A 60,948-nucleotide genomic window follows, 5' to 3' on the forward strand; every position below is an offset into this window, starting at 1 on the left:
CTTCCAATATCAATGTTTCTCTTATTCCTTAGTAATGAAAACTGATTTCAAGCTGGGCACGTGGCTGCCCTGAATAAGAAATTGGTTTCACAGCCTCCCTTGCAACTAGGTGTGGACACATGATTAAGCCCAGATCAACAGGATGTAAGCAGAAGTGTCATTTGATACTTGCAAAAAGTCCAGCTAAAGAGAGTACTATACCCTTCTTTCTCTCCTCCCTTTTCCTGCTGGATGGAATGTGGATGTGACAGCTGGAGTTCAAGCAGCCATCTTGGACAATGAGGTGAAGAGGAGCCTATATGCTGAGGAGAGCAGATCAATAAGCTAGAAAGAGCCCGGACCCTCCTCTGTGGAATGCCCTGCTAACTCCCGACTTCCTTTTTCCAGAAATAAATTATCACCATCTTGAAGCCTCTTCCAATTACTGATTACATCGGCTGTTTGCATGGTATTTTAAAGTTGACAAAACCCGTTCCCATTTATGTTCTCTTGTTGATTTTTCCAGGCAAAGAAAATAATATTACCATTCCCATCTTACTGATAAGGAAACTGAGGCTTGAGAAGTTTAAATGATTGCCCACAATCATACAAAAAGGAAAACTACTATTCAGACTTACACTGTGTGACTCCAAGTCCAGATTCTGGGCCACCACTTGCTTCCCTGCACATCCCTCCTCCCCAGTGCTGCCGGCACGGTCTTTAGAAATTACAAATGTGCAATGCCCGAAACAGTCTTGCTTAAAGCCGTTTGGTGCTTCCCCACTGCCCCCAGAATGAATGCCAATGTCAGCATGGCTCCCAAAGCCCACCATGGTGGGTCTTCCCTCCTGCAGCCTGGTCCCCTGTACCCTCCCTTGCTCTCCCCTGGTCACGCCCAAGAACGCATAGCCGGGGAACGGCAGCACTGAGATTCAAACCCAGCTCGGTTTGATACCAGAGTTGATATGCTTTTCTCTTAGATCATGAGCCCCCTCCCCCATTACTTGTTACCCACACAAGAGGGTAAAAAGCGCAGCTGCACAAGTCCATATAACACAGACAGCGCAGAGTGGGGGACGGGACGAGCTTGGTGGGGTGTGGGATAGGGGAGGGGATGTTTCCTGGGCAGAGTGATGAGACCTGGAGTTGAAGGGTGACTAGGATTTAGCTGAGAAGACAGGGGAAACATTCCAGGTAGAGGAAACTGCATGAGCAAAGTCAATGTGTGCAGAAAAGCACAGCCTGGTCAATCGGAAGCATGAAGTACAATTGTGCCGAGATGCTGGAAACACCAGGTTTTCCCTGCAAGTTTGCAGCCTGTACTTACTTTTGTCACCACCCTTCCTAGAATATTTATAATCATCTCTTCCTCTCCCTGTCTCCCTCATCACCCCCAGAGCTCCTGCAGGGAAGCAGGCAATTCTGGTCCCCAGTGCTCACATTTGGTACCTACTCTGCATTCTATACCTGTCTGTCAAGTGCCTAATGAGCGTGGATTGTCTCAGCCACAGTTCAAGGGCTATCAGACTGAACTAATCCTTCTACATTATACTCTGAGATAGGCGTGCTCTTTGAAAAGTTATGACAAACAGCCGAGTAATGGACTGGCCCACCCGGGTGTTCGCAGAAGATCTCCAGGCTCCCAGATGCTTCTGACATTTCTGACTAAGTAAATGACAAAACCCTCATTCCCTGAAAAATCTACAAAGCTTAAAGACAGACAGGTTTCCAGGCAGAAGTCATTCTGTGAAAATCCTAGTGTAAACAAGAAAAAAACATATTTCAACAAGTTCTCCCTATGATAAAAAGTTACCCAAACATTTATTCATCATAAGGCAAGATGCAAACTGTAAAAATTCGTAAACTGTCTCTCTTTCTGTTCATTAATTCAACAAATACGTAGCCAGCCAGCATAGGTTAAAGACCATTCTAGGCTCTGTAATATGGAGGGGTCTCTTAGTTGGGATGCTCACAAAAGCGGAGATGAGACAAGACTCCTGCAGGGGATCTATTTGGGAGGTGAGCCTAGAGGAAGCGGGAAGAGCCACTTAAGGCTGCACTAAGGAGCCAGTTCCTGCTATGGACCAAATGGGCCCAGTCCACTGGGGACCTCCAAGGAACCGTAAAGAATTAGCCTCAGAGCCCTCCTCCAAGGAAGAGAGGCTGCGGCCTGTGTCCACAACCCCGCCCTCTTGTTCAGGCTGCTCTGGAGGCCTGCCTCCTGGGCTTCCTCAGCTCTCGGGCAGAGGGGCAGAGAGATTCCGAAACCAGGTAGGGAGGCAGCCGGGAGGATCCCAGAGCGCCCAGGAACTGTCCATCACGGCTGTGCTGAAACTGGGGCTGGGCCGAGGGGCTGCGGGGCGGGTCGCAGGAAGTGCCTGCTGGGACCAAGGACAGAGGAGCCCAAGCGCCCACCCTCACGGAGCTTGCATTCCAGTGAGAGGGGACACCCACCAACCAAAGGAAACACGCAAAATAAAGTGTGTATTAGAAAGCAGCAAGTCTTAGGGAGACAAATAAAACAAAGTAAGGAGGATAGGGAGAGTCCATAGGCCTGGGCTAACATTTTAAGTAGGGTGGTTATGGTGGGTCTTGCTTAGAAAGTGGCATGGGGACAAAGACGTGAAATGGACGGGGGGCGAGCCCTGCTGATATTGAAGGAAAGGCATTCAGTCCGAGGGAACAGGCAGGCCGAGGCCCCGGGGCAGGCTCAGGCCCAGGGCTTGCAAATCGCAAGGAGGCGGAGGAGGGGTAAGAGGAGACACGGTGAAGGAAAGGTTCGAGAAGCGAGGAGACCCTCCGCACAGGAGCAGTGGCACTCAGTTTGCACAGTCACCCTCAGATCTTTGCAGAGCTCCTGTTGGATGTTGGGTAGTGCCAGACGCCTGAGCTCAAAGGTGGATCAAACAGAGCCGCTGCCCATGGCTCGCCCTGCTCGGGGGAGGCAGACCCCCACCCCCGATCAGATCAAATGGACGGGGTTTCTGGCGGGCCTGGCTGTGGAGGCACTGGGCTCAAAGCTTTACGGGCACCGTCTGCAGTGTTCCCTGCTGTGGCTCAGCCAGGTACAAGCTGCACCCTGGTTTTGCAGTCAGGGAAACTGAGGCGCAGAGAGGTCAAGGGAGTGCCCCAGATTCAACTCAGAGCCAAGCACCACTAGCATCAGAGTTCCTTCCACCAAGTCCATGCCCTGCCAGCCCCTAACTGCACGCACCCTAATAATCAGAGTCCAGGAGGGTGGGTGCCATGGCAGAAGGGCGCGTAAGACCAGGAGAAGGGGACAGGGAGGACTGCATGGGAATTGGCCAAGTGGACAAGAGGAGAAGGGATTCTCGGAGGAGCGGACAGCATGGGTAGGGCAGAAAGATGTGAAATAGCAGTGGGTGGGCGCTGGGGACCTGCAGAGGCACGCGGTACAAGGGGACAGGCGAGTGGGGAGGGGGCGAGGGGAGGGAGGAGGTGCTTGCGCGCTGTGTTAGGGAGTCTTTCCGGGGAGTTCTACGCAGGGGAGAGAAATGGCCCCATTTGCTGTCTGGGGTCATGAATGCTCTTCCTCCCTCTATCGGAACGTGAGCTCTTGGACAGGGGGTCCATCTCCTTCACCCTAGTGGCCCCCACTCGACCCAGCACACAGAAGGGAGGACGTGGAACCAGCTCTCCCGGCTGGGCTGGCACTGGGACTTGACTGGCCTGGCCAGAAAGGTGGCCCACCGGGAGAATGCAATCAAATGTTTTCTTGGACCACTTCTGCTTGGACGTCCTTAGACGCAGGAAAGCGGCGCTGAGCCAGGCTCTGCTGCTCAATATGCCTGGTCCTGACAGTTTTTCCCGCCAATATTCTGGTCCTTTCTTAGGATATAAGAACTGATGACAAGGGAAGGAAAACATGAGTGGTTTTAAAGTGAAGTTTAAAACCTGGGCTTCTTCCTGACTCTTCTCCATGTCCAAACATCTGGCTGCAAGGGATTTGGACCATAATGTTCTGGGGGAAAGAGCTAAGGCAGAGCGTGGGGCAAGGCCAGGCTGTGACGGAGCCTGAGCAGCTCTTAGAATCCTGGCTGGGGCACAGGACCGACCTCAGACGGACAAGCCCAGGAGAGATCCGGGGGTCCCCTTCCCCCATAGCTGGTCAATCAGGAAAACATTCTCTTTGGATAGAGTCACAGCTGGCCAGGAAAGCATGACATTGGCAATCACATCCTTAATTCCGGCTGCAGCCATGAACAATTTGGGTAACACCAATGTCTTTTCAAAACAGAATTCACCTGCATAATTTCATAGGTCAATAATGAGTGCTCCTTTACCGGCCATAAAGCCTTTCTTTTGTTTTCTTGGTATTTTACCCTGGTGCCAGTTAGCGCTCTTGCAAAGGGCCCTTGATCTTTCAAGTAATTAGAAATGGCCTTTTCTTTTAAGAACTTTTAAAAAGATTTTATTTATTTATTTCCAGGGAGAGGGGGAGGGAGAAAAAGAGGGGAAGAGACATCAGTTGGTTGCCTCTCACACGCCCTCAACTGGGGACCCGGCCCGCACCCCAGGCATGTGCCCTGACAGGGAATCCTTCAGTTTGTAGGCTGGTGCTCAATCCACAGAGCCACACCAGCCAGGGCAGAAATATCCTTTTCTGAGCAGTTACTATGAGCCAGGCTAAGCGTTTATCTGAATTATCCCAGTTAATCTTTCCAAGAACTCTGAGATGTAATTATATCTAAATACTATGGTAATTCCTGCTGGACAGGGAAAGAGTTCAGCTGTAAAGCTTAGGAAAGTCTTCAAAGACGATGCAGCTAGAGAGAATCCAGCGCTCTGGCAGGTGTTTTTGACCAGCATGACTTCCTTCCCGCGTAGAACGTGACTGTAACCATAGAAAAGCGGAGGCCTGAGAAAATCATCGGGGCCTTTGAGGAACCACCACTTTGAGTTTTGCTGCAGTTCCACAGGTGTTTCAGATATGAGTTATCCTGGCGGCCATGGCATCCCGCTGGCCACAAGCTCCAGAGCTCGTGATACCCCTCAAGACTGGTCTAAGCCTAGGTTCCCCGGAGAAAGGGGCCTGAAGCAAAGTGTACATACTAACACACTTGGGGGGGTGCAACCCCAGGTCAGAAGGAGTGCGGGAAATGGGCGGGGAGGCAGGGACGGAAAGTGAAGGAAATGCCGTGTGCTTCCTGAGCAGGTCCCAGCTTTGCCAGGGGCCACAGCCCATTGCTCAGTCCCACAAGACAGATTTGAATATGCCATGGGGAACCACAGAGGGGGAGAGAAGAGGGTGGATGGCCTACCAGAGACCCTTTTCTCTCACTGATCAAAATTCATTTCCCAGGGAGTTAACTCCTCCCCACTCGCAGGTCGGCCCCACAGACCGCTGAGGGGGGATCAGATCCCACCCACTGTCCCAAGTGCAGGACTTCAGTTGAGTGGGAGCCTAAACCTCCGTGAGGGTGGCCAGGCCGGGCGTGGACCCACCGCAGCGGGGGTCCCTCCCGAGGTGGGCTTGGTGGCGGCCTCCCTGGAACGCAGCTCGCCCTGGTGGGGCGGGGCTGCGAGTGCCAGTGACGCAGGGAGTGGGGACGGTGACGGCTGTCCTCTCCACTGCGCAGCAGGAGGAGGCGAGGGCCAGGGCGCCGAGCAAACCTGCAGAAGTGCACAGTGGGCTCCCGCACGGTCCACCCCTTGCATTATTCAGAGTCGCTCACACCCGCCTATGATATTTGGCTCTAACTTAAGAACAAACTGGCATCAACTTGAGAGTGAAGGTACAAGTCCAATTTTTTAGGTAACTTCCTAAAAAGACCTAAAAGCATTAGCAAACCAAGCGATGGTCCCACTGCTCAGCCAGCCCTGGGGCCACGGTTGATAGTCAGCATCTTCCCCCCACCCCCACCTCTCTCTCTAGACTTCCGCAGCCAGCTTTTCAGCTGGCCTGGGTTCCTAACTGAAGCGTCTGTGGGTGCTGCACCTGCCCATTTGTGGTTACTTCTGAGCACAAAAGCCCTGGTGAAATCCAGTGTATTAGCTCTGGCTGCCGTAACAACGGGGAGGAGGGGGAGCTTAACAACAGAAATTCATTCTTTCTCAGTTCCCGGGCTGGAAGTCCCATAAGATTCCAGCAGGATCAGCTTCTGGTGAGAGCTCTCTCCTTGGCTTAACATGGCCTTTCCTCTGAGCTCAAGGGGAGAGGGAGAGAGAAAGAGAAGGGAGGAGAAAGAGAGAGAGAGAGAGAGAGAGAGAGAGCGCGCGAGCGCGCGCGCTCTGATCTCTCTTTTTATTCTTATAAGGGCACCAATACTCTTGGATTAGGGCCCCACGCTTATGAACTCATTTAACCTTCATTTCCCCCTAAAAATCTTACCTGCAGATACAGTCACATTGGGGGTTTAAGCCTCAACATATGTATTGGGTCAGGGGGCAGGGAACAATTCAGTCCATAGCACCAGACATACTCATCCCTGTGCCGCCGTGTGGCGGCAAGCCTAGATCATGGTAATCAAGGATGATCATCCTACCCGTGTAGCAACCCCTCTCTCTGACTGCTGGCCCACTGGCACAGTGCCCCGGGAGTAGTTACAGCTCCCACTTTAGTGGAACCCTTACTATATGCACCGGTGGAAGCTTCACCCTGTAGGAGCCAGGGCCTCTAGCGCTGGTGAGTCTAAGTTTGCAGGGACGAGGAACAGTCTTCAGGTACCTCACTGGCCAGCCCACTTCCACACCTTGGTTCCCAGACTTGTGTATTCCAGCAACTGGAGACATACTTATCAGCTCACACTATATCCAGGAGGACAATGTCTCAAGCCCACAAGCTGCTGTCTTCAAGAGGAGCCGGAGCCGAGCCTTTGGGAGACCACATCATGGTTCAGGGAAGCACCAAGCTGGCCAGGGAGAGGCCGGCCCACTTCTACAGGGTGGGCCCTCCTGTGCAGCTGGTCGCTGAGAGCCTCCTGGGCAATGGATACTCTCTGGTGAGTATTAACAGGAGGCAGAAAAATCCTTTGTGCCCACCCATGAACTCACCCATTTCCTGTGTACCTGACCTCCAGGAGGTCACCCTTGCATTACCCAAGGGGTCAGTGCCTGTCTGCACCTTGAGCCAGCTCCGTCTGCCCTTAAATGGGGACATAATGCAATAGTAGTCTGTTCCCAACTAGCGCCAATATGTTGTGTTGACCGGTATGTAAACGAGGCCTCGGTCCTCTCATCCTCCATCAGATAGTCACGAGGAACTCCCCTTTGAGGCTGTAGGTACAACTGAGGAAGAACTTGAGCAGAGATGAGAATCTAGGCCCCTTGTTTAGGGAACGTACCTGTCCCTTGTGGACTTACTTGAGCGTGGCCCTAAACGTACCACTTCTGTCCCAGGTTGGATCGCTGCTGTTCGTGACCAACCTTATTACTCAGTGGCAACCCACAGCCCTTCTGCAAAGGATCCCAGCCTCCCCTTCAATCACTGGGCTCTGGGTTATGAACAGACAGATAATTTTCCATCATAATAGCTCATGTTATCTTTCTGCTCTTGCACACTTGATTTTTTAAAAAAGTATGCAAATTGAGCAATACCCTGTCAACTCTCCATTGGTCTCATCCCTAGTGACACCATGATCTATCTGCCACTGACATAGACACCCATGGCTCAAGGTCAACCTGATTGCCATTCTAGCCTTGCTGTCCTCAGGGTAATTATGTCCTCTTTGTCTCTCATGACTTGGGAGTCCAGTTGGCCTTTGCTAATACATTGATTCCCATTGATACTATGGAGTCAATTTCCCTACCATTTCCCACCCTTGAACTCAGCCTTCAAAGATCTCCACCATTGAACCTCTCAAAGAGGCTGGCACTCCCTCACCTCCTGACCAATGATGGGAATGTCCTCGAGGCCATCCCAGGAGACAGTCAGGGGTGGTCTTGTGAAGCTAAAATGTGCACATCTCTGAGCCTTCTGTTCCTTTTCTCAATAGTGTGCCAGAAAACTTCTAGCATCTCATGCAGGCTACTGTCATGAGAACGAGCACCGTCTTGGCAAGGAACTGGCTGCAATGGGTTGCTGCTCAGTCTCCAGGCTGAGAGGAGCTCTTCTTCTTTGACAAAGGAGAAAAGGGGTGCTCTACCAGCCAGAGGATTTAGGGAGATGTGGGGGTCCAAATGTCCCAGGCTTGTCCACTCAAATGACTCTATTCCAGCGCCCTGACTTGACACCCATGTGGCTGCATGCTTGGTATTCTTTTCAGCTTGCCACAGAGCATGACTTACGTTGGCAGACAGCTTCCCTGAATCTACCTTTTCTTTTTACAAAACTTCAGCAGAAGCCATCTAAGCCCACAGTTCTCATGGTTATCATTTCCCACGGCGATCCCAAGCAGGAGGCGCCTGGCCTCCCAAAGCCTTGCTTTCTACATGCATCTCATTCCAATTAGCTGTAGGTGAAGCTGTAGAAATTACATCACTGTGCCACATAGGAGCCTGCTGACCATCAGTCATAGGGCCCCTATTGCTTCCAGATAGATGGGAAATCGAGCTCCAATGTCCGTCCTGAACATTTGCTTTCTAGAGCCTGTGGTAGCACCAATGGTCCCTGGTCCCTTAGGTGGCAGAGCATGAAGCAACACTTGCTTGCTAACACTTTACTGAGGGATACAACCCTAGGGTCACAAAAATGGTGGGGTGGGGGGCAAGGGAGGTGAAACAAGGAAGGAAGCACACACGAGGTTGTGTGTTGCCGAGATGGCCCTACTTCAGAAAAAACCCCCACCAGTTGCTCATTCGTGCCCATTGCTAGCTGCTGCCAGGCCAAACGGAACCACTGCAATCCACCAGCGGGGCGCCGCTACCCTCTTATTTTCCCCTGGTCAAATGTGTCCCAAGGTTTCACTCCCCTGACTTTCTGAGTAGAGCTTCCTGGCCCCTGGAGCTAGGTCCCAGGTCCCACGGTGTGGGCTGCCTTAGGAGTCCAGGAGGGGTGGGAGACGCCGCAGCCTGCGGGTCCTGCCGCGACATGGGGGCCCGTGACTGAGCCCAGTCTTCACCCTAAGAGAGGCTGTGACACTCCATGGTGGCAGGAGGGTCAGGGGCTCTCCAGGGGAGCTGAGCGCGGGGCCAGACCAGGAATACGGAGGGCCAGAATGGACGGTGCGGGCTTTCCAACAGGAAAAACCTGCCAGGTTCTTCCAAAGCACTGGGTCTCCAGTTGGGGGCCAGTACTTGTGAATCCCAGGTGAGCAGCTGCGTGGTCATGGGTAAGTCACTCCTCTGAGCTTGTCAGATGGGGCAATTACACTTCCCTCGTGGAACTGTGAGGGCTGGATTAAAATGTAATACAAAGGACATTGTTCGGTGGCAAAGAGCTCCATGAAAAAACATCACTAACCAAAATATCCAGCCTGGGGGAAGTGGAAAGGCGCGACGATACTCAGTGTTCCTTTGATCTCGCCTCACCAGCAGGGCTCATTCTCCTGTTTCAAACTATGAGTGAGACAAAGCTGTCGAGAAAGCCTCCATGCAAACTGGTATTTTATTCCCGTCTCTCCTCCCGCAGCTGTGGGCCAACCTAGGGTGCTGACAAGACCTGATTTGTCCACGGTGGTGCACCCAGCATCCAATGCGCTGTCTGGCCCGTAGTAGGTGCTCACAGACACTATGCAGGAAATGAAAGTGTGAACGAGCAAATGAATGAACAAATGAACCAGAGTCTCCACCTCTTTGCCCAAGGGGTTCCAAACGCTTGAAACACACCCCCACTCCCAGCAGGTCAGCTCATCCTGGAAACCTTTACAGACCCTGCACCCCCACCCCCACCAAGACTTCGTTCCTCTGTCCCCTTACAGCGCAGGCCCCTCTCACACCAAGGCTGGTAGTGGAATAGCTGACTCTATTATCTGTCTCCCAGGTCAGCCCCCCAGTTCCCGGGCGGAAGGGATGGGCCTCATTCCCATTTGTCCCCAGTGTGGCGCTGGCTCACACACGTCTCCGCAGAGCTCACACGGAGAAGAGCCTTAGGTCAGCGCTCCACTAGGAAATTGGTCTGAAAGCCGATTTGCAGAACAAACAGTCTGCACTTAGAGCACGTGTGTATAGGGGTGGCTTAAGGCTGCCCACAGAGACTGGGGGAAAGAACGAAGAAAATGTTCCTTCAGTGAATGAACCACGGTGCCCAATGCTCCGCTCTCTGTCTGGAGCCCCTGGTACCATGGCCCAAGCAGAAAATAGGACTGTCAATGCCTTGGGGGCCCTTCTGTAAGGCCACTCCATCAGTCAAAGCGCGGGCCACGCTTCCACCGGATGAGCAGCGCCGCTTCGCATCCCTGCAGCCCGGCCTGGGAGCCGGGGGCAATTCGTCTGCAAGAAATGTTCGGGGCTGCTTCGCGACTACTTGTTGATAATTTTGCCTCAAACTGAAGAGCTTGAGATGGTTGAGGAGAAACAGTGGTGGAAAGATCTCCCCCAGGACCATCAGGAAGTCCTTTATAGACGCAGCCCTGCGGTTGGAGAGGGGGGGCCCCGTCTGGGGACTGTGGAAGGGAGAGCGAGCCCTGGGCCCCAGCACCTGAGCGCCGGCACCCGCGGGCGCTTCCGCCCCCGCCCCCGCCGGACGGGGCAGGGAGGAGAAAGGGTCCTCGAGGGCAGAGCGCCAAAAGGGGTCTCCACGAATCGGTCCTTACCCCCGTCCCGCGGCCTCGGAGAAACTTGGGAGGAGGGCAAGCAAGGAGCAAGTCCCCCCTGGAGCTGCGTCCTCTTCCTCGCGGGTGAATTTATAAATGATTAAGCGCCCAATTCACAATAGCCTCGCTAGATGGAGACGAGGAATCACTGCAGCAGCGCCGGCGGCGGCGGCGGCGGCGGCGGCGAGCGCGGGCGGGAGCGCTGCCCGCGCGGGAGGCGGGCGAGGCTCTGGCGAGGCTCACGTCTGTTTTCCTTTTTCGTGCATTATTTATTCGCCTCCGCCTGCGGCCCTGCTGCCCGAGGGAGCGCTCCCGGCCGGCGCCTCTCGCCGCTGCCTCTCGCGGGCCGGCGTGACGGACAAGGAGAGCTCCTGCACCCCCTATCCCTGGGAAGCCGCGCGGCGCCACCGCGAAGGGCGGGGAGCCGGGGAGGGCACTCGCTGCCTGCTCCAGGCGGCTCGGAGGAGACTTTCCCCGCCCCCGCCCCCGGCTCCGCCTCGGCAGCCCGCCCTGGCCCTGGGCGCGGGGTGCCGCCCCTCCCGCCCCGCGCGCGGCCAGGCGCAGCCTGGAGCCACCGCGCCCTGCGCCCAGTGCGAGCGCGCCGCGCCTGGGACCCCAGCTCAGCGGCCCCGGAGGCCCAAGCCGCACGCAAACTTTTGCTCCAGTGCCCGTGCTCCTCCCAGGCACGTGAAGCCCCCAGGCGCCCGCGCAGTCGCTAGGGTGAGGACCGAGGCCCCGCCTAGAGGGCGGGGGACTGGGGAGGCGGCTGGCTTTAAATGGGGGCCGTCCGGCGGCTCGGGAACAGTCTACCGCGGGGGGAGTGCGACCTCCCTTCGCCGCGCCGAAGATCGGCTGGGGCGGCCCCCAGGCAAGGTGCCGTGAAACCCTGGAGGGGTGCGGGCGGAGGTGGAGACCTGGGGGAAGCTCACGCTCTGGGGCGGGAGGCCGGGGCTCGGGAGAGCGCGCCAGGGTAAATGGGGTGCGCACGGCGATGCCTATGTTGCAGTGTGCGCAGTGAGGGCCGGCGGGGCAGGGAGGCAAGGAGGGTGCCCGCAGCGTGTGATCCCGTGGGGTTGTGCATGCAGAGTCCGCGACTGTGCAGGCAGGAGTGGATGGGTGTGCACGCAGTGTTAGCGGTTCCCGCCGGGTCTGAAGTGTGCTAACTGTGGGAGTGAGTTGTGCATGGCTGTTTCTGGGGTGATGCACGGGGCTCTGTATGTGTGCTGGGTTGTTTCTGAAGGTGCGCATGGGGCCAAGGTGTGCACGCAGGCTCTGAGGGTATGCACCAGGATGGAGAGTGAGTTCTGGGAAGCCGGCTTCTGCGAGTGTGCATGAGAAGTCATCGAATGTGCAAACTGGAGTGCAGGAACAGGCTTGATTTACGAGAGTGCCCCAGGGTGCGGGGCGTGCCTGTCCCACCGGGGCTGCTTGCTCTGTGTTCGGTGCGCAGGGACGACGGTGCCCACGCGGCGCCCGCCTGACCCGAGCTTTGCTCCCCTCACAGTTCGCCCCGAGAGCGGGTGCCACCGGCCGAGATGCTCCTCCGGGACCTGGTGCTGCGCCGTGGCTGCTGCTGGCCCTCGCTTCTGCTGCACTGCGCGCTCCACCCGCTCTGGGGCTTCGTGCAGGTGAGCGCTGGCGCCAGTTGCGTGACCTCACGGGCTTGGAGACCTCCTGGGCTTGGAGACCTCCTGGGCAGGACCTGGTGGGGGCGGGGTGTTGCTTCACTCCCCCGACCCCAGCTTCCTGCAGCCGCCCCTCTGATCAGTCCCAGGGAGAGTTTAGATGAAGAAAAGATGCTAGGGCCTCTCCGGACCCTGGCCGGGAAGAGAGGAGAAACTCGGGAGGGAGGCTTCAGTTACGGCCTAAGGCCTGCACTACGGGGCCTGGGAGCAGGAAGGGCTTTGGGACTGCCTCCTAAATGAGGCTTCCGATTGCAGAAACGCCAGGAAAGAAACCTTAGAGATTTCACAAACTTAAAAAAGAAAAATGATCCCAAGAATATGCGTCTTTGATTTCCCACTAGTAAACTTCAAATTAGCTTTCTTCAGCTGGACTTCCACACAAAAGAGGTTGCATTTCTTGTAGGGAGTGGAGTCGGGGATGTGGACAGATTGTACGTGGTGGACACTCGTGGAGAATGTAAGAACAACTGTCCACTGGTGCAGAGAGCCTGAGGATGGAATCCTCAACCTGGGTCCCCTGGCCCCCAGGACAGAGCCAGGTGGCGCCACCAGCTGGCATTACCTCTTTTAGGGCCAGAGACAGAGTTGGATGGGATGGTCCCTAGTGCCTCCCAGAAAGGACACGGTCCGCGGGGCCGTGGAGCGGTGAAGAGGTGGACTTTGCTGTCAACTCTGAATTTTGAGCCCCAGCTCTGCCCTGTCCTAGCTGGGCAACTTCAGGCATTGCACGCAACCGTTCTGCTCTTTGGTTTCTTCCTCTGCCTGTGATATTATAAGTCCTTGATGAGATAAAGTGAGTAAAGATTACTTAGCGCAGCGCCCAGACCGTAATAAACACTACATTGTAGCTGCCGCCGCCATCATTGATATTAGTAATAGTGATGCTACCCTTCTATCTGGCCGGCCAGGTACTCTGTTGATCACTGCGTAGTCTGTCCAAGCTTTTGAATTGTTAGTGGTTCAGCAGGTGCTGGAGGACATTTGTACTGTTTTGGGCCTTGAAATTCCCCACTCTGGGTATTTGCAACTTCATGTTCTCCTGGTGGCATTTGGGAGCTTAGGGATTATCCCGATGGTTATGTGAGTAGGAGGGGACAGTCCAAAGGAGAAAGGACAGCTGAGACTGCTTGCCCATCTGCCATGGTCCATGAGCTGTCCCCAGTTATGGGGCCGTCCTGGGAACCAGCTCAGTCAGTCCTGCTTGGATGGTGGGTGGGTGGCTACTGGGAGAGGACCAGGGGCTCGAAAGCTGGACCCAACATGCTGGTTGACTGGGTGGGTCGGTCAGGGTCCTCCTTGCACCCCCGGCAGGGCCCGCCTTCTGAGCCCTTCTCTGGCTCGCCCCCGCTCCGCTCACAATTGTTTTCCTTGTGGAATTGACAGCTTTCTTCAATGTGTGAAATAGCAGTTATTAAACTCAGCTGTGCCTGCTCAGGGTGCAGGATTTTGTCACTTTTAAGCACTCAGGCGGCTGAGGACCAGCTTCCCTTGTTCAACTTTGTGTTGAACCTCAGATATGATGTTCACTTCATTTTTATACTCATTTGCTTCCAGTTTTCCGTAAGACTCTTCAGCTGGTGTGGAGAACAACCCAATGATGTTGTCTGTCTCCAAGACTAGAATTCTGCCGGATAGAAACAGGAGACCTACCACCACCAAAAGAAATAATTTTGTGAAAGCAACCTTGTTTTTTAACACTGTCCTTCAGCCAGGCAGTACTTAACACAAGTGTGTGTGTGTGTGTGTGTGTGTGTGTGTGTGTGTGTGTGTGTGTTTCAGATGCTGTTACTCAATACAAATCAATTTTCATACAAACCAATTAGAAAAGGAATCCACTAGACAAGTGGAATGGATAAAATCTTGGCAGGAGGCTCTGGAAAAATTAATCTACAAATGATAAGGAATGAGAAGGCAAGGAACAGGAGCCTTGGAATGGATGGATCTGGTTTTTAAGCAAAACAGCTGAATCCAGGGGAACAGAGAGAAGAGGAGGAAAAACAGAAGTACATGAAGCTATTTGCCTGTAAAGCGGAGAGCTTAAGACCTGTCACATCATAGGCGTTTCCGAGCACAGAGAAAGAACTCAGGGCTCTCGCGAGCACTCTGCCAGAGGAGTCCCCCGAAGTTGTAAGCATTTGGAAGGGTGAGACTGAGGTAATAAAGTCCTCTAATTAATAGGAAAATTGGTGAAGTGAGAGACCTGTGGTTCCCAATGCCCCAGGTTCCTACCTTGAAATCAGCCCGAAGCCTCTGGAGGCTGCGTAGATGATAAGAAGCTCAATCATTCAAGTCAGATGACATTTAAATTGCCGCAGGGGTGGCGTGGGGGCATCCCTTAGCCTCCCCCCTTTTCTCTTTAATGTGTCTGGAATTGGGATTTTGAGCTTTTGTGATGTAGGGTTCTTCTAAGTTCACTTCCAGATGATTCCTTTTTTTTTTTTTTTTTTTTTTTTTTTTTTGCAAGCAAAGAGGATGACAAGCTGGCAAATTTATTAGGTGTGACAGGAGTGTGTCTCATCAAGTTACTGTGGTGCTGGCCTGTCTCCATAAAAGATGCCAGAAGCCATCATCTTTGTGGGCGTCCTCCTAAAGCCACCATCTGGGCGACCGGCTCTGATCTGAGCCTGTGGGTTTCTGGGCGCTGACAAGGCGCTACCCCCAGACCTAAGTGAGGCTGACCTCGCCTGTGGCCATTCACTACAGCTTCACTTACGTGTTCGGCGGCACTTACTGGGCGCCTGCTGCTTGCCAGGCCCCGTGTTAAGTGCAAGGGACCCAGTGGTCCCTGCCCTCGTGGCATCGGCAGTCTGGCACTGGAGAGGTAATTAAACAAGTCATTACAGGCAAGATAGCTCAACAGGAGATGGGACCTGGCGAAAGAGACAGAAGTCTCACAGATGCGGTGCTTCAGCCGAGACAGGAATGGAGCAGAGTGAGGAGTCGGGCAAGCGTGGGTGAGGCGAGCAGGCGAGGCAGCAGCCCCGGGCCGGAGGAGTGGAGATGAGGCCACTTTTGTGAGCCACTAACATTGCTTCTCGCAGTTCGGACTTGATCCTGGGGGCTATGGGACTGTCAAAGGCTTAAGCAAGAGATGACACGCCCCCAGGTTGGCATTTTTGGAAATCTCAGTCCAGCTCCGGCCAGCAAGATGGGTTCGGGGAGGGGAGCAAGGCAAGGGTCAAAGACGCGGGCGAGGGCAGGGCTGCCGGATTGAGCACATAGGGACTCAGGACATCCAGTTAAATCTGAATTTCAGACAAACCACAAGTCATTCTTTAACATGATAAATATACCCATTACAGTATTTGGGACGTACTTATATTAAAAAATTGGTTGTTTATCTAAAACATAACAGGTGTCCTGCGTATCATGTAGCAGGCCTCCAGCAGAGGCAGGACAGGGTCCCGGTTTGGGTGGGGGGGTAGATGGATGCATTCAAGTACTGTTTACGAGGCTACATCCACGGGGCCAGAGAGCTGAACTGACTGGCCAGAAGTGGGAACCGACAGCTGTGGAGCCCCTTGTCGCCTAGACCACAGTGACAGGTACCCAGCCCAGGTGACTGCAGGACCTCCCCGTACCCAGGAGAACACTGCAGAGCCGGGGCGGGAGAGCAGGTGATGGTGAAGCTGGAGCGAGCGCTCGTCCCAGGGACGCGTGATGCCAGCTTTTGCTCAGTGGGCTGTGGGCAAGCCATGGACCTCCTTGGGCCTCTGCCCCTTCTTGGTCAAGTCCAGCTAAGAGCAGGCAACTTCGAGGGCAAGTTTCTTGTCCCTTTGGGCCTCCCTAAGATATACACCAAGCAAGCCAGGTATCGATGCAAGCTCCTGCTACTAAGACTTCTTCTCTACTTGTCTAAACACCACACCACCCTCCAGAGGACCCTGAAGTGGACCTGGGCCTCGGGATGGGATAGACCCTGTGTTTCTGCACACCGCGGGGCGGACTGTCTCCCAGCGCCCCTTTCCCCTGTGCGCCCCCACTGAACGCCAGGCCCCGGGTGACTCTGGCGGATCACTCACCCTCGCTGAGCCTGCCGTCCCTCTGTGTGGGTGGTAACACCTGCCCCTCCCAGTTGTCCTCGCGGTGAAATGATACCCCGCTCCCGTGGCTGACCCACAGTAGGGCTCAGGAAGTCACGCTCAGTCAGGACTCCTAAAGCACAGACTCATCCACCTGCCAGCTTCAGTCAGGGGAGCAAACATTACAAAACAGTGAGGAGGACGCCCCACAGAGAAGGGCTTACAAGGAGAGGAAGCAGCCCTGGGCCGGTGGGTCTCATCTGGGGGTCACGGGGCTCAGGGTGGCCCGCCTGAGCCGGCTGCGCAGGAGCTGGGTCTGAAGGATGAATAGAAGTTGGCATGTGGATCAAGGGTCTGCGTAACCAACTGTCAGTGGTGATAGGCTCAGTGGCCTCAGATTTGCACTCGACCAAACTCCACTAAGGGGCCTGAGTGGGGCTCGCCTCTCAGGGAGGACAGCCGGACGGAGCAGATACTCTTGTGGCGACATTTGGTTAAGCACCGGCTGCCTTTCCAGTGGGACCATTCCGAGACACCGTTGCTTTCCAAAACACTTCCTCCCCCATTGGCCTTGAAGCTTGGCCCCAGGTTCCCTGCCTATAATTTGACTGCATTAAACTCTCTTATACATCTGTGCCCTTATAGCCTCGCAAAAATAGGTCATTGTGTTGGGCGGGGTTAAACAAACGTGCAGCTCTTGAGTGCTCTCGCGTAAATTGCACTTTGGAGAGTGGGAAAGTAATTGCCTTGGCAATGGCATTCATGGCTTGACGTTCCCACACTTGGTAGCGTTCAGGGGAGAAGCGATCTCCGAGGCCAGCAGCTGGGCGGAGGGAGCTCTCGAGCAAACCCCGCAGTCCTAGAAGGTCGGAATCCAGAGGGCAGGCTCCGTGCTGATGGGAGAGTGGACCCCTCTGCCTGTGGGGGAGCCAAGGCATTGGCTACTGATGTAAGAACAGTTAATCGTGTCCCGTAACACAACAGAGAAAAGGCTCACCCTCCCAGGAGATGCTCTTCCTAGAGCAGATTGCCTTCTAGGGTTTGAACCACAGTCGATGGACCTTTAAAAATGCTTAAAGGCGGTGAGCAGGAGCTTCTTGGCCTTGAAGCATCATCAGGGCCGTAAACCGGTTCCTCTCCTGCTGTCATTGCCGTGGCCCTTGCCCAGCCTGCTTACGTCTGCCAAAGGCGAAGGGCATCCCAGGCCAGCACGCGCCCTGCCGGGCCTGGACCCGTGCAGCCAAGGGTCTGCGCTGGCCTTTCTAGGCGGCCGCACATGGCTGGCTGCAGGGAAAATGGGGTTCTGGGTTCGTACTTGCTCCAGGTGACAGCCAGGGAAATCAAGTGTGGGCGTCATTGGGGGCAGGGGTGACTGCCAGCTTTTTCCCTCACGCCTTAAATCAACGTGTTCCCCGGGATTTGTGGCCCCGCCTCAGGGAGGGATGCAGTCAGTCAGGCTGCAGCTCCTTTAGAAGCTTACCCTGGGACGCTTACACAAAATACTCGTGCCGGCTGCATGCGCAGAAACGCTGATTTGCCTCACTGTGTCAGAGGCCCAGACCGGGAGTATTTTTTCAGGGCTGCCTGGAGATCCTGGTGTGCCGTCGGGGTTGGGAACCGCTGGCTGGGCACAGCCCACTCCCGCTGTTCCTCGTGGTTTACAGGTGAGGAAGGAAATGATGCTGATGACAAAAAGCACCAGGCCGGGATTCCAGAGGTGTGGTTTCTGGTCCAGTTTTTAATGCAGGCTCCGGCAGAAGTAAGGCCTGCTTGAGTGTGGTTTGTAGGGTAGTAGTGTGGGTGTAATAATTTACAGTTTTCATTTGAACATTTCACCTAAAATGTCATATGGTGTGTTTGAGTGACATTGTTATGTCAGAGAACTACATGCTTATGACTTTGTAATTAAAAAATAAATAAATAAATAAATAAATAAATAAATAAATAAATAAATAAGGGGGGAGTTATTTGTGCTGGACCCTGTATTTATTCATTCACCCGTTGTTTCATTTATTCATTCATCCACCAAATGTTCACTGAGTGCCAGGCATTCCCTTCGGTGCCAGGTTGTGATAGTGAGAGAAATGATCAAAGGCCTGGCTCCTGCCCCCAGAGGCCCGTGGTCCAGCAGTGTAGATGGCTATGCAGGAACCGAGTGGCCACCCCCGTGCAGATTTTGGCCCCTCGGTTCCTGCTGGGCCGGAGGAGCCTATGAACAGGAGATCTGACCAGGTCCCAGGGGTCAGAGCCACTTCCCTGAGGAGATGGTAGCCAAGCTGAGTAAGGGGCCAACGGGGAGAGAGGTGGGGGGGAGAATGTTCCAGGCCCTGGAGCAAAGGGAGGGAGTGTGGCCAGCGCCAGGGATTGGAAAAAGGGCCCTGAGGGCAGAGCTGAGGGTGGGAGCTCAGGGTGAGGTGGGGCTGGGGACGCCCCGTGCAGGACCCTGTGGCCGGTGATCCCCTGAGCTGTGGGCAGGCTTGGGGGGGGCAGGGCTTTGAAGGATGCAGGTGGTCTGGTTGGGCATGTTGCACACAAGACACTGGGGCTTCCCTCTTTCGTGCGTGTCAGCAGAGTGGACGCCTGGCTAAGCGAGGCTCCTCCCCCAAGACGGAGGGCCTTGGCTGTCCCCGGAAGGCTGTCGGGAGCTGTGGCCGAGAGAAGGGGAGGCGTGGCCTTGTGCGGTGTCAGGAAGTACTGGAGAAGTGGCTGGGTCTGCTTCCTGGGGAGGTGAAGTCAGCACCCTCTCACCATCCGTGTGAGAGAACCTTGGGCAGCCACTTCTCCTGGGCCTCAGTTTCCTCATCTGTCAGATGGGGAGATTCTAGGAGTTAATCTTCAAGTTCTTGTCTACCTTTCAATAATATTGCAGTCACTCGTGACAGTCCCACTGCTGGTCCCTGGCAGAGCTGGGAATAAAATCTTAGTTGCCAAACCTGCCAAGCTCACCTCCTACTACATTGTCCTCTCTGAACCCGACTTCCATCTATTCTTCCTGCCGTGGTTTGGAGGAAGAACCCCAAGTTCCAGCCTCACAGGGAGTGGGTGTGGGTGGGCCCATTTTGGCCCCTAGTTGCCTCTTTGCCTTCTCTTGGGTCACATGGGTCCATTTCTGCAGGTGACACACGGTGAGCCCCAGAAGTCCTGCTCCAAGGTGACTGACAGCTGTCAACACATCTGCCAGTGCCGGCCCCCGCCCCCGTTGCCGCCGCCACCCCCGCCCCCGCCGCCTCCCAGACTCCTCTCTGCCCCAGGTAAGTAAAGGCTTGCTTGCTTCCGGGTTCCCCTGGTGTCCTCCGGGCCCGGGGAGAACCGCGGGCGAAGCAGAAGGCAGCCTTGCCTCCTTTGTAATTTTCCACTGGCCGAGCAGGAGGGAAGCCAAGGCCCAACTTTTGCCTGCAGTCTGCAAAACGCCTTTCCCACAGAATGTTCCTGCTGGGTGGAGAGGGATGTTTCTCCATCCGTTAATCAGATAAAAGTCAATCTCCATTGGATGAGTGACTGGGCCTGGATTGTTCCAAAGGCCAGACCTTTAAAGGACAGGCCCCGGACACTGGTCTTATATAGCCACCCACGCACACAGTTTCATTCTTCGACTTTAACTCTGGTTTAAGGAGGCTCCCGGAGCACAGCGGCTTGGATGCCTCTCAGCCATTTGCAGTGAACTCGGCTCCCTGCCCCCTCGCTTGTTTGCCTTGATTTCATCTCTGAACAATTTGACTTCCTGGTCATTCAAACAAAGGAGGGTTTCTTAGCCAGGAACAGCCTCAGTCCTGACCTCTAAGGGTTAAGTGCCCTGCATACAATTGCTGGTTGATAAGGTCTCTAAGGAGAGACTCTGTACTTGGGGTTCGGCCTGTAGATTGCCCAAGATCCTGGATGGATCTCCCTCATTAAATTATTGCTGTTGACTTATTGGGGCATATTTTAAGGAGCCTCGACAATGCTGGCTCTCTGCTCGGCTGTGTGTCCAGGCAGTGATGCAGTGTCCAGGGGGATCTTAACAATCCACCTGAGTTTCTGCATTTTATCTGCTAGACCCCTACCTGGCTGCATTCTTACTGACACCTGTGGCCGGAGCTTCTCAGAGTGGGGTCCTCAACATTGCCTGACGCATTTTTTTAAAAGGGCAGCTTCAGGGGCCCCCTTCAAACCCACACACTTAGAAAGGAGCCTAGGAAGGGCTTAGGAAGTAGCAGTTCAAAGGCGATTCAATGCAAGTTAACGGGGAGAACCTTGGCCAACCAAGCCCTCTGCGCGGGATCTCTATGGGATTCCACTGTCCCAGGTGCTCGCCTCCTCCTCTCTCTTGAAGGAACCCCCAGCTCTCCTGTCCTGGGAGATCATCCCCCTCCCTTCCTGAGAACATCTCCTCCTCCCATGGTTTGGGCGCCAGGACTGTGCTGTCTCCAGGTGTGCTCGTAGAGGACTTTCGATTCATCTCTTGCTGACTGAGTGGCTGTTCTGGTCCCCTGGGATCTCTCAGCCTCAAACGGATGACCCTCCAGTCAGCAACCTACAACAGGTGGCCCGAGACAGCACAGACGTTGCTCTCTGGGGGCACGGGAACTCCTTGAGTAGTTGGGCCACCGCACAAAGTGACATTGTCCTGGGTCTTAAAGAACCAGTGGGATTGTTCTGGGTTGATAAGGCGGTTGATAATGGGTTGTTCTAGGTTGACAAGAAAGGGCGTCTGGGCAGAAGGAACAGCACGGGCAAAGGCTTGGAGGTCTGCCTCTGTGAGACCCACTTGAGAGTCACAAGCCCTACCGCAGGAGTAAAGGAGTGGCCCAGGGCGGGCAGGGAAGGTCCTCGGGTGTGTGGCCGACGAGGTCACATTTCCTCCTGTGACTCGTGGTCTGCCAAACATCATTCACCGTACCCAAATACCTCTTGTTCTTTGCCCTTTTTCTTTAAATTGTCTCACTTTTGTGTTTATACAAATTAATTTCCAAAGAAAACTTGACATAGCTACTGTCAATGAAAAAACAGTATCACTTGCGTAAATAGAAGGTAACCATAAATACAGATGTAATGAAGGCGTCAGAGACATAGTAGCTCTTTGTGGAGATTCTTCCCTGTAAAGAAAGCAGGTGTGTGAGAAGGGCCTCTTTTCTGTCCTGTGTTTCACTGTGCTTGCGTGTCGGGTCCCTGGGTGGTGGCAAACCAGCTCACTTAGCTGCAGGGACACGCACCCCACCCTTTAGGAATCTGCTGTGGGCCGTCACCAGCTCCTGAAAGTGTTAAGCAGGGAAGTGACATGATTCTTTGTATCTGCTTCAGAGAGATCAGCTTTCCTGACAATGTGGAGGGACAATGGGGGAATGAGCTGCCAGACTGGAGTCAAATGGGGGACACTTGAGATAGTTCAGTCCCCAGACCCCCCGCGAGGGCCTGAAGCCAGGCTGGGGCTGCAGGGAAGGAGAGGCGAGCAGGGAGTGTGGGGGAGGGGACGGCCGCCTCCTGTTGAGCTTCGGGCCCGAGGGCCTCCTTGGTGAGAGGAGAGCAGGTGTAGTTTGGTCCTAAGGGAGAACTTGCCGGTCACACAGAGCAGACACCCATCTTTAAGTGGCTTAAGCAATACAGAAACTAGGGAGGGAGATGTTAGTTTTTTGCCTCATGCCGCAGGATATTCCAGCTGCAGGTCCTCCATGGTGATAGTATCGGATTTCTGTCTCTGTCCTGTTCTCTTCTGATTTCTCCTGGGTTGCCTTTTCTCTCAGGCTGGCCCGGTCCCTAGGACTCCAGGCGCCAGGATCCCATCAACTGTGCAGTTAGCAATCTTCCTACAGAGAGAGCTTCTCTTTCCCAAACATCCTCTAACATCCTGGGGCTGACTTTCATTGGCCTGGCTTGGGTCACATGTCCATTCTTGGACCAATCATGGTGGCCTACAGGATGAAATATGCTGATTGGTCAGGCCTGGGCCATGTGACCACCCTTGGAGTTGGAGTGTAGAGACAGAGGTTCAGGGAGTAGTGGCCTCCCAAGGTCAGGGACATGCACGCTGGGCAGGGAGGACAGCAGATGCACCCCACAGCCACGAAGTGCCTGGCAGATTAGACCAGTGGCAGAGAATGTTCTGTACCTTCTCCTAGTCCTCCTTGAGCTCAGCCCATACCCCGTGCACAAGTGGTGCCAGTATAATGTCAGACAGAGCAATGGCCACATCCATAACTCCTGCCTGGGCTGCAATGGAAAGGAATTGGCCTCCCTCCCAGAGGGCACAGGGCTTCGGTGCTGCGGGACCTCTGTTGTCTTTTAACAGGTGTGCACAGAGCTCACCAGGTGCTGGGCTAGGGACTCAGCAGTGACTGGGAGAAGGGCAGCTCCTGCCCTTGTGGAGCTCCCAGTCCAGTGGACTGTCATTTGCAGGAGCGTTTGCACGAGTGTCCTTACTGGATACCTGGGTTCCAGGCTCATGGCGGTGTTGGCTCATTTGTTCATCGTATGGGCCTTGAATTTCTGCCACTCCCGAGGGCCTCTCTTTCATCCCAGGGGGGCATTAGCCGAGTGCCTGCTCTGTGTCTAGCCCCATGCAGGGGCCCCCGGAGACACCCAGAGGCACTCAGGGACTTGTCCCCACTGGCAGGGGTCAGGTAGTAAAAAGACTGAGAACACAGCACCAGAGTCTTAATCCCCGAGCCTAGGCTGGCGCACCAGCCCGGCCACTTCTGTATGTGTAGGAGGACCAGGCAACGTGAGCCTCAGCTCCGTCTGCTACAAACCAGGTTTGCAGGGTCCACCCACCCGAGGGGTTGACTTGAAGATGCCCGTAAGTGAAAGGCGCTTTTGAAACGGCTGCCAATCATCCTGTGGAAGTGCTTCTGATACACAGAGGCCTGTGAGCGCCAGGCCTGGGGAATACGGGTGCTGTTGAGGACAGGCTAATTCCAGAAGGCATACGAAGGCATGAAAGGATTCCCTGGTAGACCTTGGAGCAGAGAGAGGCCAGGCAGGTCGTAGAGGATGGGGAAGGGCTGATGCAACGGCCCAGAGTTAGGGGCCCAAGGACCAGCAGGATACTCCCTGCTGACAGCATGTTGACCGTCAGAAGCCTGGGCAGAGGGCGAAGGATGGGAGAGAGAAATCTCTGTGCTTGTGCAAGCAGACCTATCAAGTCTCCCTTGGAAGTAACTGGCAGAAACATTTGCCCAAATGAATTGCTGGGTGTCCCCCCCTGGGCCAGGCAGGCCTCCTTCATCCAAACAGCACCCTGCTGCTCAGGGGGACCAGCTTGTCCTGGTGTGCCCAGGACCCTCCTGGATTTATCCCTAAAGTCCTGTGTCCCAGAAACCCTTCAGTCCTGGGCAAACCTGGGCAGTTGGTCACCCTACTGCTGAACCACCTTTCTGGCAAAGGTAGCGTGGTTTTTTGCTTTTTGCTGTGTGTGTTTTTGGTGTTTGGTGTTTGTTTTACCATCAGACTTCGTAGAGCGCTAGCCCCCAACATTGGGGGAGGCTGAGCCCTGCGTCCCCACGTGGGGGCCCAGCTCTGTGCCCTCCCCCAGCAGCCGTGGGAAGTCCGCTGAGGCAGCCCTGCCCTGAGTCCTGCCGGCCATGGGGAAGGGGCAGGGAGAAGGTTCTGGTGAGGCGGGAGGGTCTTCAGCAGCATCTCTGCTTGTTGCCCTTGTTTCCCAAACTCTGTCCACGGCCCCGCACACTGCGGCCAGGGTGGCGCGTGCACTCTGTGGGCTCTTGATGGCTGCGCGTGGTCGGGAGACGCGAGACCAGTAGTTTTCAAAGGGGAGTGTGGTCAGAACCCCCTGGAGGGCTTGTGTCAGCACAGGTGGCCAGGATTCCTGATCCGCTTGGCCTGGGTGGGCTGGAGGGTTTGCATTTCTAACACATCGTCTGGTGATGCTGATGCCGCTGGCCCGCGGTGCGCAGTTTGAGAACCGGTGTCCTAGGGAATGACCTCAGGTCAGGGAGCTTCAGCGTCAGTCCCAGACCTCCCAGTCCTAGCCCTGTGGCCCTGGGCATGGTGTATCCTTCGTAGAACCTCAGTTGCCTCTTCTCCAAAGTGGGGCTGATGATCGCTCCCCGAGGAGGGATTTCTGTGTGACTGGAGATTGTTCGGGCAGTTCTTGGCAGACACCACATGCCTGAGAGGTCCAAGGACTCACAGCCTGGCTTTCTTGTCCTTCTGATCTGGGCCCAGGCCTTGATCATTGGCTGAGTGAATGAGGGGGGCAAGCTATCCTTAGCGGCTTGGAGCCTCAGTTTCCACATCTGTGAAACGGGGCTAATGACAATACCTGCCATGTACGTGGGTGGCTGTGAGGACTCAAGGCTGTAAAGTTTACACAGTGCAAAGCCTGGAACCCAAGTAACACTCAATACATGGCAGCTAATAAGTAATACTCCTGATAACAATCAAAATAATAATAGTTCAGTGACCTTCAGGTTTGGAGTTGCTTAAACACGGTTCTGGCCCATCTCTGCTGAGAGCGAGAGACCCGGTTAGAAACTCAAGGGTGCAGGGGGCTCTTTTAAGGATGCGTACACTCCCCATGGAATTCAACAGGAAAGAAATGGTTTTCAGAGAGCGTCTCCCAGGCCGTCTTCGCCAGGCCTGTGATTCTCAACATCAACCAGAGGCCCTCCACCCCCCACAGGTATTTCTGGAAGGTGTGGACAGGGCTGAACCCTGAGAAAGGCAAGACAAAGACTCACGCCGGGGTCCGACCAGAAAGCCCAGGGCAGCCTGCAGAGCTCAGGACTTTCCTGGGCTTCCTTCGTCAGTGCCAGCGATGGCCCCGCGGTCCCTGCCTGTGACTCAGACGGCTGAGGCCGTGGCAGGAGGGTGTACCAAGGAGGAGCGGGCACGCCCGCTCTGTGAGACCTGCTTCTGAGGCTGGCTGAGCCAAAAATAGCAAAAAGAGCAGAGGCGTGAGCCTGCATTTCCATAGTGCCTGTCTTTAAGAAGTTCAAAGTACTGATATTTCATTTTTTGCGTTCATTTTATTCTTAGAAAAATCAAAAAAGAGGTTAAGTGACTCCCCAGAGGTCACACAGCAGTGGTGGGGCGAGGAATGAGTCACCTGATTCATCTCTAGGTGCCAAGGCCAAGTTTTAACGGAGAAAGAAAAAAAATGGGACTGTGAAAGTTCTAGAATGCTCTTTTTGTTGTTGTTGTTCACCCAGAATACCAGAAGGAAATGATATTTAGTTCCCAAGACTGAAGGGGAAGCCCCACTTCCCTCATCTCAGTCCTCAAACGCTCCCCTGTAGTAGGTATTAGCCCCAGTTTCTATAAGGCGTCTAGGGCTCAAGGAGGGGGAGTTACCTGTTCCCGGCTGACCAGCTAAGGGGGGCGGTAATTCAAGGCCATCTGATTACTTCCTGTTGCATCATCTGCCCACCTCTCCTTCCATTACTGGGGTCCGCTGCAAGGGTCCCCTTTCCTTTCTGTGGTGGGCCTTGCCCCTTCCTGTCTCGGAGCCCTTGTACACACAAGTTCTTGCGTCTGCAAGGCTTCCCCTCAAATTAGTTAACCTTAACTCATGCCGATCTCCCTCAGATATGCGCCAGGGAAACCTCTCCTGACCTCCATGGAGGTCATTCCATTCCCTGTTCAGATATTTTGTGGCTGTGAAACAAATCACCCCAAAATTTAGTGGTTACAAAAACAGCACAAACGTGTTATCCTTTCCTCTCATGGCTATGGGGCTTCACTGGGCTCCCGCAGGAGGTCCTCACTTGGGGTCTTTCACGTGATTGCAGTCAGTTGACTGGGGCTAGAGCCATGCTGAAGGCTTCCTTGTCTGAGTCTTGTGGGTAGCGTTGGCTGTTGGTTGGCCTGCATTCCAGAACACCCACACGCGATGCCTCTGTGTGGCCACGGCTTCCTCACGGCATGGTCGCCGCGTTCCAAGCTTGAGAAGCTGGTGGAGGCCGTGCGCCTTCACGACGCAGCTGGGAAGCCCATGCAGCATCACTTCTGCTGTGGTGCCTCATTCCTTGGAATCAGGTGCCCAAGGCAGCTCACAGGGGAAGGGTGGGGACTCTGACTCCACCCATTGATAGAGGAGCCGGCAGAGAATTTGCATATATTTTAAAACCGCACCTCCCTCCATCAGCGCACACACACATCTATGCACACAGTCTTTGAACTTTTCCTTGCCTGTCTAGCAATTGTCCCACCCATTAACTATCTCATTAATCACTCGACTTATGCCTGGATTCTTTGGTAGATACAATTGCCATGTATCTGATGTGCCTACTTAGAGCCCAGCTCCTCAGCACCTGCCTGGCACATCATGGGTCCTCAGTTACTACTAATTCATTTCTTTCTTTTTTTTCTTAGAAAGAGGGGAAGGGAAGGAGAAAGTGAGGAAGAGAAACAGAGATGTAAGAGAGAAACATTGATTGGTTGCTTCCCATACCCACCCTGAGCGGGGACCGAACCCACCACCTAGGCACATGCCCTGACCTGGAATGAAACTGGTGACCTTTCCCTTTGCGGAACTGAGCCACTCTGGTCAGGGCTCCTAATTCATTTCTTTGCAAAGATTTTTGACTGTCTGCTCTTGCCAGACACTGTGTGAGGTTCTGGGAGTGCAGTCACGGAGAGTACAGCTTGCTCTACAAGTATGCACAGGGGGAGCAGGGCAGGTTGGGGCCTGGGACAGAAGGCAAACACAAATATCGCTGGGGAAATAGAAAATGACGTGAACCCCGAGGGTAAGGGGACCTGATCTGAGGGGGGTAACGATACTCGCCTGGATTTCATGTCTGCAGACAGGAGACAGCATTTCAGCTGAGAGCTGGAGGGATGTCGTCCGGCGGGAGTGGGGGTCGTTCGCAGCCGAGGGAACAGCAAGCACAAGCTCCTCGCGCGGGAAGGCCCTGGGGTGTGTGGCGGGCTGGCCCCTGGGGGAGGAGACGGGAGGCTGCGAGGCCGAGGGCCGGGGCAGGCCGTGCTCAGACCACGTGGGAGCAGGGCGGTGCAGACAAGGGAAGGGGCAGGGGTTTTCTCCTGCAAAGTGCACCTAGGAGCCTCTGGAGGGCTTTGAACAGGGGAGGGATGTGGCCTCATGTACACCTCACAGAGACCAGCTATCCGCTGAGGAGGCAGTCGCCTGGTCCAGGTGAGAGGTTGTGGTGGAGGAGCCTGGATGGGGCCTGGGTAGGGGGCGAGGGGAGAGGCAGCCACGTCAAGCCCTGGTCCAGTGTCAGAGGGTTTGGCGGTGGGGTGATAGGACTCTGTGGTGGCTGTGGTTGCAGGTGGGGTGCAGGAATGTCCCCAGGTTTTGTGCAATGAACAAGCAGACATCATTCATAGTCGACCCTCCTTGGTCCTCTCGGGACATTTGTGAGCTCACCAACAGGCTAGTGTAGACCCGGTGGCGCCCGGGACGGGTGAGCGGCTCGAATGTCCCCCAGCGTGTGTTGGTGGCGGCCATTGTATAAGGATGCAATCCCTGGGACTTCATGGAGGTTCTGCTCACTGGGGCAAGCAGACAAGGAGGCCTTTGGAAGCCTGCGAAGCCGAGGATGGGTGCCCCGGGTCAGGCCAACCCTGGGGACCTACCTTCTCCGCAGGGCGCCAGGCTCCTTATGACAGAGTGTGAACAAGTATGAATGCCACAGCGCCATCCTTGCCCAGAATGAGCCCGTGATGAAGGGCTGTGGGCGTCACCCTTGGGCCTGTCACTCTGAACATCTCTCTAGGCTGAGCTGGTGCCGAGCTGGTCCTCACCGTCACCACGGATTTGAACCTTGGGGTATCGGGTGCTCATCACTTGCGAGACGTGGGGCTTCTGTCCTGTTCTCTTTGAGCCACTTGCCTGGTCTGCATCTCAGAGGAGGAGGACCTGGAGGCTGGGCCTGGCTCTGGCTGTCACCAGCTGTGTGGTGGCTGCTCAGCCTCACGGAGCTCCCGTGTTCTTATCTGCAAATGGTGGACAAGATTCTGTCCCCTGAGGCTGTTTGTGAGCAGAAATACTACTTGTGCAGGCCAGCCCTGCACCTCGTACCTCTCTGCTCTCTTGTCAACACGACTTTTGCTTGAATAAATCCCTGGCCCAAGCTGGTCTCAGCTCCCCTTCCCTAAAGTGGCCTGGCTCTGCCCCGAGTTCGAGTGCCACGCCCTGTGAGCCCGATTCCTGTCCCTGGCCTTGAGCGGCTGACATTGTGAGAATTTTAATAGTTGCTGGCTTTCTTTTAAAAAGTGATTTTATTTATTTTTTAAGTACCGACTTTCCCTTTCCCAATTCAATAAGTGGAATTGTTTGTCATCCATTTATTTGCTTGAATCCAGCAAATGAAAGATTATAGATTTACGTGGACTTTAATTTGCTCAACAGTCCTTTCTCCGTTGATTTATTGAACAAACTTTTGCCAAGAGTTTGTGCCAAGACAGGTCCTGGCACTAGACAGGGCTGCAGGGAGGAGCTCCCTCGGGGAACCTGAGCCCTGGGCACCGCTGGCGTCACCTGGGAGCTTTAAAAATGACCGATGCCCGGGTCCACCCTAGAGGGAGAGGGTCCTTGTAGGTATCAGGGTTGGGAGTCTTGGCTGCAACCTGAGACGTGGGGCAGGAAGAGATTGGTGCCAAAAAAGAGGAAGAGGTGAGGTGTGAGGGGACCTGGGGCCACAGGGCCGGTGAGACTTGCACGTGAGTGAGTGACCTCCAGTGTCACCAGAGATGCTGGGAAGTCCCCGGGCTTGGATCCTGCCCCCCAGGACTTTGGAGACTTGTGAGGCGTCTGGACTCAACGCTGTGCTGGAAATAGGCAAACGTGCACATCCATGCCCGCTGTGTACTTCCTGGGCGCTCGCTTTCCTATAATTATTTTACTTGAGGTAAAATTCACCACCGTAACCATTATAAAGCATGCATTTCAGCAGATTTTAGTATATTCACAATGTTGTGTAACCATCACTACGATCTAATTCCGGAACATTTTCGTTGTCCCCCCAAAGAAACCCTGTCCCTCCCAATGCAGCCCCCTCTCCCGGGCCCTGGCAATCACTAACCCACTTCCCCCTGCCTCTTGGATTAGCTCCTCTGGACATTGAGCGTACACCGGGGTGTTCTTTGGCAGTCTGAGCCTGAGTTTTCCCATCTCCTGGTGGGGACGAAGCCTCCTTCCTCAGTGGTGAAGGGCCGAATTCAGATGCCATGTGCAGGGTGGGCCCACAGCCTGGCACGGCAGGTGCTCAGAGGCCCCCCTTATGGAAGGGGTCCTGCAGGCCGGCGCGGGGGCGAGGTCCTGGCTGAAAGGCCTCGCCTGTGGCACTGAGAGCTGGCTCTGGCAACCCGTAGCTCCACGGGGACCCGTCTCGCTTACCGGGCTGTCGAGAGGGTCAAATTGGTTCACAGGCGACAGACAGTGTTTAGAACAGTTCCAGCCCTGGGCAATCACCCGTCAATTATTTTTGGATAATAATAATTAACCATACAGCTGGTGTTCACCAGCTACTTCATATTATTACAGAATTCATCTAGGATGCCCCCCTTCCATGTCCAGGACAAAGCCGTCCGTCTGACCTATTAGGTGTCTGATCCCATCCCTGAAGACGGGGACTGTTGATTCATCTTTGTCCCCCGAGACAGCTCACAGCTTGACACATGGAAAGGGCTCACTGAGGGTTCGAATAAATGGATGCATGCGACCAGACAGGAGGACAGAGAGAAACTTTCTGGGAGAAACGGGTAGGGAGGGGACCGACATTTTTTAGGAGGCTGCCATTTGCGGGGGAGACCTGGGACCGTGTCTGAGAGCTGGCTCCCCCACAAACGGGCACACTTGGGAGACGGCGAAGGGCAGCAGGTAGCAGAGGGTGTGACGTCAAGCCGGTTACCACTGTGGGCACCGGAGGGAGCAGGTCCCAGTGTGAGCCCTGGGAAAAGGTGGCTTACCCACTGCCCCTGAGAGTCACTCACCTGAGGGCCCACGGAGCTGGGGGGAGGATACAGGTGACTTCCCCAGGCAGAGACGAAACAGTGGGAGCTGGAAGCAGAGCCAGCAAGCCCGAAAGGACAGCAGCAGCGGCTGCTACAGGCTGTCACCTTCCCCCACAGGAAGGAGAGCATGGGGGTCTCGCCCTGCTCAGACCCTGGTGGGCCCACACCTCCTAGCCAGGAGCCCCCGCCTCTCTCTCCCACTCGGGAGGCAGGTCGGCGGTCCAGCGAGCATTTGCTGTTGGAGGGATGCCTCAGTTATACACAGGATCCAGCACAGATAACACCCCTTTTTTATTACAAAATCATAAGCATGTAACTCTGTAACACCATATCACACTCAAGCACACCCCAAGACATTTTAGGTGAAATGTTCACATTAAAACCACGAGTGATCACACCCATATCCTTACCCTACCGAGCACACTCAGGCGGACCTGACTTCTGCCGGTCGCCGTGCGGTAAGTCCCTCACAGCCATTCCCTCATTCAGCAGGCCAGGGCGGAGCCCGCCACCGTGGCTGCAGCCGGAGGTCGAGGCAGCGCGTGGGACAGGGCGAACCCGCAGGGGCGCTTCGCGGGGGGAGATCGGGGTTCTGCTTTTTCTTGGGTGGAGTTTGGGATGCCCGTGGACAGTGGGGGCGGCAGTGCGCGCGGGAAGTGCACCAGCGGCAAGGCCCCAGGTGGCGGCAGCCGAGAGGACTCTGGGGTCCAGGGCAGGTGTCCTGCAGGAGTCCCGGCTGAGCTGAGGGGGGCGATTCTCAGGGAAGGCTGGCGTGGAGGTGGAGGAAGGGCTGTGTACTGGCAGGAGGAAGGGCGGGGGCAGAGGATTGGAGGCCACGGAAGGCCTGTCCATGCCGGGGTGGAAGTACGTGGAGGCTGAGTGGAAGCTCCCATCTAAGTTGCCTTCAGGCAGCCCTGGCTGGGGGAGGGAAAGCGGCAGGAGACCGAGGGCAGCAGGAAGAAGGCGGTGGTCCCCCAGGCCACGGCAGTGGCTGCAGGCAAGGGGACGGGGGGCTTGAGAACCTTCAGGACTCAGAGACCAACCACTGTTGGGAGTAAGGGGATAGGAAGATGCCGAGTGACAGAGGCTGATCTGCTCTCCCCTGGGGAGACAGTGGTTGGGGACAGTGGGATGGGCTCCGGAGTTCCAGCTTCTGTCACAGGGCATGGTGGTGCCATGGGACGGCAGGGAAGGCATTGCGTGTGAGTGTGGAGTTGAGGGCAGAGGCCTGGGCCGGCCCGAAGGATGAGGGGTGGCAGCACTAGCGGCCACCCAGGGAGGACCCGGGGAGGGCAGAGACCGGGGTCGGGGGAACAGGGCCTGAGGAAGGCACGCAGAGCGGCAGACGAGGCTGCCTGGGAGCCCAGGGGAGCAGCCGAGGGCTGGGGGGAGCTCACAGGATCAGTCACGAGGACTTGGTGTCCACCCTTCTGTATCCATTTACCGGCTCCTCCCAGGTGGACAAGAATGAAGGAGGAGGAAACTCTAAGTACTAAAGCAAATGCGTGCTTCCCGTGTAGGGACCCCTGTAAGGCAAGGGGTGGCGTAGACTAGTGTGATCCGGGGGGCTCACCGAGCCCCTGGAAAGTGGGGAGAGACACGTCTGGCCTTAGGGAGGTGGCTGCACCTCCCGAAGTGGGAGGGCCATGAGCAAGGTGAGGCAGCTAGTGTGCTGCGGCTGGGAGCACCCAAGGGTCCCCAGTGGACAGCCTGCCAGTGTTGTCACAGGTGTGTGCTGATGGGAGGTTCAAAGGCAGAGTCCCCAGGACGCTGGGAGCTGAGGGGGGAGGTGAGGGCCGAGCAGGTAGGCCTTTATTCATTCAAATGTTTTTTGAGCACGTTTACATTCTAGCACTTGGGGTACGTTGCGGGACAAAGAGGATGCCAAGCTGACGTTCTGGTGGGGAAGAGAAACCAGAGAACGATCAGGCTGATGGGCCTGTGGGCTGTATGGTGTGCAGGGCACGGCAGGCGCTGTGGGGAAAGACAGAGGGCCTCGGCACGCAGGGGCTGGGCCGGGGGCAGCCTGAAGACAGGATGGCGTTGGAGCGGAGGCTTGCGGGACGCAGCACGCTGGTACCTGGGGAGAGGACAGCCAGCCTGAGGCCCAGGGCGGAGCTCCCCTGGGCAGGGGGAGAGGGAGCGAGGTGAGGGGTCGCCCCAGGTCGGCGTGGCCGGAGCAGAGTGGGACTTAGGGGAAGGGGCTGAGAATGGGAGAGGCAGACAGGCCCACTGGGAGGCTGTGACCTGTACGTGGCGTCATGTGGGGAGCCGTGTGGGGCTTAGAGTGGAGGCAGGGGCCTGCTCTGACTGCTGTGTAGACTGCTGTGTTGACAGGGAGGTCAGGGCAGGGGCAGGGAGACCAGTTGGGAGCCTGTGGCAGTAACCCAGGCAAGCGGTGACAGCCCCTGGGACCGGGCGGCACCAGGGGGGTGGGAAACGGTCAGATTCCAGGAGGGAGCCCACTGCACTGCGGAGTAAGCTGGGCTCCGACAGGGAGAGTTCTGGGGGACCGGGACAGAGGACAGAGAGGGACAGCTGGAGCCTGTGGTTGCTCCCAAGGAAGCACCAGCAGTGATGGTGGGGCCCCAGGACAGAGCCAGCTGGTTTCATGACCCAGGCGGCCCCTCCATGTCAGCTCCGATTCCAGCCAGGCTCTGGTGAAGGGCTGGTGTTGCGGTCACTACTGGGGAGAGGATTTCTGCCCCTGCAGGGCGGGGGGTGGGCGTCCGTCACCCAGTGGTCCTGGCTGTGGAGCCCAGAGTGCTTCACCACAGCCGCAGCGCTGCCTGCCCTGGGGGGACACACTGGCCAGGGGAGGGGGGAAGCTGTCACCCAGGAGAGAGTGCAGTGGGAACAAAGCGCTGCAGGGGCACAGACGGAGCGGGCCACGAGCCAGAGCCATCGGGTGACGCGACTGCCCGGAGGAGGTGGCATTGAACCGCGGCCCAGAGAGCAGTTAGAAATTTGAAGAGCAGATTCAGGGACGGATAGAGGGTGGACAGAGGAGGCGCTCCAGGGGGCATGAGCAAAGGCGGAGAGTCAGGGGTCCCAAGACCTCATGGGAGCCGGAGCAGGAGCCCACCTGCCAGGCGTGTGGGATGCCGGGAGGGCAAGGGAGTGGGAGTGTCTCAGGGTGGATGCCCGTGGAGTCCAGATGCGATTCTGCAAGAGCGAAAGGTTCCTGAGCCGCTGAGCAAGCGACCCACGCGGGGCTGGAAGGCTATTAATCTCACGGGGAGGGGCAGGGGGCCAAGCCCGTGGCGCACTGGTGTGCCTGGGTCCCGTTCCTGGCTGTGGCAGCCACCTCTTCCTCAGACGATGCCGAGAGGCGGGCCCTGTTTGTTCCCTGGCAGGGCCCAGTTCATGGGGACTTACGTGGCCTCTGGGGACAGGGACAGTTAGTCCTGCCGCGTGGGCCCGCCTTCCCTTTAGCAAAACCAGCCGTGACCTGTAAGGGACATCCATGTTGCCCTTTGGCCTTTGGCCTCTAGAGGAGAAACCCAGTAAAGGTTCAGTGTCTTGGACCAGCCTGCGTGGGAAGCTCCCACACTGTGATGTTCACACTAGGGTCTCTGCTGGCTGTGAGAGACGGTGACACCAGGTCTTCCTTCTGGGGCGCTCCTCCTCCTCCAGGAAGGCCTCCCCGGCCCCGAGGCCAGGATCCTGAACAGGTTGCTGCAGTGCCCTGTTGGGCTATGACTCCCCTCCACCAGGAGAATTGCTGGGCTTAAGAATTTTTAAATTCCAGTTGTACTGGGAATGCTAAGTTCCCCTGAACTCAGAGAGTGTGTCTACCCCTCGAACTGCCTCTTTCTCCTTCCCTTCCGCTCCCTTTCAAGCCTTCTTCCTCCTACTCTAAGTTCATACTTTTCCAAGTTCAGATGACTGCCCTCCCCCCACACACGCACACAGAGGCGGGGTCCCGCCTTTCTTCACTCCCCTCTCTCCCTGGGAGCTGAATTTTATCCTACCTGGGGTTCTTAGTCCCCAGTAAAAACACCTCCAGGGGACATTTGGAAATGTGGTGGGGGGGTCATTTTTAGCTGTTGTCACAGTGATTGGGGGCAGGTGAGTGCTACTGGCATTTACTGGACAGGGACCAGGGTGATAAACGTCGTGCAAGGGCCAGTTCTCCACAGAGAAGTCCCTTCCCATAATACAGTAGCGATTCTGCTGAGAATCTCTATTCCAAGGCTCAGCCACCAAATCTTGTTTCAAGTCCTGACCTGGTGTCCTGAGGAGAGTTGATTGTTCCCCAAGGGGAACCTCAGTGACCCACACTGCCACTGCAGGGGACAGTTCCTGTCTCTTTCCATGATTCTGTTTCACTCTTGCATGATAGCTCGGGGCTAGTCCACATTCTTTCTTTCTTTTTTCCTCTTTCTTTTTTTTTAAGTTAATTTTTTCATTGTTCAAATACATTTGCCTCCATTTTCCGCCACCACATTCCCCCGCCCCACCCACCCCCTCATCCCACCCTCAGTCCTTCCCCACTTTGGCTTTGTCCGTGGGTCCTTTATACGTGTTCCTTGATGACCCTTCCCCTTCTTTTCCACGTTACCCGCCTCCCTCATCCCCTCTCATTACTGTCAGTGTGTTTTTACTCTCAATGTTGCTGGTTATATCCTTCTTGCTCATTTGTTTTATTGATTAGGTTCCACTTATAGGTGAGATAGTATGGTATTTGTCTTTCACTGCCTGGCTTATTTCGCTTAGCATAATCAACCATTTACCAAACACCTGGCCAACCACAGGGAGGGACAACACATGCAAGCCCTGGTCCAGGTCCTCAGGGAGCTGTGGTTAGCGCCACGGAGTGGCTGCAGTGGTCTCTGATGGGCACACTGAGGACTGCCTGGCAGCACCCCACCCCCGCCTCGGGAGGCACCCAACCCACCCGCTTCTCCCTGCACGCAGCCCCCAGAGCTGCTCGTGGTCGGTGAATTCGCACCTGCTGATTGGACAGTCGTACCTGCGGGGACTTTCCCATTGGCTGGAGGACAGGGCTCTCTGAGTCCATCACCAGGGCTGTTGTTCTACTCCATGCTTTGAATGCTGATATATGAACTTGAACTTTTATACATAGTCTCATGTGGTCAGGTACTTGTATTAGGCTGTCTTTATAAATTTCATTTTTTAAAAAATTTTTCATTCTTCGCCCAGACTTAGGTTGGGCACCCTCAAGGCGGAACCCGAGGCGCGGTTCAGATGCGCGCTGCGGCCGGAGGGGCGTGAGCAGGAGGCAGCGGGGAGGGGCGCGGCGTGGCTTCAGCTGGGGTGTCACCTCCCTGGCACCCACAGGGAGGCGTGGGTGTGGGCAGCTCCGGGGGGAAGCCTCGAGGCGGGGGTAGCGGGGCAGGTGTCCACGGCCGGTCAGCGAGTCATCAAGCACTGGCTGTCAAGGCGACCTTGCGGGGGACACTCTCCATCCACCCAGGCAGATACTGCACAGCGCGCTCCAGATTTCTTGGCCCAAACACGGCAGAATCCATCGCTCTAAGGACCTACCAAGTTTTATCTCACTACTTCTGAGATTTTTAAATATTTCTCTCGGTCTCTCCCCCTTTGATTCTTTTCATTCCCCCGTTTTTTCCCGTTTCCACTGAACGTGTGCTCCCAGCAAGACAGAGCCCTGTGGCCCAAAGCACCCAGCGCTCCTCGCAGAGCTCCAAGGTCTCCGAGCAGAGGAGGATCGGCCCCAGACCCCAGACCGTGGCCTGGGGGCTAAGCCCCACCCCCAGGCTGGCGCCCTGCCTTTCCCACAGGTAGAAACAGACAAAGGACTTGCCTCTCTGAGAACATTCCGGGCCCTAACCAGGAAAGCAGTGTATCTCCTTATTCAGCTCCCAGATGCTTTCTGCGGGCCCCTGAAGGCCCCGTGGGCCCTGATGTTTCCACCCAGTTCCTGGAGAGACAGCGGGCGTGCGCGCAGTAGATGGCCGCAGCCGGACGTTTTTAAATGCTGCTGCTTCTGAGAGGCAGCCATTGAGCAAGATGACCAATCCCCCTCTTGCTTGCTTTTTTTTTTTTAAACGCACATGCCACAACTTACCCACTTTGCCCTTGGAAGTTATCCCGCTGGTTCTGAAAGTCATGTCACTGCCCAGAAAGTTTCTAGATTCTTCCCTACACGGGTTTGAACCTGCCTGGCCAAAATGGGGAGCGAACACTGTAGTAAAAGGAATTGGGTGTTAGTCTACAGTTGGTAAGAACTTTGAAGGGTATTGAACCGGAGTGTAACATGATTTGATTGACATTTTACAAGGAACTTCGGGCGGCAGTGTGGAGAGTGGACTGGGGGAAGGGACCGAGCAGTCAGGAGGCCGTTGCAAAGGCTGCAGGTAAGGGCAGAAGGGGCCAGGGCGGCCACATTGGAAGGAAGACGTGCTGTTAGATTAAGTGGAGGGAGGGGATTCTCAGGAAACACCCCACGCATTTCTGAATCGAGCAGCTGGGTGAATGGAACACAGGAGTCGAGGAGGCCAAGGGGGAGAGGAAGAGTTCAGGGTCAGGCGCGTAAAGCCTGAGCTGGCCTGCGGACCGACCGCACAGAGACACTGAGTCGTGGTTGAATGTATGAGGCAAGAGCTCGGGGGCGATGCTGGAGCTAACGCACATGGCTGTTGGCGCCCTGCCGGCATCTGAAGCCATGGGAACAGATAGGTCTTTTAGGAAAAGGGTATGGATAGAGATGGGGGGCCAGGAAGAGAGGCTGCAGGACCCTTCCCCACCCCCGCCCACCCCAGGGTGAGATGCCGAGGCAGCTGGGGAGAGGCCACCTGCAGCCCAGGATCTAAGGACCCTGCACTTTTCCTTCCATTTTTCAACATGACAACTTCCTTCCCCTCCTTTATCCCCAAAGAGATAGATTAAAACTGATCCATTACTGGGGCCACCGCCCTGCGCGCGGAAGTTCAGGAATGGCAGCCACACGAGTGGGCTGTGGCTTCGCAGGCCACGCCTAGTGTTTAAAAAGACAAAGCAACAAACAATGCTTAAGAAATACACTTTGCATTTTTCAAATCCTGATCTGTTTATTTTCTTTTAAAAATCTGCATCTCGCTCTGCTGTTGGAAGTGTTCTCAGAGCAGAGCTCCTCGCGGTGACAAGGGGACTACGAAGCAGTATGGGGCTGGGCAGTGAGGAAAGGAGACAGAAGGTGGCTGCAGGGGTCTGGAGGGACCTGGGCGGGGAAAGGGCAGGGTGGCTGGAGGGACTGGAGCGAGCCCCTGCTCTCTGGGATGCGGCCTATCCAGGACATCCCCCCTCAGTGCCGTTTCTCATCACCGCCGCGGGCCGGCTTGGGAAAAGGGGCGGGTGGCAGGACACCAAGTTGGCATCAAGGTGGGTTTGGGACCGGAGCCAAGGCCTGGGAGCCCATCATGCCTGGTTTACCACATTGCCATCTGAAAGGAGTGCTGGGAAAGCCCCACGTCCCTTATTGGAAACTTGGGCTAGATGTGGTTCAGAAACCGGATGCTTCAGACTTTAGAGAAGCAATTATGTGCGTACGGTGCATGACATCACACTGCCAGGCACTTCAGCCCCCGATAATGTTTCTGCAGTGAAAAATGTGGCTACCCACCAAATTGATGAATCCAGACCATAAAGAACCCACTTCCCTGAAGCTCAGGTTTTATTACCAAATTAGTTTTGGCACCAAACTACTTTTTGGATTTGGAAATGGCGGGCAAAGAGTTGAGACCCTGCACTTGAAAAACAGCTTCTCCTGAACTGGTTGGGCAAATCATGGCACATCCACATAGAGGCACTCAATTCAGCTGGAGGGGGGAGGGGAGAAGAAAGAAAGAGAGAAAGGAAAGCAGCTCTATCCACACCAGCGTGAAGACAGCCGAAACATGAAGTGGATTATACATTATATCTCACAAACAACAGCACCTCCAGTGTGCGTGTGCGGCGTCGCTTTGGTCTGTCCAGGCTGCCGTCATGGAAGACCATAGACTGGGTGGCTTATAAACAACAGACATTTATTTCTCACGGTTCTGGAGGCTGGAAGTTCAGCATCAAGGCTCCGGCAGATTTGGTGTCTGGTGAGGCCCCCTTTCCTGATTCATAGAAAGTATCTTCTCGCTGTGTCCTCACATGGCAGAGGCAGCGAGGGAGCTCTCTGAGGTGCCTTTTACGAGGGCACAAATCCCTTTCTCGAGGGCTTCACCCTCATGACCTAATGACCCCAAAGGCACCACCTCCTAAGACCATTACATTGGGGTTTAGGATTCAACTTGTACACATTCCGTCCATAACAGGTGCACCCCCTTGGATTGCGTATAAATGCACACAGCCCTGCTGTCTCAGAGGACACACCAGGAATTGGTTGCCTCTGGGGAGAGGAACTGAGTGCCTGGCCTAACCCTTAGGCCTCCATTTCCTTTTTCTGACCAGCCTCTGGATGCCTCAAGGACCTTCAGGGTCATTGATTATACTGTGAATCAGGAAGGTTCCCTCGGCCCGGGGAAGGTCAGTCTCAGGACGGCTGTTGGGAGTCCACCGCCTCCCCAGGTGAGGAGCTGAGGCAGAACACGCAGGGCCTGCCGGGGCCCTGGCTACATGGCATTTGTTTCTGGTAACTCCAGTTTTCACAGCAGGTGGATGCAGCTGCTCCCCGAAGTGTCACCCTGTCTGTAAGAAGCAGTCCTCATCTCCAAGGCCTCATTAATGTCCCTGTCAAAGGAAGATGATGGGACTGTTGATAACGGTGGCCAGCTGTCAAGAACAATAAAGAGCAGGTAGCAGTGGCTGAGTCCCTGATGTGCTCAGTGTCCCCTGGCTTTTGGAACAACATGTCCAGGGAGCTCGTGGCTGTAGGAATTAAAAGGGGAGGACTTATCCTGAATGTTATGTAAGAAGTTCCTCCCTAGCTTCTTTCTTGCTGAGAACTTTAGTCCCTTTTTTGTCCCTCCTGGCATCCGGAGTGGGCACGAAACAAATTTTGCACTTTGCGGTCTTGCCCGTTTATCACGAACTCTTCCTCTGAGTAAGTCCCTCCCTCTCCCCTCAAGAGGGATAAATAAAAGGCTAGAGAAGGCAGGGCATATTGCTAGGGACACACTGCATGGAAACCAGTGGTCAAAATCAACGGCACCCTCAGGCAATGTTCAAATCTGTTCTTCCTGCTGGACCAGGGCTCCCTGCTGCTAAATCCACTGACTGTGGCCTTTGCCTGGTTTACGGTAGCATGTGGAGGAAAGAGTGTCCTAGAACCCCAGCTCTGCCATGGGCCACTTCTCCCTGGGCTTGTTCTCACTCCTGTAATGGCAACAGGGAGGCCCACACCTCCTAATGGAGCAGAAGACTTAAATCAGACGATTGCAATGAGAGCACATCCAATGGTGTTTAACAAATGCTTAGCAAAGGAGGCTACTGTTATTATCATTATGTTTTTATTAAGCTTATTAAATGTTTTTAAATGTAAAGGTATTTCTTCATAAAATATTTGGAAACCTTAGGCATTTGCTCATCTGCCAGAAGATGACAAGTCAGAAACGCTAGTGAAGGCTCAGAAACCCGGCAGGCCAGTCCAGACGTTAGGCGTTTCGCATGAACATGGGTGTTCGCCGCCATGACTTTGTGCAGATGGCGGTCGTAGAATCTTTTTATGACAGGGTTTGGCATCCTGCACTGTGACTTGGAGCTGCTCTGCCTGAACAGGTCACAGGAGCCCCGCCCTTCCATGACCTCCATTTATCCGGGGAGTCCTGTTCGGAGAGAGTGCAGTATCGTTGTTCCAGTTGCATAAGCGTCGGTCTCCAGCAGCCTTGAGAAGAGTCTCTGTTGTTGGGCCTTCAGCCTGGGACAAATGATGAAGTTCTGCCAGGCGGGTCACAGAGGAACATCCCTAGGTTTCTGTCCCTTCTTCCACCAGAGAAAAACAGGGTAAATATGAGCAGTGCCTGTCCCTAGCTCCCAAGTTTCTGCGTCACCCCTGCCAGCAATCAGAGAAGGCCAAAGGCCACCGTTTCCTAGAAAAGACATTGGCCTGTCCCCTGCCCCTCCGGGGAGTGAATGGGTTCCTTGTTGTCAGACTTAGAATGAACTGGGCTGTGGGTGGCAAAGGCACATTGTCTCCTGTGTTGGCAGAGAGAATTATGGATGCCTTGGAAAATAACGCATTCGCTTCTGCTTGGACACGGTTACGGCCAGTTCTGCTGTGCGGCCTCTGAGTAGCCGGGGGTCACCGTGGAGGCGACTGGCTTGGAATCATAGGTTCCAGCTGGAAGGCCGTCAAGCTTCGCTCCTTGCGTTGGCTGGGATTGGTGTGGTGCACCCTGGGAGGCCACGCCAGGTCTGCGCCCGTGCTGGAGGCCTTTGTCCCTGCGCCACACGTAGGAGCCAGCAAAGGGCCCTGGCGACCTTCCAACCCCTGGCTTTCGACCGGGAGATTGTGTTCCCCAGGGGACATTTGGTCGACACAGATGGGAGAGGGGTGCCCCTGGCATTCAGTGGGTAGAGGCTGAGGATGCAAGGACAGTCCCCCACAGCAAAGGGTGATCCTGCCCAAAATGTCAACAGCGCTGCGGCTGAGGAAGCCTGCTCTGGGCCATGGTCACGACTCTCGTTTGGCAGGTGGGCATTTGAGGTCCAGGTGAACGAAGCGCTTGCAGATGCTTGAGGGTTTCCAATGCCGCGCCAGCCGCCAGGGTGTGTGGCCTTGACCTTTCGACCGAGCTGCTTGTCCAGAGACAGAACAGAGTTCCCAGGCTGGAGCTGGTTGCAACGTCTCAGTGTGCCCATTCTTCAGACAGAAGTTGCCCGTGGGTCATAGCAGCGGGGTTCTTGTGGGCCACAGGCCGGCACCATTTCGCGGCCATGGCTCGCCTGCCCCTCAGGGAGGGTGGAGCCACAGAGCAGCTTTCCGCACTGTCATGATCTCGAAAGCAAAGTGACCGCTTTTTAGGTCACAAGTGTCCACTCAAGAAGCCGTGTGGCTATTAAAAGAGTGAGTGTGCACACCAAGGGTGGCCTCAGAAATGCCCTAGCTCCGCAGAGATCCGAACGGCTGGGCGCCCCCGCCCCCGCCACTGTCCTCACTGTCCTGGACCGTCCCAACAGCAGCAGGAGCCTGCAGCCCAGAAGCTCTGCCTCCATCACGCTTCGAGCACCTCTGGGGCGTGGCCTCTTTGCCCTTCGGAACCCGCAGGTTCCTTACCTATAAAATGGTGCTGATGATGCCGCCTCATCCGTCTCGGAGTGGGAGGGGTGGGTTAGGAGAATAAAATGTTAAAATCTAAGGGGAAAAATGGTGCTTTGAAAATAGTTGGCATATATGTGGCTCTTGCTTTGCCTTCAGTGGGCTACGGAAACTGCCCTTAGCTGCCTGTTGGGAAAGGGGAACGTGTTGCCTCCCGCCACCCTGGTCCCGGGCGTCCGGGGGGCCGGCTGCGATGATGTGAATGGTCTACACCTGAGCTGCCCAACATGGCAGCCGCTAGCTGCGTGCGGCCAGGGAGCCCTTGAAATAAGGCTGCTGCCTCTGAGGAGCTGAATTTTTCATTCAATTTTAATTTAAATACTTTAAATTTAAGGAGTCCCCAGTGGCTAGTGGCTCAATATCAGAGTGCACTCTTGGACCATAGTATGGGGTGGGTGGGTTGGTTGGTTGGTTTTCTCCTCAATACCGTGGTTTTCTTCCAAAGCCACACCCGTTTCAGGTTTCTTCCTTTTATTGTTTTTAACAAACTGAACAGCTGTGATTTTTCTCAGCTGCGTCACCATCCCTTTGTGGTCGCAGCCTGGACAACCGTCATTCCAAGCTTAACCCAACAGGGACCTTTTACACTAGACTGGGGCTCAGTCCAGAGAACCAGCAAAGGACGGTCCGGGACGGCAGCAGCGGCACGTAGGTCACATGCACCTCGTGGGGGCGTGATTCTATCTCCTTAGAAGACAGCCCAGGATCTTCCAGCACCTCGGTGACCTCATGTCTGAGGTGCCAACATGGAACATGTCCTCAGCGCTGGGGTCAGGATTTTTCAAGGACATGTTCCCCAGGGGACAAGGGAGGAGAGGAGGCCACTGAGGGTGTAACCTCAGACCCAGTCCAGCGACAGCCTGACCTGATCATGCTCCAGGGCTGGGGGGTGGTTCTGGAGGTTAGTTATGCTGCACGTTGTCCCCAGCCGGCGGCAGGGGCCTGGCTCTTGCACCTGGCACCTGGCAGCCATTGGTTGGAGACTCCAGGCTGCAGGGAGTGAATTCTCCCCGCTCTGGGCCTGGGCACCCAGCAACCCCAGGACAGCCTTCCAAAGAAAGGCTGTGGGTGCCCAGGAGAGTCAGAGGTAGCTGTACGTCCTCTGCTCCCCAGCACAGGTGGGAAGCAGCTTCCACCTGCTCACCTGCACCTGCTCAGCCACCACGGGGCAGGTGGCTATGGCAGCTGAGGTCTGAATACCCAACAAACTGAGTGCTGAGTGAGCGGATGGATTAGCACTTGAATGGTGGGTGAGGAGTCAGCGCAATGGGGCGCCCAATGGGGAAAGGCTGTGGGTGCCCAGGGCAAGGGGGTGGGCTCAAGGGGTCACCCGGAGCTTTCCCGAAGGGGCACCCTTCCCCACTTCTCGACAGCGCGCCGCTGTTCTGAAGCTGGCGAGGGGGGACCTTCTGGGCAGCAGGGGCATCCTGGGTGGGAACAGAAGGCTCGCCAGACCTGGGGAGGGTCCCTAGGGCAAGGAACGGAGCCCGGGCCCAGTGCAGCCCCTACGAGAGAGCGGCACTGAGGAGCAACAGCCCTGGCCTGGAGGAGCCTCACAAAGACGGCTGTTCAGGCGGTGAACAAGGGGGGACGTGTTCTGCAGTTGCCACCAGAAGCAGAATTAATGACACCAGGCAGCGGCCTGCTGGTCTCGCCTTCTGCCCCAGGCTCCACGCAGCCCTCTCCCTGGCATCGGGAAAAGCCATGGCTGCCCCCACCCTAGAGACTTAAGCCCAATTCATAGATTCCCTGTCCTAATTAGGCACGGGAATAATGGAGACGATTATTAATAATGTATTGGGTATTTTTTAATGCCCCCCTTAGGAGCCCAGCTTGAGAACAGTGTCCTTGATGATAAGCAGCCACACTGCCACCACGCTGGGCTCCATGCCCAGGACACCAAGCAGAAATAAATAAATCAGAGGAGTGAGTGTCCCGTGGAGCTCGGGCACCAGGCTGGGAGTCACAGATAGAAGGGCCCGGAGGCCCTTCAGCAGGGAGGTCCCGGGCGCCAGCCGGGGGACAGAGGGGCTGCCTGTGTTCTCGTTCCTTCCCTCTCGAGCCCAGGCCAACCCAGATGGGGCCTTTCCGTAGGTGGGCTCCCTCCCTCCCCGACCCTGTAGGGCTCAGCCTAAGTGTCGCCTCCTCCACAAGGCCTCCCTGAGGCTCGGGGTGACTGCCTGCTGCACGCCTGCTGTCCGGTTGGGCCTCTCACTCAGCCCTGCACCAGCCTCTGGGGAGGTTCTGTGGCTTTTCCCCAACTCACAGTGGAAGGAACTGAGATTAAATCTAAAAGATGCAATGATTTTCCCAGGGTCAGAACCTGGAATTTAACTCCAGGTCCTTCTGATTCAAAGCCAGTGTGGCTAACCACGGTGCAGAACTGGGGGTGGTACCCCAGGGAGGAGGGGCCCGGTGACAGTGATAGCTGGGAGGAGCCAGCACAGGCCTGGCACCAGGAGGCGGGTCAGAGGGCGCAGCCACAGGATCTGGCCTCTGGTGGAGCAGAGGGCGTGCCAACGCCCAGCCGGGCCTGAGCCTGGGAGGAGGGCAGGGCAGGGAGGCAGCAGCTCACGGATGGAGGCTTCCAGCACAGCGGTGGGTGTGTGAGGGATGCTGCACCCTCAGGGCGGTTGCTGAGAAGAGGCAGAGGCAGGGGGGACGTTGGGGGCCGCTGGTGGAGCAGTGAGGGGGCACCAGGGGCCTGGGACAACCCTTCCTGTGAAGCAGCGAGGTGTCCAGCCCAGGTGGCCTTGCAGTTCGGGCCCCCCTGGAGCCCTGAGGCAGCCTTGGTGGCACCTTAGGTCTGTCTGCTGGCAGGACCCCTTACCAGAGACTGGCCAAGGCCTATGTGCTTCCACGGCCAACGGTTCCCATCCACAGCGGACGGGACGCAGAGCCACAGCAACGCCCACAGCGCGCCGATGTGCAGGACAGGCTCCAGGCCGGGCTGGGGAGGCGATGTGAGACGTCCAGGAAGGCGGTGGGACCGTGCTAGGCGAGGAACGAGTGGCCCTGCCCCCCAGCGCTCTGCTCACGCCCCGGTGGGGTGGAAGGCCAGGGGCTCCCTTTAGGCCTCAGCCTGCTTCCCTCCTGCAGAGTGGAGAAGGGTGTGCCCCTTAATTTTGGAAAAAGCAGGCACCCCTCCCAGTCCCTTTAGACCCCCTGGAGCTCAGCACCCTGCCTTCCTGTTCCGTGTGGGTGGGAAATCCAGGCCTCCCGCCTACTGCTATCGAACAGCCAGGAATTTCCTGCTCTGGGAACTCTCGTCTTGGGGAGGCATCAGGAAGACTGAGGAAAGGGGGGTCTCTGGGCTATCCCCAAAGCCTGAGCCAGATTCCCATGGGCTGGGAAGGGGTGGGGCCCCCAGGCCGAGACGCAAAACCTCACTGTTTTCACCTGTTGGTTCCAAAGGAAAAGGTTTCTTTCTCTCTAGGAAGGGGGCTCACTCCGGAGTCTGGCCTAAAGCGCCACGTCTGAGCGCGCCACACACTCTGGCACCTTTGGGGCAGGAATCCCGAGCGGGCCCGCCTGGGAGGGTGGACGCCCTGGCACAGGCCTCCTCGAGGGCACCCCGCGCCCCTGAATGGACAGCAGCCGGCCTGAGTTGGCCCTTGTGCCGGGAGACAATGGGCTCTCTGTGGGGGTGGGGCGAGAGGGAGGAGGCTGCAGACCCTGCGCCCCACGCCGCCGCCTCCTCAGTGGCTCTGGGGCTGGGGGCACCGAGGCAGTGAAAGGGGGCGCTCAGCCCATGAAGGAACCTCTGAGGACCAGTGTCCTCAGGGTACTTGGAGGCGGTGGGTAAAGCAGGGCTGAGATGGGAGGCCCGTGTCCTCGTTAGTCCAAAGGGCCTGGGAAACAGCTTCTGCCACAAACAACGGGTTCGGCAGAGCTTCTGGACCCCTCACTGTCCTTGTGAGCCCGATAAAACCAGCAAGTGTTTTAGGTGAGCCGGCCGAGGCAGGGCGAGCGCTGACACACTTGGAAACGCTCCCTGTACTCTCCGCGGGCAGCGTGGGCTGAGCACCACCCCCCCTCACGCCCCGCCACCAACCGTGTACTCGGGTTCCCAGACGCACAGCACAGTTTCCTCAAGACCCTTCAGGTGGGGGAGTGGCACCAAAAGGGACCCCACACACCACGAGGGCCAACTGGGTCATGAGGCTGTCCCTTGGAGAGGGGCTGTGGGACCCCCTTCGCCTGTGCACTCAGTGCCCAGTGCAGTGCCGGAGACCCTGCCGTGGTGTCTGGAGGCCCGGGCTGCAAGGAGGCCCAGGGCGGCTTCTGATCTCAATTCCCACGGTAAAGGCCAAATATGTCCTTTGCGGTTTGGGAAGTGCGTTCTCGGGCATCGTCCCCTTGAAGGAGACTGGGCTCTACAGCTCAGGGGCCCTGGACAAGCCCTGCTGGGCTGAGCTGCGAGCGCTTGTGATCTGTCCGATGGGCTGGGAGCCGGGCTTGGAGAGGCAGGGAGCAGAGCGGCACCTCCTTGCCCCACTGATTGAGTGCGCCATCTGTTCAGCGCCTGGGGATCAGTCAGGACACTGATCAGGCAACCTGGGCACCAGTCGCCGAAGACTTTGAAGTTGGGAGAGAGGTGTAATGATGCCCCAGAGACCCACGGCACACCGAGGCGTCACCAGCAGTGTCTGGCACTCGGGCTGTGCTCAAGAAGCGGGAAGGCACGCGTGCAAGCGCTGGCCTCGGAAGGTGGCCACGCACAAGTGTCAAGAGACTGAGCCATGAAAAAAGCTATAGCTTCCATCTCACGATGGGTAAGTGATAGCAAAACAAAGAACCCGGCCATCACTCCCCTCTTGTAAGAACCGTTGAAAGAAATCATGCACAATTCTTCGTTTCCCCCGACTCATTGCTCCTTTGATTCATTCATTCCTGACCCTGTTCCCTCCTGTAAGTCAACCATCTCCTGTGCACAGCTGGTCCTGATGAGGAGACCTAAGTGGCAGGTTCCCGGGCCACCCACGAATATGTGCGGAGTTGGCTGGGAGGTACTGTCGCAAGGCACCTGGCTGCGTGGCCTCCCTCTCCCCACTTACAAAAGGGGATCTAAACGGGCTCTGTTCCGTCGAGGGCCCAGCACACGGCAGTTGCCCCTCTGGTACCTTCTGTCTTGTTTGATAGTCACAACAAGCCCACGAGGGAGGTAGGGAAGATGCTTTTCACCAAAAGTGGCTGGGGGACCCGCCTGACCTCACACGGTTCCTCCATGACCCTGGACAGCTGGTGAGTCCACGAGGCCCCACAGAAGCCTCCTTGGTTTGCTCAGCCTCCATGATGCCCGTTCAGACGGGTGCCTCTGAAGCTGCACCCCTTCCACTCCCAATGCTTTCTTTCTAGAGACTTTCACAAGGTGTCAGAGCCTCTTGACCTCTTCTCCCCCAGCACTCGCCAGGATGCACAATTACATATTCGCTGATGGACTTACTTGAGTGCTGTCCTCAGCTGTCTCGTTCACTCCCTGGACTCTCAGCTCCACCTCCCAGACTTCCCGAGCAGCAGCCCTACAGGCTGCTCCCTTCCCAGCCTGATGGGCAACTCTCTCCAGGTGGCAGCTGGACAGCCCAGGAACTCACCTCTTTGTTTCTTGTCTTGGAGGGATCGTGGCCTTTTCTTGCCTTGATGTCCACTGTGTTTGTAAACCACTGTTTTATATATATGGTATATTTTTTGGATGTTTCAGGTGCGGGTGGTCAAATGTGGCCTCAGTTACTTCATCTCTGCTGGAAGCTCTTACTGATGCATCTTTTGGTTGAAAAGAAAGCAACTCCTTTGATAAATCAACACTGAGCCCAAGTAGTTCCAAATCACTCCAGGGGGGGCGGTCTCATCGTCTTCACAGAGGACAGGAGTGGTTAACGAATATGGCAGCCGAAGCCTCACTGAGAGAGAGAGAGAGAGAGAGAGAGAGCTCTAGCGAGCTGCGACCCCTGAGATGCCATGACAGCTCCTGCCTTTCTGTCACGTTTGCAGAGTCTTGGCCGGGGGCGAGGGGGCGTGATGGTGTCAGTGACGGAGGGGGCAGAGCTCGGGCAGCCTCAGGTCTGGGACCCCACACTCTGGCTGCCCAGCGTCCGGTGGACCACCTGCCTCTCACAGGCCCCACCCTCCCCTTTGAACCTCAGCACCTCACAGCTCCCTCCCCTCGGCCATGAATGACCCTTGCCCTGCCCTTGCGCAGGCCTCTTCTCCTCTAGGAGACTGCCGGCTCCTAGATCAAGGCCGCCGGGTCTCGGCCAGCTCTGTAATGGCCCGTGGGCAGCCGGCAGCACACCCGGCACGGGCAGCCTACATCTAATTCATCTTCGCACCCCCAGCTCCCAGCACAGTGCCAGGCCCGGAGGACGCTCAGTTCATTTTCATTGGGTGCATGAACGAATACATGAATGAGCGCCTTCACGATGCTGTCTTCTAGAAAATGACCCGTCAGTCTGCCCCTAGGTAGGACAAGCTGTCTTGCCATATTGGGAAAGAAGGGCTGGCCACGCCCACTGGGAAGAAAGTCCAGGCAGGGGCAGACCTGGCCTGCAGCCCGAAGATCGGGGTCCCGCCCTACCCCCTAGGAAAGCAACTTGGCCCTAAACCCCAGTCTGTATTCCCTTTTCTGAAATGACACCTTCTAGGCTTCTTTCAGCTCCAACATCCCCTGGTCCTTACTAACAAGGGACTCACACAAGGGTAGGCAGGGTTACCTTCCTTGAACACAACAGCTGTTCTCTTGGCACAATCCAAGCTGCTAGCCTAGGACTGAGTTTTGCATGGTGCCTCCCTCTTTTCGTCTATGTTAGCATCTTTGCCTGGGGTAACGCCCCCATGCGCACGCGGTAAGCAGTACACTGCTGAGTACGCAAGGGGGCCCTTGCAGAAGGACCCTCTCAAACAAGTCCCTTGCTTTTGGTGTCAGTTGTGTTTGGAATAAGTAAGCAAAAAGGAAGCCCCCACCTCCCTGAGAGAGGAAAGGAAGAGGCACTTGGAAACTCAGTGTCAAATTCCAGGCGAGGTTTAGAATAAACCTTTCCGTGTGAAGTGGATGGAATTTCTCAAGGGGGGACCTGCAGGCATTTTTCTAGGGACAACTCAACCTAGTGTGGGACTACGGAGGTGTCACTGTAGTTGTTAATATCCAATAGCTTTGCTGGACTCTTCGCAGCGACCAACACGGCCGCCCCGCCCATGTTTCCAGGGGCCCACGGGAGGGGGCGCACCCCTGCCTGAGACCACGAGGCAGATGCTTTCCCAGCCACGGGAGTGTCGGAGACAGGTGCGGGGGTCCCTGTGCACTGCAGCCTGGAGGTGTCACAGCCTGGGGTAGGATGGACAGGAACCAAAATTGTTTCCCTTGGCAGTGAAAATGACACGGGCTCTTTGGGGCTGGGCCTGGTCTCATCTCTGGCCCGGCAGCAGCGAAGCCACCGCCGGGACCTGCCCCAAGTCACCCTGCGCAGACTCAGCCAAGCCAGGGACACCCCAATGTGAGGAATCAGGGAGAGGGTTTTTTCTTTTTGTTTTTGGTTTTTATTTTTACCAAAAAAGCCTGAAGAAGTTCATCATGGGGGAAATGAGAATCTTGTTGGATCTTCTTTCCCTTATTTTAGAGTTTATTCCTATTTTGAACTGTGTATCCTACAGCCATTTCAGTGTTGGGCTTTCTAAAGGGTCTTGCCCTGGCTGAGAGCAGCCATGTGGTTTGGTGGCATCCTTGTGCCAGCCATTCCCCAGGAAGCATTTCTGAATCTGCTTGGTCTGAGGATCTGAGGTCCACCCCCGCCCCCCGCACCTTGCTTTTGTTGGTGGGGTTTTAGCACCTGCTTCCTGGGGAGCACATAATGGCTCCTGGATCTCCTCATCCAGCTGCAAGGACGCCAATTTGAGAATAATTCCAGGACCTCTAACTACTCCCTTCTTTCTGTCTCCCCTGGTTCCTAAGGGAGTGCAAGAGTACACGCGCTTGGGAAAAAGAGCGCAGCAGTTCCTTAGAAAGTTGATCACGCAAACGCCATAGGACCCGGTAAGCCCGGCCCTAGATGTGTATCGAAGAAAAATAGGAAAACGGGTCTATGCCAAGACTGAGACGAGAATGTTTAGAGCGGCTTTATTCACGAAAGTTAAAACCTAGAAACAGCCTAGGTGTCCATCAACAGGTGAACCGATGAACAAATCGCGGTATGTTCATATAACGAAGTACTGCTCAGCAATAAAAAAGGAAGGAGCTTCTGAAAAATGCAACAATGTGGACAAATCTGAAAACCACTTTGCTAAATAAAGAAAAAATGCACAGCACATGGTTCCATTTATATAGAAAGCAGAAAAGTGGTTGCCTCCAGGGTGGGGATTAACTAAAAAGAGGCTCAGGGAAACTTCCTGGGGTGACGGAAATATGCTGTGTCGTGACAGAGGCATGGCCTGCACTGGTGCGCCCATTTGTCAAAGCTGATCGGACCGCACGCTTAGGGCGGGTGCAATTCGCTGTATGAAATTACCTTGATCATAACAACAACAATAACAACAATAATAAAGCCACCCATGGTGGCCTTTGGGAAATCAGTCACGTACTCCCCACGTACCGGTGTACCCCTCAAAGTGCCTATTACGAAGTGGATGCAGAGTCTAGGGCATGGTTTTGATACTTTTACATATAGTCATGTCTTGAAGACCTGCCCAAAATTGCTAGTAATGCCTGTGTGCTTGTCCATCCACCCATCCCCCTCCCTCCCTTCTGCAACACCCACCCCTCTTTCCCTCCCTCACTCCCACCTCTCCTTCCTTTTCTCCCCCTCCCTCACCTCCCCTCTTCACCTCCTCCCCCTCCCTGCCTTTCCTTTTGTAATTCCTGGCGCTTCTTCCCAGGTGTGTCAGGGTCTTCCCGGGCCTTGGGGTTGAGTCTGCTTTCCTCAGAGGAGAGCAGACCAGCTTTGCTTCAAGCTTGTCTACACCTGTGCCGGCCCCCCTCAGCCTGTCTACACCTGTGCCGGGCACCCCCCCCAGCCTGTCTACACCTGTGCCGCCCCCCCCACAGCCTGTCTACACCTGTGCCAGCCCCCCCACAGCCTGTTGACACCTGTGCCAGGACCACCCCCCTACCTGTGTCGAGGGGGAGGACAGGCTCACCTCAAGGGCCTCATGGATTAAGTAACGACAAGGGGACCCCGTGGCCAGTGTCAGGTGCTTTGCCAACGACAGACTTTTCCCAAAAGTGTTGGCCACCCCACGCAAAGCTGAGACAGCTGCAGGTACCCGCCACGTGGGTCAGATCCAAGAAAGGAGGTAGCTTGCCCCTCTCAAGAAATGAGCTTAAGAACTGATGTTGATGGACTTCCTTTTCTCCCTTTCCTCCCCAGGGTCTCCCCTGAGCCCTGCTTCCCATCCCCACCCTCAGAGGAAGCGGATTTAATGCCTCAGCTGAGAGAATGAGATGTTCTGTTATTTTTCATGGGAAATTAAACCTGACCCTGCTGTCAGCTCCTGCCGGGGAGGATGGCTGGCCCTGGGCAGGCGCGGCGCTCGCCCCTGGCTGGGAGTGTGCCGCCTGGCCCAGGGCCAGCCATGATGTCACCTGCCGCCTGCTGGTGTGGGGGTGGGGACGGCAGGGCAGGTCAGAGAGCCTGGGCCACGCATGGCGGCGAGGCCACCCCGGGTGTCACCCATGACGGTCCACCCCCGATGCCGCCGGGACCGGCTCGTGCGGGGGAGACTCAGGCTGCTCCTGTCTCTTTCAGCTCCCAACTCTACCTCGTGCCCCCCAGAGGAGAGCTGGTGGTCGGGGCTGGTGACCGTCATCGCGATATGTTGTGCCTCCCTGCTGTTTCTCACTGTGCTTGTCATCATTTGTTACAAAGCCATAAAAAGGTGAGTGTCTACTGGCTTTGAACCCTGAAGGGGCCCTGGCTGGGCCCGGGCCTTCTCCACCCACCCCCACTGGGTTATTTTCATTATAAAAATTGTTAAGCTTTTAACAATTTAAGCTTAAGGAACACTGTGCCACGAACTTGCACCTACCTTCACCCTGATTCAACAGTTGTCAAGATTTGGCAAATACTTGGTACATTGCTTTCCTCCTCCTTTTAGCTTTTTGTTGGCTGAAGTATTTTGAAGCTGCTCTCAGACCTTATACACCATCATTTGTAGGGGGGTCAGCTCAGGAAGCACTGGATGAGCACCGATTGCAAGGCAGGCGCCCAGTGCAGCAGAAGGTGACCCTACCTTTGGTGCCTTTCAGGCCCACCCACCAGGGCTCACTGAGGGCCTCCGAGCCTGGCAGTAGTGCTTGCAGAGTCAGCGGTAGAGTCGCCGACGGGGCCACCATGCTGGCTTGGAGCGGGGATTTGGTTTTGGAGTCAGATCTAAATTCAGACTCCAGCTCAGGCTGTGTTACATGGAGGAAATCACTTTACCTCTCTGGCCCTCAGTGTCCTTATCTGTGGGGGGATGGGGAGACTAATGACCTCATGCTGCTCTGAGGAATGGTGCGAAGCCGTTGTAAACAGTATGCACAATATTGTGCTCTGCCGTGCCTGGTATATAGTAAGTGCTTACCAAGTGCTGCCGCAGCTTCCATTTGTTTCAATCAGCGCAGAGAGGAAGAAGGATGAGAGAGGAGGGTAAGGTGTCTCTCTCGGGAGAAGGGAGAGGCTGAGATGCCTCGGAGGAGGTTTTCAGTGAACATGACGTCGTAGTTGAGTTTTGTAGGAAGAATAGGAGTGTTCTAGTGGGGTCATGGGTGATCCAAGCAGCAAACTATCTTTCAGCAACACTGCCGTTTCTGTAACTGCCATCTCAGTTGCCTTTCTGAAGATGAACGGAGGCACCTTCCCCTCCGTTGAGTTGGGCTTTGCTGCCCAGTGTGGCCGTCCTTGGGGCCTGGGCAGCCAGTTCACCCTGATCAGGGTGTGGCCACATCTGTCTGAGGGCCTGCTGCCCTGGGGTGAGGACTTTAAGAAGCAAAGGAAGCCCCGGTGACCGGGGACAGTCGCTGGAGGGAGCCAAGTGCCAGACAGGGAGGCAGTGGCCCCACCAGGCCGAACTGCATGCCTGGGACTCAGTGGATCCTGGGAGCTACAGAAGAGTTGTGAGGAAGAGTGTGCAAGACACCCCTGGGGCACTGCCAGGGCGTGGGGCACTGCCAGGGCGTGGGGCGTGAGTCCCATCAAGGACCGCCCCACCCCCAACACTCTCCTTCCCCTCGGAGACAAGCAGCAGCATCTTTTATAAGCCCGGGTTCTTCCAAAAGTCACTTCTGCCTCTCTCACCACCCCAAACCTCTGAAGTTAACTCGCCGCTTCAACGGGAGGAGGGGACGGGGAACAAACATCAGTATCTGATGGGCAGTGCCAGCCAGCTGTGGCACGCTGGGCTGGGCTCCAGGGGGCGGGGCCCCCCAGGGGGGTGAGTGGGGGCGCTGCCCTCACCTCCACTCTGAACAGCCCCTGAAGACTCCTGTCCGCTCTGGCTTCTTCCACAGGCTCTAAGCTCTTTGTTCGAGGGTCTGTCAGCGGGGCCTGGAAAGACCCAGAATTCACCCCACAGGGCTCAGTGGGTCCCTTCCAGGGGGTGTGGGCGGGGCTTCCTCCAGGGTTTGTGGACAGGGCTCCGAATCTGTGGGCCGCAGTGGGAGCCTTGAGCATGTTGGGGACAAGGACAAGGCGAGGTGCCGCGGGAGCCTGGACAACTGAGAGGCTCCTGAGAGAGACCCATGAGCACGAGCTGTGGTCGGAACTGCCAGAGATGCAGCCCCCAAACAGGAAAGTATGGGGAGGAAATGCCCCGACCTCTCCAGGCTCTCTAGTCCCCAGAGGGTGACTCCTGTAGGCAAACCCAAGAAACAGGGGACCCCAGGGTGTGCAGTCGGCGGCGTCAGCATCCAAGGGCACAGTTTGGATGGGGATGGTAAATGGAGATGTCATCTCAGTCCCTTTTCAGCCCCAACACCATGATCTGCATCCTCCTCTGGGCAAGACCTGGGGACACAGGCCTGAGACCCAGCCCCTGCCCAAGATCCTCATAGCCCGGAAGGGCGTCCCAGCGCCGGAGGACAGATGTTCAATCACGGGAGGCTCTGCTCCCGGTCAGGCGGAGGCAGGAGAAGAGGCTGGCAGGCCCAGCACTGCCTGGAGGGAGGCGGAGTCCCCTGGGGGAGGGGAAGGAGGCAAGTCTGAGCCGGTGCGGGAGAGCCAGCGACCCTGCTGGCCCTGCTGGGGGCTGTAAGGTAGCGCCGAGCAAGCCAGCTGCCCCCATTTCTCTCCTGAAATCTGCCTTTTCTCTCAAAACAAAAGCATTCCATGTCACCATAAACCATTACAAGGAAAATTCAGTGATAAACCCTGCTTTTTAAAAGATTGATTTCCCAGAGAGAGGAAGGGGAAGAGAGAGAGACATTAATTCGCTTTTACTTATTTATGCCTTCGCTGGTTGATTTTTGGATGTGTCCTGACTGGGGATCTAAGCCACAACCTTGGCGTATATCAGGACGACCCTCTAACCAACTGGACTACCTGGCCAGGGCCTAAACCCTGCTTTTAAAAGAGCTTTCCCAGCCAGGAGTCCCAGGGGAGAAACTGCGAGCTCTTTGTGAATGGCCCCAACACAGCCTTTCGGAACCAGATTGCTGGGAGGGCGGTTCTAGACCCAGCTTGGGGAGAGGGGCGATTCTGGAGATGCCAGCTTGGTCGGGCACGTGGGGTGCGGGCCAGGGTGCCACAGGCCTCTGCAGGGACTGGAGGAGACCGAGGAGCAGAGGGAGAAGGCGCTGCCGTGCGCCCACACCTGGCGCTGGCCTTGGCGGAGGGGGCTCTCATCAGCCTTTCCCACACACGCAGCGAATCAGACTTGTTCCTTAGCAGCTGTTCCCAAAGTCCCAACTCTCTGCTGGGTGACAGGGTGCTCAGGGGACTCTGAGGTTGGGGGGCCCAGAGGAGGGGCACCTCACCCGGACCTGGGGCCCGAGAGGTTTCTTGGAAGAGGGTAGATGTCAGCCAGGCCCGGGGCTGAGAAGGGGGCGTTGCTCACGGCGGGACTGGCACAGGCAACGGCCCCAAACTCTGCAGTCGGCATTTCGGTGGCCTCGTTGCCATGAGCTTGCTGTGAATGGCCTCTTTATAACCACGGGATGATCAGGCCCCAGAGCCCTTGGGCGTCTGACCCTTGCCCCTGACCCACGCCGCCTCCCCACCCCTAGGCCTGGTGTGCACGGGTCCTCGGACAGCCGGGACGTGTTTAAAGCGCCCAGGACTGGGAGTCCAGGTGCCCGAATTCCGGCCCCAGCCCCAGCCCCAGCCCCCGCCCCGCTCAGTGGGTGCTGCTGCCCTCCCAGGGCCTGTTTTCCTTATCTGTAAGCTGAGGGTCCTCCACAACTCTGCCCAGCCCCCCGAGTCTTTGTTTCCCATCCTGAGATGGCAGGAGGACCCCCTGCCACTCGGTCAGCCTGCTGCTTAGCCATATAAGTGCGGACTGAAATGCTTGGCTGGGCCCTGTGCCAGGGCTGAGCTGGACATGGGGACTTTGGTGGGGGCACTCGGGCACTGTCCCTACCCTCAAGGCATACATCCCCTGGGGGAGAATCGGGCATTAATCAGAACCCCCCGCCCCCCGCCATCTAGTACAACGAGAGAGGGAGGACTTGCTGAAGGAAAACCAAGGCTCTGTGAGCAGAGACGACAAAAGAACCCGTGGTCCAGGGTGGACATGGCCGTCAAACAAGCAATAACCAGCCAGAGCGTTGGGATGAGGCTCCACGGTGCCGGGTGCCCACTGCCCTGGGAGGGGGCCAGGCCTCAGCCCCCGGCCGGGGGAAGGGACGGAGCCCCTCGGGTCTGTGGACACTAGAGGGTAAGGCCACCAGCCACGCCCTTGGCGCAAAGAAGGGTCCCGTGTTGTAGAGAAATGACACCTACCCCCTCCAGGCCCCCTGCCTTGAGCCACCCCCACACCCCAGGCACGGGAAGGCCATCGACGGCACAGGTCCTCCGCCTTCCCCATCGATTGGCCATTAAGCCACTTGACAGCCATTTTCTTCTAATTTACAAGGTGGCTGAAAGACCGATGAAAGCTGCACAACAGTTTGGCCAATCCTGCAGACAGTTAATTGCCGGCAATAAGCAAGCTTGCCGCTCCCTGGGAGCGTGCTCGTTGGTGCGGGGCTCGGGGGCGCGTCAGCTTTTTGTGGTTGAGTGGCTTCTGGTAGGTCGGGCTGGGCCACAGATATTTATTGAGCACCTACTGTGTGCCTGGGACTGGACTAGGTGCCGGGATGCGGAGAGAAACTGGGCGGAGTCTCCGCCCACTCCCCACCACACCCCGCCCCCGACAGAAGAAGCAGATTACACTCGCAGACACACATACCAGCAAATTGATTAATGAGGTTTTAAAAAACTATGAGCGCTATGAAGAAGAGAAACAAAAACTCGGGGTAATGGGGGAGGGGGGGAAAAGGGGTGGAAGAGGGGTTGCTCGGCCCACCCAAAGAGCGGGGAGCGCTGTGCGTGCCTCTTGAGGCGGCTTTCTGGTTAGAGAGTGTGGTGAGGGCTTTGTACGCCCATTACCATCTTTCACCTCATCAGAGCCTCCGTGGGTGCGGGAGAGGGGAAGCGAGGGAGCCCGGCAGCCCTCCCTTCTCAGGCTCCCCAGAGCTGATCTTTGCCTGCAGTTTCCCCGGAGGAGCAGCAAGCTGAGGGCGGGGCCTTCCCATCAATGCCAGCAGAGCCCGAAGGGGGCACCAGGCCCTGGCCGCCCCTGCCCAGCCCAGCCTGAGACCCTTGGCTGCTGGCAGAGGTGGCAGGAGCCGTCAGCTCAGCACAGAGTGCCTGCCGCCTGCCCCGCTCCGGGCCATGGGCCACGGTGAAGTGGCAGAGCCTGCCCTCAGCTGCCACGTGGCCGAGTAAAAGCTGACCGCCCTTTCTCTTGGTTTTAGGAACCATGCCGTGTAGGGAGCCGTTTGTGGCCACCTCTGCCCACACCCAGGTGGAAATGCTTTTCTTTGGTTTATGGGGACCAGCCCTGGCCGGCCCCCAGCACCATGGAGCCAGGCTGGGTCTAGCAAGTCTCTAGCATTTCCGGAGCCCCAGGGGGTGCACACTAGGTAGGAGGTCTGTGCGGACAGGAGACGCTGGCTGCCCTCCCCACCCCCGCCAACAGGGGCAGCAACCCCCTGACCCTTTCCAGCAGCGGCCTTGAGAGCTAACAAACCCTGTGGAGCACTTACTGATGCGAGAGGCCTTCTAAGTGCTTTTCACACATTAACATGTTTACTGCTCCCCGCAAGCCTATGAAACGGACACCATCATTGTGCCCATTTCATAGACCAGGAAACTGAGGCGTAAAGAGGTTAAGTGGCTCGCCCGTGAAAGGACAACGTGGGTGGTTTGCGGGGAGCCTTTGGGGTTCTCCTGCTGTGGGAACAACTCCAGCGTCCCCTGGGCTCCAGTGAGTCCCAGGGAAACGTTGGGAGAGGGCCGGGCAGCAGCCCAGGCGCAGAGAGGCTGGGGCCAGGCTCCGGTGGAGGACGGGAGCAGGCCAGCTCCACGTCTCAGGAGGGCCCTGGGCACCAGCCTCTCCCCTCGCCGAGCTCAGGCTCTGGAAATCGGGGCAGGGAGGGGGAAGCGGGGCGCGGGGGGCTTCGTCAGCCAGAGATGCCCTCTTTGTTGAGCGGAGCCCCTGCCCGGACCCCCTCCGTCCCTTCCAGCCTGAGAAGCTGGCTGAGCCATTGCAAAGGGCCTGGGGCCGCCTCCTGGCCTGTCCTGAGTGTCCCTGCAGCCAGGCTGGCCTACTGTCAGGCCCTCTGGGCCAGCGTCTTCCCTAAGGCCCCTGAAACGCAAAGGGACGCCCAGCCTTCAGCCCGGCCCTAGACTCTGCCCTCTCCTCCCGGCAGAAGGAACCCTGTGGATTTCCCAGCCTCTGAGCGGGGCAGGGACCCTGGGCCCAGGCTTCGCCCACTTGCAAGAGGAGTCCCATACCCCCTCCCTCATCTCCTGTTACCCACCCTCCGAGGCCCGGGAGCCCTGTCTCCCCTGACCGGGGCCTAGTGCAGATTTATGAGACCCAGAGACGTTTGCCTGGTACTATTCTCTGAAATTCTGAATCTGATATCCATTGCCTGCCTCGTATATTGATGATAAATTTAGGAGTTGCCCTTAAGTGGCTTCATGGTGGGCACAACACAAGGTCTCACTTTAAGAAAATGCTGCCCCCTTTTTCCAGACCACGCGGACTCACTGAGTCGGAAATCAAGCCCACCCGGCCCAGTCAGAGGAGCTTGAGGCCCCTGGCCAGGCGTGGTTGGGACAGAAGGAGGGACGAAGGGGACAGAAGGAGAAGGGTCTGGGGGCAGAGGCTCACTCCGACTCTGTTGTTTCCATGAACCCATCACCGACAAGGCAACTGTTCTGAGCCCTACAAACCTGGGGCTTTCAGAAAATGTCTGTGAGCATCTGTCCACAGCAACTGGGGCCCTCAGCCCCCAGAGCATGGGATGCGCTATGTTAAAGCAAAACGAGACGGGCTTTCTGGAGGCCTCGGAGGACTCCTGGGAAAGTCAGGAGGAGAAGTTCTCGCCGAGCTGATTGCACCACAGAGCCCATGGCGGGGGCGGGGAGGGGGGGGAGCGGGGGAGGGGCCTGCTGGGAACGCCGCTTTAACAGAAGGTTGTCTGGACCAGCGCTTGGTAGAAGTGGGTAGTGGTCCAGGTCCCACCATAAACCAGCTGGGGGACCTTGGGCAAGTCACAGCTCTCCCTAAGCCTCAGTTTCCCCATGAAATGAAATGAAACTCCGGGCCTTGCTGCTTCAGGGAACCATAGTGAAAGGAGACAAGAAAGTCCGAGGCTGAGAGTGCTCTGACCAAAGCCTCGCCACGGCGGGAGGAAGTGCTGGTTTGCACCTCAGTTTTCTAGAAGCCACTGTGGCTGAGCCTGGCGCCCGGTCCGAGTGCACCTGGGTTTTCTTCCTGCGTTTTGTGAGCTGATTCTGATGGCAGAGAAGAGGGAGGGTTGAAGGTTTGATCTCGGGGTGCTGTCTGAGCGGGCCTGATAACCCCACCGTGACAACCACCTCCCGGCCCCGCCCCCTGAACTGACTCCGCAGGCCTTTACCCCGTAGGCACCAAGCTAGTCTCCGTGTATCACTCCTTCTCGTGCTGGGTTGCAGGGGCAGGGCGGGGGGTCTCTGGGCACGTTTGAGAAGGCAGATGCCATCATTCCCTGGGCTCTCAACGATGACCGTAAACATTCAATTTAGACAACTGACAACAGAAGCCAGTTCAGGCTCCGCCCCAGCACCCCTGGGGACACAGGTGTCCGAGCTGCAGCCCCCTGGGCCTCAGATCCACCTGTGGCAGGGGATTGCCACACAGCAGGTATGGCCTTGATCAGGAAGCTGTGGCCACTCAGGCCTCGGCTGGGGGCCGAAACCCTCCTGAGCCACTCGAGACAGAAGAGAATTGAACCACAAGGTACTGCTGTGAATGCAGAACCTCGGCAAAGGAGCAAGAGCCTTTTTTTTTTAAGATTTTATTTATTTATTTTTAGAGAGAGAGAGAAACATCAATGTGCGGTTGCATTTTGCGCACCCCCTCCTGGGGACCTGGCCTGCAACCCAGGCATGTTGCCTGCACTGGGACTCGAACCGGCGACCTTTTAGTTCACAGGCCAGCACTCAATCCCCTGAGCCACACCTGCCAGGGTAGCAAGAGCCTTCTCAAGCCCCCAACACCCCCCTCCCCGACCCCAAAGCCCAGCAATCGAAGGATGCTAACCCAGTACAGAGCCTGGGGGGCTGACTGGGAGGGCGTGATACACTCCCCAGGCACTAACTAACAAATGTCCCTCCACCTCCCTGGCCTCCCCTGCGCCCCGCCCCCCCGCCCCCCCAGGAAACCCCTGAGAAAAGAGGAGAATGGCACCAGCGCTGCTGAGTATCCCATGACGTCCTCGCAGAGCAGCAAAGGCCTGGCGGTGAACAGCGCCGTGGTGTGAGGCTGCGGCCCTGGACCGGCTGGCCAGAGGGGCGCCTTGGTGGCACTAGTGGACACGAGCTGACACTGGGCTTGTCCAGGACTTCATTGCCTTGCCGGCCTCGAGCCTGTCGAAGGAGGAACCACGCTCTCCCCAGCCTCGCCACAGGGCCGCGGCAGCCAGGCCCAGGCCGAGCCAGGCGCGCCTGCATGCAGCCCGGGCGGCGCCAGCCCCAGGCTCTCCGCACCTCTCGTCTTGTGTGTGACCCGCTGTCTCCCAGCTACTGTCTAAAGCACGCGCTCTGTTGAAAGCAGAGGGTCTGTGTGTCTGCTGCAGGGAAAGGCATCCCCCTTTAGCCAAAGGAAAGGCAACCCAGGGGCCACTCCCCTGCCCGGAAACCTCCCCCACCCCCAGGAAGCCCGCCTGCTGCTCCGTTGACCATGCCCTTCCCAACAGAAGCCATCGGCGCAGCCGTGAGATGTCCCCTTTATAAGGTGCTTCCCACACATCTGTCTGTCGCCCCATCTGCTCTTGTCATCAGTCTGCAGGGCCCACCTTCTCCCTCCTGTGCCCCCTGACACCCTGGACCCCTCGGTCCTGCCTGAGCACACGGAGGGGCTCGTTTACACTCTGGGGTAGCAGCTGGCCTTCTGGGCAGAAAAGGACTCACGGAAACCTAGGCCAAGGGCCCGGGAAGAACAGAGGCCACGAGGCCTGTTTGCAGAAGCATCCCCGGCCCTGGCCCTCGTGGGAACTGACACATCTGTGCAAGCGGGCCCCGCCTTCCTCTGGCAGAGGCCCCTGCGGTGCCAAACCCCAGCGGGCGCGCGGGGCTGGGCCGGCCTGGACTGGGTCTCCCTGATGCTCCCCTGCAGCCCTGATGGGGGCCCAACCCTCTCCTGAGGTCCCCCAGGCCTCCCCTCATCCAGAGGCATTCCTCCAGTGGCCCCTGACTGTCTCTTTCCAAGGTCTTATGTTCTAGAAGCGCTGAACCTTCCGTAGTGCCTGGTAGATGAAGGGAAGCCACCCACCCACTTGGGGGTGCATCACTAGGCCCATGGAGACGGCAGTCCTGGGGGTTTGCATCCCCTGGTAGATTGGGAGACACCCCTGACCGCCCCCACCCCCGTGAATCCCTCACCACCCACATTCCTCCTAGGAAGGAAACAGGCACGTTCAACGTTCCACTCTCTGGCCAGGTAGGAACCTAGCTGGGCCCAGGTCTGCCTCCCAAGCCACTGGGGGCGGTTGGGGGGGTGCAGCACAGCACAGTTGAGACTTTCACATCTAGGCGAGGCTGACAGACTGAAAGCCAGTCCCCATGAGGGCTGAATCTCGACACATCCACCATCCCGGGGCCCTGTGCCCCCTGCGTTTTCGGGGTCCCCCTGCCTTTTGCAGAGCAGAGGGGAGAAGGAGGGTTTGCAGTGGCCCTCACCTTGGTCCTGCCCCCAGGTCAGTGGGGACAGGCTGAGGACAGGCCCCAGGCATACCCTCCCGGAGAAGGTTTTCCCCCCAGTTTTCCTTCTAG

At 56.5% G+C, this 60,948-nt stretch overlaps 1 protein-coding gene across 1 annotated transcript; it reads left to right on the forward strand.

Moving 5' to 3' along the window:
• The first annotated feature begins 11,272 nt into the window (after positions 1-11,272).
• On the forward strand, positions 11,273-59,637 carry PRIMA1 (proline rich membrane anchor 1). The gene is made up of 5 exons (XM_054566969.1): positions 11,273-11,351; positions 12,136-12,259; positions 19,454-19,589; positions 51,196-51,325; positions 59,336-59,637. The coding sequence occupies exons 2-5, from the start codon at positions 12,167-12,169 to the stop codon at positions 59,436-59,438; spliced, it is 462 nt and encodes a 153-aa protein (XP_054422944.1). The 5' UTR covers positions 11,273-11,351; positions 12,136-12,166; the 3' UTR covers positions 59,439-59,637.
• Positions 59,638-60,948: the final 1,311 nt, after the last annotated feature.

Source organism: Pteronotus mesoamericanus, unplaced genomic scaffold (genome assembly GCF_021234165.1).
Source record: "Pteronotus mesoamericanus isolate MK-2021 breed Mesoamerican mustached bat unplaced genomic scaffold, CSHL_Meso_final contig_182, whole genome shotgun sequence".
NCBI classification, from domain to species: domain Eukaryota; kingdom Metazoa; phylum Chordata; class Mammalia; order Chiroptera; family Mormoopidae; genus Pteronotus; species Pteronotus mesoamericanus.

What these genes read in the sequence shown, in the direction of transcription:
- PRIMA1 (XM_054566969.1), top strand. Translation starts at nt 12,167, where the DNA reads ATGCTCCTCCGGGACCTGGTGCTGCGCCGTGGCTGCTGCTGGCCCTCG. An exon ending in CGCTCTGGGGCTTCGTGCAG is followed by an intron (nt 12,260 to 19,453) that starts GTGAGCGCTGGC and finishes CCATTTCTGCAG; the next exon opens with GTGACACACGGTGAGCCCCA. An exon ending in CAGACTCCTCTCTGCCCCAG is followed by an intron (nt 19,590 to 51,195) that starts GTAAGTAAAGGC and finishes TGTCTCTTTCAG; the next exon opens with CTCCCAACTCTACCTCGTGC.